Consider the following 67,699-nt stretch of genomic DNA (forward strand, 5'->3'; position numbering starts at 1 on the left):
ATCTCATGAGCATGGAAAAAAAGATGGCACACAATTCGGAAAGCAGGATCAAAATACTCTCACTCAAATTAAAAGCTGTCTAAGTTACCACATATCTGATACATCAAAATCAAATTAAAGAAGTTTACCAATTTTATTTGTAGTCAGATTATTTGAAAATGCAATATTGAGTGACTGACACAATATGAGTAGTATCACTAAGTCTTTACAATACCAGACTCAAGCTGGCAGCCACTTTTACCGGCCAATCAAGATAGCAGCCACTTTTTTCCAGCAGCCAATTTTGATGATATGTCTAAAAACCAAAAGACTGCGTGAGGCTCAAACGTTCCAAAAATCGCTAAATCTTAGTTAAATGCAATCTAACAACGGAAATCGACAATTTCACGGTTTCTACTGATTTTTAAGCATTTCATTCCGTTTTAAATATGTATGTGAAGTTAGCGGTCTGTCCGTTATTTGACATTCGATAATTGATATTCAATATCCAATCGGCTGCTAGCAGTCGGTTCAATATTCAAATTAAGTTGAAAATCACTAAAAAGCATGAGGGAAAAGATACCATTTTATGACCCCTTCAAGCTGTCATAACGTTTCGTTGTCCTCGAATATAAACCCTGATACAAGTTGCATATTTGTCTTTATGATATATAGTTTTTTATCAATAAAACATAACCGTAGATTCACCAAAGATGTAATTTAATATATAAAATATGAAAAAAAATCCGATTACTCCAGAAACATATAGAAATATGAATAGAAATATTTATGGAAAGCCAAAAAAGAGAAGAAATGCATAGCGAACACCTACCAGAGACTGCTTAAATGACGGTGACCACCCCGGACGACTTTGAACCTCTGTGGTGGCCAGACGTGCCCGGATCCCAGAAAAATATTTAAGTGAGGAAAAGCCTGGGTCAATACCTTTGAAATGAGCTAGGTCCGGCTCGGAACTTTGCCGTTGGTATATGCCGAAAAGTGCCGAATGTGTGGTTAATACGGAAAATTACGTTAAGGGGCACATTTGAACCTCTGCGGTGGCCAGACGGACCCGGATCCCAGAAAAAATATTTAAATAGGGAATAGCCTGGGTCAATACCTTTCAAATGAGCTAGGTCCGGCTCGAAACTTTGCCGTTGGTATATGCCGAAAAGTACCGAATGTGTGGTTAATACGGAAAATAACGTTGAGGGGCACCTTTGAACCTCTGTGGTGGCCAGACGGGACTGGATCCCAGAAAAATATTTCAGTGGGAAATAGCCTGGGTCAATACCTTTGAAATGAGCTAGGTCCGGTTCGGAACTTTGCCGTAGGGATATTCCGAAGAGTTCCGAATGTGTGGTTGATATGGAAAATACGTAAATGGGCAACTTTGAACCTCTGTGACACTACAAGTGTGGATGAAATATTTTGTGATAGTTACAAACTAAGTCAATGAAGTTGGTAACAAGTAAGGTGTTGGCTTATAGCGGGTTGTAGTACGAAACGAGAACGTTGGAAGGACCGTTTATCAGAAGTACGATTGCCTACACCCTAATTAGACAGAAAACCGCGTAGTAGTATGTGTCCTTGTTTTCCTTTTCACATCTAGTAAACATTAGATTAAAAAAAAATGCAAGTGGTGGTTAGGGGTGTAAAATTGAAAACAAAATCATCATAACAGACATGTGTGTGTAAGGTATTAAATGAACAATGGCATTAAGAAACAAAATACATACCGGGTCCGCCAAGATTGTCATTTAATATACGTACTTTACATAATAAAGAGGTTGCTCTAGGTTTATAAAGACAATACCAACGGGACATTTACAAATAGGGTAAACTGATTACATCGAATGGCAAAGGATTTGGGGTTAAAAGGATATAGTATAAACCCAAAAGACGTGTTGGTAAAGCTTATTGAAGACAAAACGCATCAAGTGTTACCCAATACAGAAGTGTTCACTAAAAATGAATTAATACTAAAACTTGGTATACCTTATAGATCTAGGTAAAGGAAAAACGACTTCAACAAGACATAGCTAAGGAACCTGTTATTAAGGTGAAAGATGGTAGAAAAGAACTACAGTGCTCATTGAACCATTTGTTAATTCATTTTTAAGGCAAGTCAAAGTGCTTTACATACATTTGATTAGTAAAATTTCAGAAGCACACAACTTAAAGTAGGCATCGAAAGTGCTTCTAGTACAGTTGGTAAAAACAAACCTTGCAATAGGGGACAGTGATTCTACTTTTTAGGTCAACTCAAGTTAGTATTACTGAATCAACCAACTAAGACACTGAGCTAACAGAAATGATAGAAAAGACAAAAGAAAGCATAGCAACTTGCATGCGTGATGGAAGTGAGTGAACGTTAGTCATATTGTAGAAGTACACCTTCATATGGATAAATTGTATCCCTAAAGTGTAAGTCTTACCTACGCCTTTCAGTAAAACTAGCACAGAAGAAGGCCATTATAAACGTGAATTCAAAATCACATCATAAAGAGGTGGATCAGAAAAGTACATTTTACGAGTGAGTCAATACAAAAAAATAGGAAAAGGAGTTGAACAAAAAGGGGGAGGGCTAGTTATTGTCGTTGAAACATATTGACCAAATTTTAAAGGCTAAATACTACCATGTATACTTTACGTGTTTCGGTATGGTGTTGAAATAAACAACAACTATTAAGACAATTTAATGTGTACCCGTTAAGAATTCAAAGAACATCAGAAAGAATAGAACTCACACAAACATGTTGTATTTAACCAATGCTACTAAACAACATTAATGTTGGATAAAAAGTTTATCACATTTGTTCAGTCACCAAGTGTCATCCAACAACAGTAAAGTGTTTTTGTCGAAGATATATGAACCACTGTTGAAGTGAGGATTTTTTAGACGAACATTTAGTGTATTGTGATAAGAGGAATGGAGTGAAAATCGGGATTCCAGAAGAAGATACCTTTACAATATCTTACAACATAGTACAAACGTAAAATGCGATTTCCTTATGTTATCTATGCTGACATTCAATGTAGCTCAGAACAGAAAGACACTTGCCAATCTGACAAATTAAAAGCTTACACGAATGTTAACCAACAAAATACACCTTCTGGTTTTACTACCGTGTCAAGTATTCTCATGGGGAATACACAGAAACAAAAGTGTACTCAGTGGAAGACATTATTAAGAGATTTGTGGCTTGTATGGAAGAGATAATGAAGGAGATTGCAGACATGTACATTGATACAAAGACCTGGTGATGACTGAAGAATATCCCCAGTGTTTTACAGCGAGTTAAGATTGTCACATGTGCGATGATGAATTAGGTAAAGACAAAGTGCGTGATCACGAGCACTTGACAGGTAAGTATCGTGGTGCAGCACATAAAAAATGTAACTTAGACTGTCAATTATCTACCGTTGTTCCCATTGTGTTTCATTACTTAACAGGGTATGACTCCCACTTGTTCGGAAAGGCGTTGGGGTTTACCGATGGTGAAGCGAATTGCATTCCCAACACTGATGAAAAGAACATATGGGTAAGAAATGCTTTTCATTGATTCGTGTAGGTTTATATTAAATTCATTCGACACCTTATATATTTTGCTAAGAATTTAAAGTTGAACCAAATTCAAGGTATGAAAGTCGTGATTTGGGTAGTATAATGAATTAGTGATAAAAAATGTTTATATTACGATTTCATGAAGGGTTATTACAACATGACGAAAACACAACTACTATCTGCTGACCGACTTAACAATGAACACATTAGTGTGGCTGACTATGCTCATGTACAACATGTGTTTACTATTTTTTTAGAAATTTGAAACAGTGTTGTTCCCACGGGTTGGTATTAACCAAAGTGCATCGTCTGTCAAAATTTTAACAATCAATTTGGCTTAAAATTTTCATTGACCTGAACACTAACCTTCGAATCATAACCTACGTCGTATCTGAAAAGTATTCTTTTAAACTGATGAACAACTCAATGTTTGAAAATACCCTGGAAAACACACGTTAACGGGTGAATATAATATTAATGACTACTGATAAGCAACCGTTGAAACTAATAGCTAAACCCAACTGTGACCAATTCGTGGTGTATAACGAGTCCATGGTAGTAGTAAACATAAAGAAAACCAAACTAAAGTTTGACAAGCTGTGTACTAAGGAGCATTCATCTTAGACATTTCAAAGATTTTAAATGTACGACATTCATTTGGACTTTGTGCGTAAAACCAACGGGAACAAAGTTCGACTACTGTTTACCAACACTGATAGTTAAGCCTATTAAATTCAAACCGACGACTTTTACAAAGACATATCTCACATTCAAAACAAGATTGACACATCAAGCTATTGTATGGACAACCCGTTTTTGGAATTCCGACCAACGTCAACAAAAAAAAATGATTGGTATGCATGTTGTGGTCAAATGAATGCTAACTTTGTAGAGCTTCTTACAAGATGTGCTCATATCGAATGGGTGATAGTCAACTCACCAGGAAAGCTAAAGGAACGAAGAAACAAGTCAATTTACAGAACATTACATTTAACGATTACAAGACGTGTTTGATGACCTTTTAATCATTCCATTATGAAACCTGGAACCCATTGGACGTGTTAGTTTAAGACGACAACCAGCAAAGTGTATGTTGATTCTTACGTAAATTAATTGAAACTTAAGATCTACTACATCACCGATGAACTTCAGATAAGAGCACCAGTGATCTGTGGACTCTTTTGTTTGTATTTGTCACAATTGTTGTCTGAAGGAAAACCTTGATGAAGTTGAGTTTCCAGGACAGACAGATTTTGGACTTTATGGAAATTGAGAAATAAATAGGAGTCAATTGTTTGAAAAATTAAACATGAACAACAATTGTATCACTAACATTAAAGCTTCGAATGATAATACGGATGCTGCAACAAAACGACAAGTCATGCGTCAATTGAAATACTATACGAAACAAGTAGAATTACAATTACAATCCGCGTGTAACCAGATGAAGAGGGATATAAAATGACTAGAGAAAGGATATGATACAACCATTAAAGAACTGGAGGAAAAGGTAGATGAGTTTAAGACCACTCTGCACCAAGAATTCGAGGTAAATCAGATTAAAACTCGACACATAAAACATTGATGAACTCTTGAAACTTTAGTTGTCAATAGAAGCTTAAGAGCAAAACAAGGAAGATCTAGACAGTCTGAGGATGTGTATTCTGTCGAAACATGCTGGTGGGAGATTAAAAGCCGTTAGTGGTTTATTATTTAATAAAGACGTACCCAAGATGTTTAAGCCTTCACCACAATACTCGCATAACGAAAGTATCCTTTATTATCTTGGGCAAATTGTCAAAGACTATACTTCCTAAAAGGTTGGTACTGCATATCTGATTGTTTGAATCAAGAGTTTAAGGACTTAGGTTACCCTTTTCATCGAACAAAGATCTCTTTCCCCCCACATCTGTTTTGTTTTCGCAAGACCTTTCCGATACGGTTCAAATCCTGAACTGTCTTCTTAAATAAAGGTTCATGAAAAGAACCTTGTACTTCTTCGTCAGTAAAATCTTTGATGCAATACCTTTGGGCAAAAGTGTTTAGCACTTAGGGTAACAGTTAAGACTTTTCTCGGTCCACCTTTTTAAACATTCTTTTCTTTTAAAGTTTTAAAACTGTGTCCGTCCCCTACTTTAAATTAAACCTATTTCAATGAAAGAAGGTTACCATACAAGTTCCGTACACTTTATATTCGTGTTCTATTTTACTAGCATTATTAGAAGCCATCTTAATTGATTTATATTTGGAGGAGTTGTACTAATGAAGGAGATTATCCACTATAGGGAATCAAAAGTGTGCCTTAACGTACTTTTCATATTAACCACACATGCTTTCGGAAATCGTAGGTTTTTCTTTCTCTAAGGCAAAGTTCCGAACCATACTTAGCTCATTTTGAAGGTATTTATCCCAGCTGATAGCCACTTCAATATTTTTCTGGAATCCGGGCCACCATAAATGTTCAAAAGTGCCCCTTCACGTAATTTTCCATATAAACCACACATTCGGTACTTTTCGGCATATACCAACGGCAAAGTTCCGAACCGGACCTAGCTCATTTCAAAGGTATTGACACAGGCTATTCTACACTCAAAGATTTTTCTGAGATCTGGGCCCGTCTGGCCACCACATAAGTTCAAAGGTGCCCCTTAATGTCATTTTCCGTCTTAACCAAACATTCGGTACTTTTCGGCACATACCTACGGCAAAGTTCCGAACCGAACCTAGCTCATTTCAAAGTTATTGACCCAGGCTATTCCCCACTTAAATATTTTTCTGGGATCCGGGCCGGTCTGTCCACCACAGAGGCTAAAAGGTGCCCTTAACGTAATTTTCCTTATTAACCACACATTCGGTACTTTTCGGTATATCCCTACGGCAAAGTTCCGAACCGGAGCTAGCTCATTTCAAAGGTATTGACTCAAGCTATTCCCACTCAAATATTTTTCTGGGATCCGGGCCCGTCTGGCCACCACAGATGTTCAAGGTTGCCCATTTACGTATTTTTCATATCAACCACACATTCGGTACTCTTCGGCATATCCCTACGGCAAAGTTTCGAACTGGACCTAGCTCATTTCAAAGGTATTACCCAAGCTATTCCCAACTCAAATATTTTTCTGGGATCCGGGCCCGTCTGGCCACCACAGAGGTTCAAAGTTGCCCATTTACGTATTTTTCATATCAACCACACATTCGGTACTCTTCGGCATATCCCTACGGCAAAGTTTCGAACTGGACCTAGCTCATTTCAAAGGTATTGACTCAAGCTATTCCCCACTCAAATATTTTTCTGGGATCGGGGCCCGTCTGGCCACCACAGAGGTTCAAAGTTGTCCATGTACGTATTTTTCATATCAACCACACATTCGGCACTCTTCGGCATATCCCTATGGCAAAGTTCTGAACCGGACCTAGCTCATTTCAAAGGTATTGACCCAGGCTATTCTACACTCAAAGATTTTTCTGAGATCTGGGCCCGTCTGGCCACCACAGAGGTTCAAAGGTGCCCCTTAACGTCATTTTCCGTATTAACCAAACATTCGGTTCTTTTCGGCACATACCTACGGCAAAGTTCCGAACGGGACCTAGCTCATTTCAAAGGTATTGACCCAGGCTATTCCCCACTTAAATATTTTTCTGGGATCTGGGACCGTCTGCCCACCACAGAGGATAAAAGGTGCCCTTAATGTAATTTTCCGTATTAACCACACATTCGGTACTTTTCGGCATATCCCTACGGCAAAGTTCCGTACCGAACCTAGCTCATTTCAAAGGTATTGACCCAAGCTATTCCCCACTCAAATATTTTTCTGGGATCCGGGCCCGTCTGGCCACTACAGAGGTTCAAAGTTGTCCATTTACGTATTTTTTTTTATATCAACCACACATTCGGTACTTTTCGGCATATCCCTATGCATGCTATGGCAAAGTTCTGAACTGGACCTAGCTCATTTCAAAGGTATTGACCCAGCCTATTACCCACTTAAATATTTTTCTAGGATCCGGGCCCGTCTGGCTACCACAGAGGTTCAAAGTTACCCATTTACGTGTTTTCCGTATCAACCACACATTCGGTACCCTTCAGCATATCCCTACGGCAAAGTTCCGAATCGGACCTAGCTCTTTCAAAGGTATTGACCCAAGCTATTCCCCACTAAAATATTTTTCTGGGATCCGGGACCGTCTGGCCACGTACACAGAGGTTCAAAGTTGCCCATTTACGTATTTTCCATATCAACCACACATTCGGTACTCTTCGGCATATCCGTACGGTAAAGTTCCGAACCGGACCTAGCTCATTTCAAAGGTATTGACCCAAGCTATTCCCCACTCAAATATTTTTTTCTGGGATCCGGGCCCGTCTGGCCACCACAGAGGTTCAAAGTTTTCGATTTACGTATTTTTCATATCAACCATACATTCGGTACTCTTCGGCATATCCCTACGGCAAAGTTCCGAACTGGACCTAGCTCATTTCAAAGGTATTGACCCAGGCTATTACCCCCTTAAATATTTATCTGGGATCCGGGCCCGTCTGGCCACCACAGAGGTTAAAATTTGCCCATTTACGTATTATCCATATCAACCACACATTCCGTACTCTTCGGCATATCCCTACGGCAAAGTTCCGAACCGGAGCTAGCTCATTTCAAAGGTATTGACCCAAGCTATTCCCCACTCAAATCATTTTCTGGGATCCGGGCCCGTCAGGCCACCACAGAGGTTCAAAGTTGTCCATTTACGTATTTTTCATATCAACCACAAATTCGGTACTCTTCGGCATATCCCTACGGCAAAGTTCCGAATCGGACCTAGCTCTTTCAAAGGTATTGACCCAAGCTATTCCCCACTCAAATATTTTTCTGGGATCCGGGACCGTCTGGCCACCACAGAGGTTCAAAGTTGTCCATTTACGTATTTTTCATATCATTCACACATTCGGTACTCTTCGGCACTTCCCTACGGCTAAGTTCCGAACCGGAACTAGCTCATTTCAAAGGTATTGACCCAGACTTATTACCTAATAAATATTTTTCTGGGATCCGGGCCCGTCTGGCCACCACAAAGGTTCAAATTTGCCCATTTACGTATTTTCCATATCAACCACACATTCGGTACTCTTCGGCATATCCGTACGGTAAAGTTCCGAACCGGACCTAGCTCATTTCAAAGGTATTGACCCAAGCTATTCCCCACTCAAATATTTTTTTCTGGGATCCGGGCCCGTCTGGCCACCACAGAGGTTCAAAGTTTTCGATTTACGTATTTTTCATATCAACCACACATTCGGTACTCTTCGGCATATCCCTACGGCAAAGTTCCGAACTGGACCTAGTTCATTTCAAAGGTATTGACCCAGGCTATTACCCCCTTAAATATTTATCTGGGATCCGGGCCCGTCTGGCCACCACAGAGGTTAACATTTGCCCATTTACGTATTATCCATATCAACCACACATTCGGTACTCTTCAGCATATCCCTACGGCAAAGTTCCGAACCGGACCTAGCTCATTTCAAAGGTATTGACCCAAGCTATTCCCCACTCAAATCATTTTCTGGGATCCGGGCCCGTCAGGCCACCACAGAGGTTCAAAGTTGTCCATTTACGTATTTTTCATATCAACCACAAATTCGGTACTCTTCGGCATATCCCTACGGCAAAGTTTCGAACCGGACCTAGCTCATTTCAAAAGTATTGATCCAAGCTATCCCCCACTCAAATATTTTTCTGGGATCCGGGCCTGTCTGGCCACCACAGAGGTTCAAAGTTGCCCATTTACGTATTTTTTATATCAACCACACATTCGGTACTGTTCGGCATATCCCTACGGCAAGGTTCCGAACCGAACCTAGCTCATTTCAAAGGTTTTGTCCCAAGCTATTCCCCACTCAAATATTTGTCTGGGATCCGGGCCCGTCTGGCCACCACAGAGGTTCAAAGTTGTCAATTTACGTATTTTTTATATCAACCACACATTCGGTACTCTTCGGCATATCCCTACGGCACGGTTCCGAACCGGAGCTAGCTCATTTCAAAGATATTGACCTAAACTATTCCCCACTCAAATATTTTTCTGGGATCCGGGCACGTCTGGCCACCACAGAGGTTCAAAGTTGTCCATTTACGTATTTTCCATATCAACCACACATTCGGTACTCTTCGGCATATACCTACCGCAAAGTTCCGAGCTGGACCTTCCTCATTTCAAAGGTATTGATCCAGGCTATCCCCACTAAAATATTTTTCTGGGATCTGGGGCCGTCTGGCCACCACTGAGGTTCAAAGGTGCCCCTTAATGTCATTTTCCGTCTTAACCAAACATTCGGTACTTTTCGGCACATACCTACGGCAAAGTTCCGAACCGAACCTAGCTCATTTCAAAGTTATTGACCCAGGCTATTCCCCACTTAAATATTTTTCTGGGATCCGGGCCGGTCTGTCCACCACAGAGGCTAAAAGGTGCCCTTAACGTAATTTTCCTTATTAACCACACATTCGGTACTTTTCGGTATATCCCTACGGCAAAGTTCCGAACCGGAGCTAGCTCATTTCAAAGGTATTGACTCAAGCTATTCCCCACTCAAATATTTTTCTGGGATCCGGGCCCGTCTGGCCACCACAGAGGTTCAAAAGTGCCCTTTAACATTATTTTCCGTATTAGCCACACATTCGGTACTTTTCGGCATATACCTACCGCAAAGTTCCGAGCCGGACCTTCCTTATTTCAAAGGTATTGACCCAGGCTATTCCCCACTTAAAAAAATTTCTGGGATCCGGGCCCGTCTAGCCACCACAAAGGTTCAAAAGTGCCCCTTAACGGCCACCACAGAGGTTCAAAGTCGTCCGGGGTGGTCACCGTCATTTAAACAGTCTCAGGTAGGTGTTCACTATACATTTTTTTTGGGAGGGGGGGCTTTCCATAAATATTTCTATTTATATTTCTTTATGTTTCTGGAGTGATCGGTTTTTGTTTCATATTTTTTATATTAAATTACTTCATTGGTGATTCTTCGGTAATGTTTGATTGATAAAAATCTATAAAACATAAAGACAAAAATGCAACTTAAATCAGGGTTTATATTCGAGAACAACGAAAATTTATGAAAGCTTGAAGGGGTCATAAAATGGTATCTTTTCCCTCATGCTTTTCAGTGATTTTCAACTTAATTTGAATATTGAACCGACTGCTAGCAGCCGGTTGGATATTGAATATCAATTATCGAATGTTAATTAACGGACATACCGGTAACTCCACATACATATTTAAAACGGAATGAAATGCTTTAAAAATCAGTAGAAACCGTGAAATTGTCGATTTCCGCTGTTAGATTGCATTTAACTAAGATTTAGCGATTTTGTGAACGTTTGAGCCTCACGCAGTTTTTTTGGTTTTTAGACATAATTTTATCATCAAAATTGGCTGCTGGAAAAAAGTGGCTGCTATCTTGATTGGCCGATAAAAGTGGCTGCCAGCTTGAGTCTGGTTCATTTTAGTCACGTTGGTACACCCAATAATATATACTACAGAGTCTATAATATCGTCGAATTCGGGACATTGAAAGACCAGTGGGTCTCACTGTCAATTTGAGGAGTCTCCGGTAGGTTTTCACTATATATTGATTGTTTTTTTTTTTGGTTTTCCATAGATATTCATATTTATATTTCTGAATGTTTTTAGAGTGGTCGGCTTTAGTTTTAGTTTTATATGTTATATATTAAATTAAATCTTTGTTGTCGTTTTATTGATAAAAATCTATATTACATAAAAACAAATATGCAACTTATAACAGGGTTTATACGAGAATTTACGGCAGCTTAAAGGGGTCATAAAACTATTTGCGGCGTACCCTTTCACTCCTGTTAACTATGAAAATCATACTTTTTAATGATTTTTAACTAAATATTAATATTGAATGAACCGAATGCTAGCAGACGTTTGGATATTGAATATCGAATATCGAATAAAAACCGGCAGCTAACTTCATATACATATTTAAAACGTAATGAAATACATATCGTCAAAATTGGCTGCTGGAAAAAAGTGGCTGCCATCTTGATTGGCCGATAAAAGTGGCTGCCAGCTTAAGTCTGGTCTTTACAATAACAGATACCACTCTTACATATACATCCTTCACAACAATTTTTTGAACTTGTCATTGCAGTACACGTTTTTATTTTTTGCATGCAGTTTTTAAGACTCGATAGTTGCTTGTTTTAGTCATTATTTGTTTTCAACCGATATCAACATATAATGCATATATATATATATATATATATATATATATATATATATATATATATATATATATATATATATATATATATATATATATATATATATATATATATATATAATAACGCTAATTAAAAAAAAACGCTTGATGTTGATACAGTGTGAATTCATTTATTTTCGTGGGTTTCAATTTTCGTGGATTGAAGAACACTTGCATTTTCGTGGATATTTGATGTCGTGGTTTTGTAAATCTCTGCATACAAGATAAGCTATCTGTGATTCTAGGTGGTGTAAACAATATACGTTTGTGTGCCAAAACCTGCAGAGACATTTTAGATAGGAGACGTAGATTTTTATATACATGTAGATAGTTTTGTGCTTGTTTTTTTTTTTTGTTTTTTTTTTGTTTTTTTTTTAATATATATATATTTTAATTTCAATTTAATTTTTCATAAATACTACTATATTAATACAATTAAGAAACCAGTTTTGTTCATTTATGTATAAATAAGTTAAATTTTAGAGATCTTTTACCTATTGTTCAGCAAGATCATCGTTCGACCTCATTTTGTTCCATTGATTCATGCACATTTGATTTAACCCATTATAGGTGAAATTTGATTTTGCATGTTAAGTTTTTTCCAAGTAAAAGAATGTCAAAATTGGAAATTTAAGAACCATTCTTTTCTAATTTGATCCACAAAAATATTGTTTCATAACCAAATTTAAAATATTACATAAAATTAAAAAAAAAACATAGATTTTTTTTTTTAATTTGCTATACTACATGTAATTGCAAGTTCTTAGTGCTATTTGTAGTTATATCTATCAATGTCGACCGTCGCTAGTCTTTTGGTACAACATTCTATCCTAGAACGCGCACAAAATAATAATACTTTATTACTTCGCCGTGAATTGTTTATTGTTTGTCGTGGAACTTTTATAATTCACCTATATCTTTTAGCATGTTATAAATTAAAGTCGAGAGTTTGAGTAATTCGGTGATAACTTATATGGCTGCTTAAGCACCTTTAAGTTCCAATAGCTCACAGACCCTTTCCGAAATTGAGTCTGCGATTGAAACAAATATCTAATTTCATCTGTTGCCTGTCATTTAATCTTAAATTACAAGAAGTACTCACCAGGAGAAGAACACAGCATACTAGCGTATATCAAAACAGAAAATGTTATGTACTTTGTTTCCATTAGGTCACTAGTAAATTATCCGTGTGGAATAACTTATAGAAGAATGACAACTTAAAGGAGAAACTATTATGTGACAGCTTCTTAAAAACAAAAGAAAGTTGTTAGTTACCTTGTGTATTGGTAAATGTAAAACATCGATGAAGAAATTAACAAACGAATACATTATGTTGTTATACTTTATGTAAAAAAAAACAAGATTCTGATTGGTTTATACAAGGGAGATAGTTTACTCTAACTCGATGCTAAAAACTCTTATTACCCTTCAGGACGAAGACGCTTTATCATTTGTGCGTTTTACTAAAATAAAAATAGGGATCCGATGGTTGTTATGTACTTGTAAGGGGTCATAGTTTATTTATTTGAATTGAACTTTTAACTGACAGTACTAATAGAACATTGAGAACAATAAAGTGAATAATGCAAAGCTAGGGGGTGAAGGGCAGATTGTTACACATCAAAAGGACATTGTCAATCTTGAATGGCTTCGCCGCGGTTGAGAATATTTATCGGGGTAACAGTCTGCACTATCAACGTCTGACCTAAATGTTACTGTATTTATATAATGACGAAAAAATTAACAGCTAAATGACAATAAAGACATCATGAAAATTCAATGACTATTTTCATGCCGTTTGGAGTTCCTCTTAGATGATACCTTTTTCAGAATCTTGGAATCTTTCATTTTCTCAATAACGTCAAGTGATCTAACTAATAAGGAAGAGGGGGTGTTGCTAAAAGGCGGAAACGGAAAACACCCTAATGAGGTGCATTTCATCAGTACTTTGATTTAGTCAACTTTAAAGCTATGTTCACAAAGCCGATCAGATCAACTCGATCAAGTCCGATCAAGACAAATTACGTCATCGGGAGACTGGTCTGACTCAATCGACAAGGATGTTCGGGATAGTCGACCCTGCTCTTCATTGATCAGATTTTCTACCCGAGAGTTTTTGACATGTCAAAAAAAATCGATTAAGGATCAAGAAGCAAGTCACGAGAAAAGAAATCGATAATTCGTCGAGAAGCAGTCGAATTGATTGGGAAAGGATCGTGTAGAGATCGAGTTTGGTCGGAATACAAAAATTTTACCGATCAGTCCTCGATCATTTTGACCTTTGTTCGACTAATGTCCGATTATTTCCAGATTAACTCGACCAGTGTCTGATCTCTTCCAGATACTTGCGACTTCTATATTTATTTTATCACAGACAAACTCGACCAATACTTGATCCTTTCGCGACCACATTCGACCAATCTTCGATATCCAGTCGGCCATACACGAGAACACATGACTGCTACACGATTCTCTAAAAGTGTGTGTAGATCTGATAAATTCTTATTACACTGCCTTTGTTTTTGCAAGGAGAGGAAACATTTTGAAAGAGAGGCAAGACACCAAAGGAACAATCAAAACAAAGTGATACAGCCATAAAAAAAAACGAAAACCGACGAGAAGTCAAACAGCAGTCCTCATAACGTAAAACTAAAAAACTTAGCAACCCATAACCCAACAAAACCTGGGATGATCTCATGTGTTCCGGAAGGGAAGAAAATCCTGCAATTTTAGCACCGGCGGATTTCTTAAATATGAAAGTGTGTGTGCAATAACATTCATTATTAGACTGCTGATGACTGAGTTATCTTTCAAAGTTGGTTTATAAGAACATCAAAATTATATTTTACATGTTTTATGGACTATTATTTTCTGTTTTGTCTGTCCGTATAGTCCGTTTTTCTAGAAATGCTTGTATAAAAAATAGAAGATGTGGTACAATTGCCAATGAGACAGTTCTTTGCAGAACACCAAAATGAAACAGAAATGATTAACAACAACTATAGGTCACCTTACTGTCAATTATTTTTCATTCGAACTGTTTGACGTTATTTCATACAAAAAGGAGACGAAAGGCAAATATTTTATTTTTGTTTGGAAAACACTAACGATACAAGCAGTTCAGCGTAGCACGTTTTGATCATTTGTTTCGAACATACTTTTGCAAAGTTTGCATAAACTTTGACAAACTATAAACTCGCTTCAAATTCGTCTACAGTTTGTCGTTTTGTTAGTTCAAACGATGCATTTCTTTTCAACTTTAATATTAAATCAATTATCTTAACGTGTTCTTGCTTGTCATAACTCAAAACAATGTCTAAAATTACTCAAATTTAGGTATTACCCTCCATTCTTTCACAAAATAACAGCTATAAATGAAAGAAGGGTAATACCTAAATTTGAGTTGTTTAGACAATATTTTGAGTTATGACAAGCAAAAACATAACTCTTTTTAAAAAAAAAAGCTTTATCATCACTATCTTCATACATTCATCTGATTAAGATGAAAAACTGCCAATAAAATTAAATATGCATAGAGAAGCGATGTCCTCTGTGTCTATAACATCTTCTACGGAGGCTATTTCCTCGCGTAATAAGTTCAAATAACAACAAAATGTGCATGCGTTTTTGACTGTTCAAACCGGGTCAGCAAACTCTGATTAAACGATTCATTTGTTTCTACTTCTGTAATGTTCAACAAACTATAAAAAATGGCACACAACGTTTACCAAACTTTGGTTAGAAAGAAATGCACTCTTGATCTCTTGATAGATGTAAACGGTTTAAAAAAGGATCACTCCATGGGGTTGAAATTCTACTTTGGGTCAAATTTTGGGGAAATATGTGACATCTTTGTCCTCCTTTTTACAATATTTATAAGCAAATACATGCAGGTTGTTGCCATAAAGCAAAATGAAAATAAGTATCTTTAACCATTCAACCACTGGATATCAAATCTATGAAAAATACTGATAACATATGCACATATATGAAACGAACAGTAAGCTTTATTTGTAAGAAAGCAAGGAAAAGGGGATGGTACAGTTTATGTATATTGCTATCTAACATAAGTACTAATCCAGTTACAAATGTCATTTTGTAATGTCATTTCCAAAAAAGAGCATTAAAACTACCATTACATATATCAATGTCCGCTATGAGGAGGTTTTTTATAAACATTGGGTTACTCTTTGTTGAGTAAGGGCAATTCTCTCATACTGCCACCATGTGGTCGTCGTGTCATCCACTGCCTCACTTAGATTTATCGGCGCCCGTTGCTGTTTACACCTTCTTGTTGTCTTCTGTGCAATCTTCAAGCTCCGTCACAGCTATTAATCTATCTCTCTGAGCTCTTTTCTATTTAGATATTTTAAATTTATGATTTCACTCGGACTTTCTACTGAATATAAACAAATAAACGGATAATGTGTCCATGGGACACTGATAATATACCCCAGCTAGCATATATAACATTATACAGGGTCATTACTCAAGAACGGCTACCCGAATTCGCATTTGAAATGTGTTTTATGGTAATAAGCATTTTGTATACGGCGTTTCATTAAATTTGGTTAAAGCAAAATAAAATTAGAGATAAACAAGAATGTGTCCAAAGTACACGGATGCCCCACTCGCACTATCCTTTTCCATGTTCCATGGACCGTGAAATTGGGTAATTATCTAATTTGGCATTAAAATTAGAAAGATCATATCATAGGCAACAAGTGTACTAAGTTTCAAGTTGATTGGACTTCAGCTTCATAAAAAACTACCTTGACCAAAAACTTTAACTTGAAACTCCCACTTTCATTTTCTATGTTCAGTGGACCGTGAAATTGGGGTCAAAAATCTAATTTGGCTTAAAAATTAGAAAGATCATCTCATAAGCAATAAGTGTACTAAGTTTCAAGTTGATTGGACTTCAGCTTCATCAAAAACTACCTTGACCAAAAACTTCAACCTGGACGGACGAACGGAACCACAGACGGACGGACGGACAGACGGACGAACGGAGCCACAGACCAGAAAACATAATGCCCCTCTAGTATCGTAGGTGGGGCATAAAAACTAATATTGTTTGGACGTACGCACATATGTACGGACGGACAAGGGTTACACGTAATGCCCACTGGGAAGCGGCGTTTTAATTATTAGAGCTTTCTTACAAATAGACGAAAGGTACGAATGAACGTAAAGAGAGCACGTATTTCATTTCTACGATAACAAGTTAAAAGAGTCTTTGTTTTATCCAGTAAAACAGCATTCTTTTCTAAATCAAGTTTATTTAAAATAATAATAATATCGCAAATAATACACGATTTTAATATAATCAAACAGAGAAAAATAGTGTCAAATACACTTACGTCCAATATGTTAGGCAGCAACCATTTGATTTTCAGGGGGGGGGGGGGGGGCTATGTTTTTTTTTGGAAAAAAAAGTTAGTTTCCATTTTTGGAGAAAACAATAATTTGTTTTTGATTCTGAGAAAAAATCAAAGTACTGAAGTACTGAACATCAGAGGACCTCAAGTTGTGTTGAATTATTGATAAATGACAGGTGTTTATATTATACCTACCAGACAGATATGTTCACCATACAATATAGTACAAATATTAAATATAATTTGCTATCATACCTGAGATACTGACTTGAACTAGGAAACTTAACTTTGTGAATTTTCAATGATTACTTTGTCAAATGAGAACTGTTAGATTGGCATTATGACCATATAGTTGCACACATACAAAAATCGCTAACATATAACTTATAATAGAGAATCAACATAGCAAACAATTCTTCGAGTAGCTATATAGTCACTCACTGAACTATGAAAAAGAGGTTCAAGACAATCATATCAAAACAGATAAATTGTAATATTGTGGCTAATTAAAAAATAAAGTGGGGAAAAATACATTGTTTTGGCTAAAGAGGTGGCGAAAAAAATAATTGACCCAGGGGAAACCCTGGGGCTAAAGATACCAGATGAACAGCAAACTCATAAACATGATAAATGGAAAATAAACTTACAATTCCATGACTAAAACTGAAAAAGACATGCATACAAATAAAAGTACACTAGAAACAACATAGAAAACTAAAGACTGAGCAACACGAACCCCACCAAAACAGGTGATCTCAGGTGCTCCGGATGGGTAAGCAGATCCTGCTCTACAAATGGCATTTATTAACAATGTTTGTACATGTAGTATCCAGGTCTTTTTTCTGAAACATTTAGCTTTTGGATCAATTGCTAATTAAATGGATGTTAACACAGCAAGATTACTATCCCTTATTCTAGATTTTTGTTGCAGTCAACACAAACTCTTTAAATGTTCATAAATAGCTTCACTGAGTTACATTTGTATCTTGGTTTTATTGTAACACAGTCAATCATTTATCCATTATATTTTTATTTTAAATCAGCAGCTACATTTATACATGTATATTGTAGGTTCTGTTTTCTAATTATTAAATGGTTCATTGTAAATATTACAATGTATTATATGTAGATAGCCATTTGCTAATGGTGGTATTTTTGTTAATTGAATATCACATTTGGATAGTTTTTCAACTGTTAGGTTTTTTTTACTTTGTTCTGGATTTAATACTTTGGAAACCACTGGTATAGCAATGAGAACATTTTGCACTATACATATAGAACACAACTACCATATGAATGTGTCGGTCCTTTGTAAGAAACCTGTAAAACAGGCCTTGTAATTTTTTGGTGTATATCTTGATTTCCCGATTGTACATTGATGTGGTCATTAGTTTTCTTGTATATATTGTTTAACATTTGACATTTCATGGCTATTTCTAACTGATTTATGTATAGTTTTTTTCTGATTGTAAAAATGTTGTATGGTTATAAGCTTTATTTCTTTTTCATCATTTTGTCTAGAGCTGGTGTCTGATTTATACCAATCATACCTCCCTTTTCTTTTTTTATGAATAATGACAACAGTTTGGTTTTAATTTTCATTTATGTATGTACATGTAACAATATAAAACAGTATATATACATATATAATCTCATTCCATCATTAATATTGGTCATTGTCGGTATATGTTTATCTTTAAGTTTAACAATGTACTGTGAAAGAGCTATCTTCTAACAGATACTTAGTATATAATGGTTATTGTGAAACCACTGATTCAAAAAGGACAAGTTTCACTTATTGCCCAAAATAGCCTAAACTATAAAACTCCAAAAAGTTCTCAATTTGGTTCGTAATTTGGGTCTATTTCAAAAGTCTTAACACTCAATAAATCAGTTCTTTTCATAAAAGTACATTTTATGTTTCAAATTTGTCAAAATGTGATGATTTGGGGCAATTTTCAGACCTGAAAGCTTTAAGCCTTTAGGAATAAAGATTTGGCCGCTACCTACATGTACCATCCAAAATGTTTTGTAATCAAAAGAATCCAAATCTGATATATATAATTCATCAATATAAAAACTTTTTAGATCTTGGATGGCAGCCAAGTTTAATTATGCCAAAAACAATTAAAGTTTTACCATAGTTATCTGTGGTATAATTTTCACAATTATTCAATGGTTTTGTTGTGTCTGATTTTCGAATAGAAAAATAAAGATGGCAAGACCTGAACAATGCCGCCTAATTTTTTTAAGTAACATATGAACAACAGAGTCAGTGTGGGGCCACTAAGCTAAACTGCCCGCTTTGCACCAGCCAAGTTAAATGAATGCCTAGGGTGGGAATCGAACCCACATACACCAACTCTGTTGTCCCTATATTTTTTTTAAATATAGCGCTCATAGGTTTGTCTCAATAAAGATTTGCTTAGTTTGCTCATACAGTATCCCAATATTGCTCTCAATAGTATAAATAGGCTCATGTGTGCTCAAATAACCATTTAGATTAGTCTCAATATTGATATATATCTAACTCAATTGAGTAGATCTAGCTCAAATTTTACTCAACATATAACTGATCATATTTGCTCAATTTAAGATCTCGTGGGTGCTCATAGATAAAGTTAACTGATTGTATTTCTCATAGATATAACTAATCATATTTGCTCAATTCAAGTTCTCATATGCATGTTTGTGTGAACAAATGTCTAATATAAGTTACTAAAATTTGACATGGATATGGTTACACATTTAAATTAAATAATGCTGTAGAGTATGATAAGCACAAGTATGTCATCAAATTATCATATAATTTTGGCGATACATGTCATGTATGGTCAAAATAATACAATACTACAAGCTAAGGAAGACTTAAAAAACAGGACAGTTAATCTATATTTATATCTCCAAAACTGTAAGGTTTCTCCCAATATATCTATAGTAATTCAGTAAATGTGATTAACCCAAATTCTGACATTTCAGTGTAAAGTAAGACTCTTGATTTTACGAGCAAGAGTCTTTATACACTCAAAAAGAGTCCAACTCTATTGGAAGAAGAAAAAGTCGAAGATTCTCTGAATATTATATAAACAATAAATTCAACCAATAATTATATATTAGAATTACTTACATAAACATAGTCAAAGTCATTACAAATTCCGCGTATTTTCCAGTCAAGGACATATTCACATATACTAATGCAACAAACAAGTCGGAGAAGGAGCAAAAATCCGAAACAGTATCTTAAAATACAGAAAAATAGTTCCGTGTGTGTGTCAAAGTGATCAATGATCATCAATCTACTTGTTATTTACGAAGAAAACAAATTTAACTCCAAAAATTGTTGAGATCTTTATAAAAACCAATTGTTGTTATAAAATATACACAAATAGTAACCTTATCTTTAAAGGCCTTGCAGGTTCTTGTCACTCCTACCCAATCTGCTGGTATTTTCAAAATGGCTGCGGGGGACGTGACCTGATATTTTATTTTAATATTATGACAGATTAAATTTTCCTGGTTTTGCTACGTTAATATTATAGACAAATATGCTACAAACGGTTTAAACTCCAAATCAAATAATTGAAATATAATTACCTTTCTGTGTATAAATGTGTGAATTGATTTCCTCTCGATTTTCTACACGCTCGCTTTTGCCCTCTTGCGCACTCGTGGTATTCATCCGCAACAACAATTTTTTTGACACGTCATTGGTATTGAAGATCGTTTGATTAATATACAAATATTTCTAACGACAAAACATTTTCATATTATAAATTTTGCATTAAGAAAAATTAAAAAAAAAACTGAGTATCCATTGAAAACATGAATTTCAAAGAAGCGATACGGAATTTTATTCTGCACTATATAGGTCCGCGGGTCTATAATGTCGGTTATCATTCCAAAACTAATTATATATGCACCTCTTTGATCTTTGAAAAGTAGGCGATGGCAATACACCCGAGGCCCCTCAGGGGCCTCTGATGTAAAAATTGTTTGTTTCACCCTCAGCTGCCACTATATGAAATGGCATATAACCCCCCCCCCCCCCCAGAAAATCAAATGGTTGCTGTCTTACTTACGTAAACCACGAGTACACACATTTCCGCGGGAATTTTTTTTAAGCACGAGTTTCACGATTAACATTTCAATGACATTATTGGAGTACGTTAGTCTAAATTTAACGACAAGATTCACATTTATTTTTATTTGTTACAGTACACTTTCAGCAAATTGTTAAAATGGAATATCGAGATTAGCTAAAAATGATGCTACAATGTTTTTAAAAAGTAATGTTGAATAAATCTAGAAAAAAAGACTTTGTATATAAAGAAAATAAATCTACAATTTTGCACCATATAAATTGTGGATTTTATAATGACGATTTAACAGTACACATGTTTGGAAGATAGACGCGAAATTGTCACTTTTCGTCCAGTGGCTAATATTTCATGAATGTTCAGGACTATAGGCAAAACGCAGTTATACGCTAAAATAACCGTTCCATTGCTCCGGTGTATCATATATACACATTTAGGATAGGGGGCAATGAATATTACCAGGGGAGAGGCGATGATTCAAAAGTTATGAAACGAGCACCAGCATATGGCATAGTATGAAGATCATCTTTTCTTTATTTCATTTTCATTTTATCATTTTGAGCGTTGCAAATTTTGAATCAAGGAAGTATTTGTGTTTCTGTTAGGAAAGAAGACAATGTATTTGCTTAGACATTTTCTTAGGTTAAACAGTGCAACATTGTAATATTGAAGAGTGGGGGAGGGGCCGGTTTTTAGTCGTTTAGGGGCATTTTTTTCGTCTGACTACAGTATATTTAGAATATTTTGTAGTGTTATCTCCTCCGACATGGGGGTATAAATAATCATATTCTAACCTATCGTACGTCCCGAAATCCTAAATATATCCCAAGAAAAATCCAATTTAATAAGTGTCGTTGCATGCACGATAATTGTCCGAAGTTCCACGACTATTATTTAAATATGTCAAAATAAAGAATCCCTAAAACGAGTCTTACGTATGATTCGTCAAGCATACGTACCTTTCGTCAATTTGTAAGAAAGCTCTAATACTAAGATTGTGAATACCCGACCAATTCCCGATTATCCCTACGACCCATATACGATCAAGTCGATCTGGTCTGGTCGAGATCAGACTGAGATCGTGAAAAATTGATTTGGTCTAGCTAGTCGAGTAAAGATCTTGTAAAGATCGTGAATTGATCGGAATTATAGAATAAGCATTCATTGTGTTGTCGGGATGGAGTCCTGATGGAATCATAAGGAGTCGTGAATTACCGAGTTAAGGTCGTGCATGTACAGTCGGATGGCGGTCATGTAGTAAACAGGCCCGATCAAGAATTTGGTTGAGCTTGGTCGTGGAAATTTGAACAGTCGGGATCATCGAGTCATGATCTGATCGGCAGTGTGAACCTAGCTTAAGGCAGATCATAATATGTTGAACTTAATCTCTCTCGCTGTGACGACTGAAAGTCCGGTACTTCTGCAAGGACCATTTTAGCTTGATATGGCACTCTCTTTGTACATTTTTGTATACTATTGATGTTTTATCTAAATTCAGCTTTGAGATCTTAAGTCTGAAAGTGTGTCAATAATTATTTCACTTACTTCAAAGCAAAAAAAAAGGTGTTGTACGGCAGCTCAGTATGATCTATCATTCGCCTAGGCTAATACCCGGTGCTGTGTAATGACCCGGTTACTTTCTTGTCTTCCGGATTTTGCTTTAAAGTTTATCAGTGCAATTCAGATTTTTAACATGCAAGTCTAAGATTGAGGTTCTTCATTCATCGTTTTAGGCTGTACAGTTACCTGTTTGTATGGGTGTTGGCCTTATATGTCGCGCCCGTAACAGAGTTGTGATCGAATTCGCGTTTCTTTACCGTCAGAATAAGTTACGTTATCGACAAACTTATTTCAGAAGTGACATAATTTAATTTTCTTCATCGACAAAATATCTCATGTCCAACGTTTAAGTTTTCATTGTTTAAGTCGAAGATTTTTTTAACACAGTAAAACATTTTTTATAATCAACCTCTGTCATTGGCATTTTCATTAAAATTATTTCAGTATTTATTTAAAGTTAAATTTATTTTCAAATCTCTTCTGTTTAAAATTGTCGAAACTTCCGTTTAAGATTTCTGTGGTAAACTATCTATTCTATAGTTAGGACCATTTTATAATAAATACCCTTTTGTACAAGAATACTTTCTTTATAGAAGTATAGATCTGCTGGTTATAGATTTTTTTTTATAACTTTCATTATTGTAACGACGCGCTATGAAATTCAGATTAATTTATAAATGAAGTTGTAGATATCTATTTTTGGTCATAAACACAACTCTTTTAAACAGTTTGACGAGTGCGTCAATGTTACAGTAGTCTGTTTACTGTAAGTTACTAAGCTTGGCCCGATTCATCTGTCATTTATGGAAACTAATTCACCACTTTCTGAGACATTCATTTTTATTTCACCATCAGACATGGAGCTACATTTGTAACTAAAGGAAAACTCTCAAATTAAAGAAATTTGACATGATATACTGAAACTTTCTTATAATCAATTAAACGACTGCTTTTCTTAGATATGTGATTTTTCATGGTCAAACTTTTTCATTGTTAACGGATATTTTGAGATTTTTTATTGTAAAAAAATAGTGTTTTTTTTTTTTAAAGAAATCAACATTCAAAATTTAGAATTTCGTGAACATGTACAGGATGCAGAATTATTGCACATCTATGTACTACTTAAAATTGTACTTCGATCTGTTGCGTCCTTAAAATGTTCTGACCGTCCTAAGATTTAATGTTCGGAAATGTTTCGGTAAATTGAGTCAAATCCGAATTGAATGTTTATGACACACAAAAAGAGAAACCAGAATCTCTTGATGACCAAACGTATGTATACGTTGGGGCGATTTAGAGCTTTTCAGAAGGAGTGAGATTCCACCCTTGTTGAAAGCCTTGTGGATACCTCTAGATTTTTAAATTCCGTCCGTTTTTCTCATGGATGGAGTTTGGTCTCTCTGTAAATTACCCCATATCTTTTCATTTTCCTATTTACCGAAGGTTCCATGTGAAAATTTCCATTGGATCATATCTGTTAAAATAAATGTACAAAACAGGCTCAAGAAAAGGCGAAATTTCTTTTTCAAACCCGAACTATTTTTTTCTAATAGTGCACCTTACATTATCGTCAATGAGTTCAGGCATGTGAAAAATTATATAATCATACACAAGAAAGAAACCCTGAACAGGCTTTCAGCAATAATTTTTACCTATTTAATATTAAGTAAATATTAACATGTACATGTATTTGATAAAATACAGATATAACAAAGAAACTGCCCGGTATCCGAGGTAAGAGTACATTTTTTACTGCACGCGTAGTCGGGTGCGTTCACTACGAGGACACTTGTACTCAACTACGCGTGAAGTATGAGTACAGAATCGTCCCATACAGGACATTTTCTATGTTATCCTAGTATATTATCCGACAGTTAAGAATAGAATCTGGTCAAATTTTGAAGTTGAACATGTGGGAATTTTTTATTTTTGCCACGGACCATTTAATTTTCATGGAGGAAGGGGCCTGGTAGTTTTTAGAAAACAATATTCTGACCCTGATTTTGACTTAAAAAATCTGCTGTCTCAATATTTTGTCATATGAAAAAAAAATTGTCAACAACAAACTACTTTTCGCCCAATCGAAATGGTGCATGGACATATTTTGATTCATATTATTAGAATTATTTTCAATATTAACGGTATCAAAATTGATTATCGACACATGAAAGTTTGTCAGCATTGTCAATCTTTTTAACGTTAAAGTACCAATAGTTCGGTCACTACTCAATTAAGTTTGTCGATAACATAGCTAATTTTGACGGTAAAGAAACATCAATTCGATCACTTCTCTGTTACGGGCTGTATTTTATAAAAAAAAGATAGATACGTCCAGAGCTATCTTAAATTTCAACAACTATTCTTAAGAGTCTAGGTGATTAGCTGTCCTTCAGTTCAACACTTCCAGATAATTTTTGCTTGTTTGGATACACTATGTTAAGATCAATATTATATAATTTACGGACCAAGTCTGTTAGTTAACATTGCATGAGCTTTCGTTTGAAATTATTGAAGATTTAATTGTCAAAGGAATAAATAATTCAGTAGCTTATAATTGAATGCACCGAACATTTATTTAAATGAATGCACCAAATATATAAAAGTATTCTTTTGTTTAACTAAAAAAAATCATAGTTGGAAAATCTTTACAATTCACAATTAAGACTCGTTGACAAACAAATTTAAATATGTTTTATTTATTTTTCAATTATCAACTGACACGAGTGAAATGGAAAAAAACTCTTAAAGTGTCCACATCTCAACATTAATTACAACATTCTTGTATAGAAGACAAATACTGTGATATAATTTATACACTTATAGTCTTTGAATGATGTCAATACGTGGTTATATTGAACTAAGGGAATTATACTACGGAGAATGAAGTCCGAAGTCAATATAAATCTCTAGGTCAATATATAACATCGTTTTTACCTCAACTAAAGGTTTCTGTACAATCATTATAGCACATACTGCATGAACAATGTAAAGTAAGGGATTTCTATAATGTATTTTAGTAACATGCTGTATGCCCTGCGCGATATACTGTTTCTGTCCTACAAAATGCTATATGCATAACAGTTTTGGCGTGCACACTGAGTAAACACAAGTGCATATATGATGAAGTTTGAACAAATTCCATTTATTGTTAAGTATGTGAATAATATATTACCAAATACAATGCATGAGTTAGTGTCTCATGATACTAAATTTAAACTCAACTCGAAACTCGATTCACATTTGTTTTTGTCATATACAAGCAAATGACTGTCCTCTTTCTGGGAAAAGATCGAGAGATTTTTTTCATGACCTATTTAAGTCTATAATGTTGGAGGGTTCTATTGTTTAAGATACACAAAGACCTAGATCAATGGCACATGCTTCTATAGCCTATTTATTTTAAGAAGTATATCTATAGTAATCACTAGGATTTCAACACTGCGGTTATAAATTCGATGAACCCCACTCGAGGCAAATGCGTTCGACTCCAATCCTCATTAGCTACTTCTTTATTGTCCCGCGCTCCCTTATTTAATACAATAATTTTTTGTCTAATTCCATACACTCACTTCATCTGAACTTTGGTTGAAAGTTGTCCCATTTGCAATCATACCACATCTCCTTATTTTTATATTGACTGTTTACTTATTCCGTACTGTGTACTGTGTACATATATATATTTGTTTTCGATAAAAAAAAAAATATGCATACAATAGTTGTTTAACTTGGGAAAGTGTTTTAATCACATGCTAAATTACTCAAAGATTAATATGTTATAATAAACTCACATTTTAACGCTAAACATGTTCTACGGTAACCAATAAAATTGTATTAGAACGGAAACATTCCTTTAAAGTTGATCAGTTTGTAAAAGTTTCAGCTCGAATCTTCATACTAGACTTCCATTTAGACTTTTCAAAATACAAAAAACAGTATCTTTAAAAGAGAATGAAGAAAGGAAATTAACTCTGAATGCGATACTGTGAACTTTGATATGACGTAAATTTTATCAATCATTATGATTATATGATAGTTCCACAATTGTTGGTGTTCGGGCTCAATGTAAGATGAACGTTCCTATTGCCTTTATTCTTTATCCCCCGATGCTCATAAACATATATTTTTATTAGTTCTGGATTTCTCAAAACACAAACAAATCGGTCAGTGAATGTAAAAATCATAAAAAAAAAATATATTAAAAACAACATATGACGGTATTTAAAGTTGGATTTTCATATACCATTTGTTGAAAGACACAGGATTGGCTGAATATATATTTCTTTATTTTAATAGTCATAATTTTCTTCGGTTAATTTTGTTTTTCCCCTGATGCAAATCAAATTTTGGGATAAAATATAAACTTTGTAAGACCTGTTGTGACCTTCTGCTGTTGTCTGCTCTATAGTCGGATTGTCGTCTCTTTGGCACATTCTCCATTTCCATTCTTAATTTTATTTGTGTTATATCATCAGAAATTGATAATTAACGCTTCAAAATAATTATATTACTTAAAAAAACAAATAAACCTATGAGAATTCTGCCTCCATTTGTACCAATTTTGATTAAAATCCTGCATGAAATAGTGCCTAGTGTCTCCAGCAAATATATAAAAAGAACGCATTGTTGGAGTTTCTTGTGGATGTACAAATGTTTATTAAAGAATACACAAAGCGCACCATAGCTAGATAACTTTTTAGAAATGTTGTCTGTTTGTTAAGCTAGGTTCGCACTGCCGATCAGATCAACTCGATCAAGCCCGATCAAGACAAATTACTTGATCGGGAGGATTGTCTAACTCAATCGACATAAGCTACCTTGATCGTCATCGATCTGACTTTCTACTCTAGGATCGTGTAAGATCGGGTTTGGTCGGAAAACAACAATTTTACCGATCGATACTCGATCATTTCGACCTGTGCGCAACTAATGTCCGATCATTTCCAGATTAACTCGACCAATGTCCGATCGCTTGCAGATCACTGTGACTTCTATATATATTTTATCCCAGACCAACTCGATCAATACCCGATCCCTTCGTGACCACATTCGACCACTCTTCGATCTCTACTGGGCGATACACGAAAACACATGACTGCTACACGATTCTCAAAAAGTGTGTGCAGATCTGATTAACTCTCATAACTCTGCTTCCGCAAAAATATATTCGCAACATTATTTTTAACTGTACAAAAATTCCTTCGTGTACAGTACGTGTCTTTACTTTTGCAAGGAGAGGAAACATTTTAAGAGAGAGGCAAAAGACACCAAGGAACAACCAAACTTAAAGGTCGGAAACAAACCGACACAGCCATAGCGAAAAAAGGTTACCGACGAGAAGACAAACAGCAGTCCACATAACATAGAAAAACTAAAAACTTTGCAACACGTAACCCAACATAACATGCATGGGATGATAGCAGATGTTCCGGAAGGGAAGAAATTCCTGCAATTTTGGCACCGGCAGATTTTTCAAACATTAAAGTAATTGTGCATTAGTATTCATTTTTAGATTGCTGATGACGAAGTTATCTTTCAAAGTTGGTTTATAAGAACATCAAGATTAAATTTTACCTGTTTTATGGGCTATTTTCTGTTTTGTCTGTCCGTATTTTCCGTTTGTCCAGAAATGTTTGTAGCATAAAAAAAAGAAGATCTGGTACAATGAGACATCTCCTCACAGAACACCAAACGACATAGAAATTATCAATAACAACTATACAGTGGCGGATCCAGGGGGGGGGGGGTTCCGGGGGTTGGGACCCCCTTTTTAAAATGGCTGGATCCGCCACTGACTATAGGTCACCAAACAGTCATTTTTTTTTTCATTCGAACTTTTTGACACAAAAATGAGACGAAAGACAAATATTTTTTTTTATTTGGTGCGAATTTCTTTCTACCAGTAACGATATAAACTGGTCAGCGCGCACACATTTTGATCATTTGTTTGTAACATACTTTCATAGGCGGATCCAGGGGGGCCTGGGGGGCCCGGCCCCCCCTTTCGTTGGAAAAATTTGGTTGATTATATAGGGAATCACTGAAGCATGACTGGAGCGGGCCCCCCTTAGGTCAGTCAGCGCCCCCCCCCCCCCCTTAGGCAAAGTTCTGGATCCGCCACTGACTTTTGCAAGTTTGCATAAACTTTGACAAACTATACACTCGTTGCAAATGCCTCTACAGTTTGTTGTTCGTCGTTTGTTAGTTCATACGATGCATTTTTTTATAATTTTAACATTAAATAAATTATCTAAACGTGTTCATTCTTGTCATAACTCAAAAATGGTCTAAAATTACCCAAAACTTCAATCCCCTCTAACCAAACGATGCATTTATTTCTACTTCTGTTTGTTTAACAAACTATAACAAACGGCACACAACGTTTACCAAACTTTGTTTAGAAAGAAATGCACTCTTGATCTCTTAATAGATATATGTAAAGTTGTAAACTGTTTCAGAAAAGGCATGAAATTGTGGGGAAATATGTGACATCTTTGCCCTCTTTTTGCATTTTTTTTTTTTTTTGGCAAATACATACAGGTTGTTGCCATACAGCAAAAAATAAATAATTATATTTAACCATTCAACTACTGGGATTCAAATCTATGAAAAAATACTGATTACATACTGATGCACATTTGACAAACAGTAGGCTTATTTGTGAGAAAGCAAGGAAATGGGGATTGTAAAGTTTTCTATATGTATATTGCTATCTAACATAAGTACTAATACAGTGACAAATCTAATTTTGTGGTGTCATTTCCAAAAAAGAGCAATAAACTACCATTACATATCAGTGTCCATATATATATATATGAGGAAGTTTTTACAAGCATTGGATTCCTCTTTGATGAGTTAGTGCAAGTCTCTCATACTGCCCACACAGTGATCGTCGTGTCAGCCACTACCTCACCTAGATATCTCGGCACCCGTTGCTGTCTACACCTTCTTGTTCATCTTCGATGCACTCTACAAGCTATTAACCTGTCTCTGAGCTCTAACCACCTTGCCCACAAATTCAATTGCTCTATTTCTATGTAGATATTTTAAAAGTATGTTTTTACTCGGACCTTCTACTGAATATAACCAAATAAACGGAGAATGTGTCCATGGGACACTGATAATGCCTAAGCTAACATATAAAACATTATAAAGGGCCATGTTGGGACGTACGTGCGTTCGGACTGACAAGGGTAACACTTAATGCCCACTCCGAAGCCGCGGGGAATAAAAATTCGGACGTTTTTATACTAAAAATGTGCATACCCGACCAATTCCCGATTATCAATACGACCAATATACGATCAGGTCATTCTGGTCTGGTCTAGATAAGGCTGAGATCGTAAATAGTTGATTTGGTCTAGCTAGTCGATTAAAGATCGTGAATTGATCTAAATAATCGAATACGTATAATTTTGTTGTCGGGATGGAGTCGTGATGGAGTCATAAAGGAGTCGTGAATGGTTGAGTAAAGGTCGTATACAGTCGGATGGCGGTCGGGTAAAAGTCGTAAACAGGCTCGATCAAGAATTTGGTTGAGCTGTATGTATCTGTATTGTATGGTCGTATGTGTTTTGTAGCCAAGTTGTGAGAGTTGTGTCCCTTTGTATGATGATGATGCATATTTGTCATGTGATGTTATCTGGCTGTTTGAAATAAACGTGCTATGGGAAAAGATGTGTTTTTGTTGCTCTTAAGCAAATATAACTTTAGCGGCATGGGGAGGCAAGTATATGTCCCCCATGTACGTAATATGGTGGAGGACTTCAAAACGACCCCTTTAAGTGTATTTTATGTGAGCTGTCCCCAAGATGAAGAACAAACTTTTTTAAGTCTAAACCACGAGGCTGGCGGCGCCATATTAAACTTTTGACCACGTTGAAATTTGAAATTTTCGTTCAGTGATGTATAGCAGTACCTTGCAGTTGACACTGGAACCAATTTTTGGATTTTGTGTAAAATTTGGATGTTTTTAATTTGGATTTAGCCAATATTCAGAAGTCACAAATTTATGGGAGTTTTCGTCAACAAAAGAAAACGGTAAAATGCAAGGAACTGTTTTGAAACAACATTGTATACATGCACATGCCTATTAATATCTAAAGTATTTCGCAATTGTTTATAATTATCATTTGAACTTTGATTTTCATTTGGACTGTTGAACGCGATCGAAATTTCTACACAAACAATTAAATTTTTTTTTTAGAAAACCGTAGCATGTGTCATGCGACGTCCCGGCCTATCATCGTAAAGGTACTTCGAAAACAATTGCTTAGTAATTGGCTTTATCTTTTGGAACTAATCGGCATGACCTATATTGAATTGACCATATGTATTTAGCAGAGAAAAATTTGTAATTGCTTGGTATGTGTGAGATTTATCTCGTCATACGGTACCCATTTACAAGAAAAACACGGACTTATTTCGAATATTAATTATAAATTCAAGTATGTCTCCAGGATTTTTTTTTTATTAATTATCTGTTAATCGTGTTTTTTGTTTATACAAACATATTTAGGTTAACTGTTGGACTGATTTGATAGAGGATTGTTAGTAGCGGTGGGATAATAGTTATAAATAAAACCTAGGTTGATATTGACATTTCTGGAGCTTTTCATTTGTTTCATCTTTATTTTATTTTGTGAGTGTGATGTATGAGAGATTGGACATGTTAGAGAGGGATAATTAGTCGTATTTTCTTTTGACTGCATATGTAACACAGGCACTTGTCTCAGAAAAAAATTCCCATATATGCCTTAATATAACACAAGGTACTTAACTTGCGTTTTCTAAAAATATCAGGCGGTGACTAAGTTCCGTTGTATGCTGCTTTCTAGGCTGTCAACCCAACTAAAACTTGTTATATCGTAAATCTAAATTGATTTATCTTTACAATGGTGTATAACATACCTACATTTGTTGTCGGAATCATCCGTAGCAATCCTACCCAAGTATATCAATCGTAATAATTTTGCAAACCGCTGATGATTTGGCAATAACCGCGTCACGTCTACTTATATATCTCGGTTGCCGATTGGTCAATTATGGGAAAGTCTAAATGATTCTCGGAGTTACCTGATCTTGTTTCATTGTCATACGTAAAGTCAAGAGAGAGTCTGAATGACATTGACGTCATGGGAAAATTTGAATCTAAAAAAGGAAACTCGTAACTTATTAGACATACCACAAATAAGACGTGTTAGGGTTTTTTTTTCACGGTATCTTATACAATTTTACTAACTGGGTGATAAGTTCTATTCAGACAAAAAATAACAGTTTTTCTTAAACAGTTTTTATAATTAATCATTTACTGCGAGCCGTTTATTGCCAAAGTTTCAGCGGTTAGAAAAATTATTACGATTGACATACTTGGGTAGGATTGCTACTACGGAAGATTTCGATAACAATTGTAGGCGTGTTATACACCATTGTAAAGATAAATCAATTTAGATTTACGATATTACAAGTTTTAGAGGGGTTGACAGCCTAGAAAGTGGCATATAACGGAATTTCGTCACCGCCTATGGACATAAATGTGTTTTTGTTGCTCTTAAGCAAAGATAACTTTATCGGCATGGGGAGACAAGTATATGTCCCCCCCCCCCCCCCCCCCCCCCATTGTATGAAATATGGGTACGTCATACAGCTTGGTCCTGGTAATTTGGACAATCGGGATCATCGAGTTGATCTGATTGGCAGTGTGAACCTAGCTTTAGATAAAAAAAAATCGCAATTCAAAGATCAAATTTATTGGTTTCAAAATCAGATCCTGTTATCTTTTCATTTATCAAAAAATACAATTTAAACTGATAAGAAATACTTTCCAAGAAAAGTCTATGCTTTTTATAAGATCTTTTCTGAAGTAATAAAAAAAAGCGAATTGATTCTTTTATCAATAAAAAAAAATGTTTGAACTTTAACGGTGCTTTTTGTGGACTTTAGCGGAACTTGTTATTGTGGACTTTAACGGCGTTTTTTTTTGTGGACTTTAGCGGAGGTCATTTTGTGGACTTTAGCGGAAAGTTTGTGGACTTTAGCGGCGTTGTGTACTTTAGCGGTGTTGTGGACTTTAGAGGAATTGTGGACTTTAACGGTGCCACAATGGTGTTACGTCCCGTTAGAAAAACAAAACAGTATTGAGAAAAAATCTTGAAGGTTTCAACAGTCGAAGAAAGTGATGATAAAGTGAAATATATTCATAAAACACATTTAAATCTAACAAGTTGTCATTGTTGGCATCTGTTTTTGTAGGATCAAATGAAGTAGTTTCTTAATCATGTTAATTCTCACTGTATTGAAGACTTGCTTTTTTGATAGGTCACTAGTCTAAATTTTACACGTTAAGATAGTTGGTAAGATAAATTCGTTACATAGTGTCCTAGTGACGTAATACGGTATATATGGAGTCAGTAAATTCCATATATATATATATATCGTATTAGGTTACTAGCACACTATGTAACTAATAGTATGCGTTGACTCCGCCTGCTATCTAGGATTGACATCAAGGCCAAGAAGAGAGCATGTGAGTGAAATGCTTGTTTGTCTATTATTCTGAAAACTACAATAGGTAAAGATAAATATAACATAGGAAGAAATATTCAGAATCTTGTGCTCAGCCTCTTCCTATTGTCTATTGACGTCAAAACTTACAAGAAAACTCGTTATTGGAGCTATTAAAATTGTCCTGAAAGAAGAATTTAACAATTGTTTCATGTTTGCCTATAATATCTTGAAAAACTGATAAGTAGAAACTTTAAAAAGCAAAAATCTTCAGCCAAACAACACCTACCAATTAGCCTGATGTAGACAACCGTTTGTCGACTCGTTACTAGTGTTCTCAGTTCCTCTTTCATGACGATTTTTACAAATTTTGTCAATTTTGTTGATTGTCTTGAAAACTGGTAAAGATATAAAGAAGCTTTGACAACATGATAAGCAAAACAAGTTCGAATGTGTCTAGATAACCACCAATTCATTATAAAGTAATATCAATAACACAAATACGGTCTTCAACACTGAGCATTGACTCACACCGAACAAAAAACTACAGATGGCCCCCAAATTACTAGTGTAAAATCTTTCAATCAGGAAAACCAACTGTCTAATCCATATGACAAACGAGAAACGAGAAACGCTTATGAACCACATCAACAACGGCGACAATCACTGAACAAGTTTATGAGCATGGTGTAACAGCACAACATAAGAACTCAAAATCCAAGGGAAATAGCTTGATTCGCCAGATCGAAACGATGCACACAACAAAACATCATAAACACTAACAAAACAAAAAGTACTGATCTAGAGTAACTGAAAGTCAGTTCAAAGCCGACAACAATTAATAAATAAATCATATTCTCACAGACCATACAGATCAACGGATTCGGTGCAAATCGTCATAAACAGTCTGAAAAAGCATGAACTTGTTTAAATCATATTCTAGAGTTGAAATGCTAAGAATGCCAAGGAAAGGGGATATACTGGTTGATATATGACCAATATCATTGGTAGAGGAGTTAAAAATAATAAATTTGTCTTTTAGTATCTAAGAAATAGTACCTCAATTCAGTAATCGAAATAGATATAAAATACTCATTTTCAAATGTTCAAATTCAAAAAAACATAGTCGTGTCCGGCTCCGAATTTTAACTTTTAAAGCCTTAATTAAGTTGCTTATCATAAGTGTGTCCTTTAAAGATTTAATGACTGTACTAACTGCTAATGTCATAAACTTAGTATCACTTTACATTCTCATATTATAAGTGACAGGTTGTCGCTGACTCTGAACTGTAGAATGCCTTTTAAACAAGTAAGTGTGTTGCATAAGAGTTAGGAACGGTTTTCTATGTGGTATAGATCTATATTCAAATTGTGTTAGATATTGCTACTACCACGAAAAATAGCGTTAAGTAAATATTTGACGGGAAAATTTTTATAGAAATGCTGAAATGTATATTTTAAATTATACATGAAAATAAAGATTGATTCTTAAATTTTCACATTATGATAGAGAAAGAATAAAAATATGTTATTCATAGGCATAGGAAGACACAGAATATCCGAAAAACGTTTACTTAGCGTTGTCCCATGTAACAAACTCGAAACATAAAACTCGAACAATTCGCGAAATGTTCACGCAACTCTTCGAAATTTTGCATGAACATTCTATGACGTGATGTATTCCAGTATTGGTTAACATGGCTGTCTCCATTTAAAATTTGCGTACATATTTTCAAAAGAATATGATGTACGGAAATGTCCCATCGGAAATTTAATTTGGAAACTTGAAACATTTCAGTTCAAAAATAAAATTTTGACAGATAATTCATCAAATTGTAAGCACGATCGTTTTGTACTAAGTGTTAGCTCCCAAAATTCGAATTGAAAAATAAATTGAGCTACATATTCAATTCAAAACGGAAATGTCCGAGTTAAACTTTCATGCCTTCACAAAACTTTTACGGCCAAAAAAACAGAGATTTGATTTCGTTAAGATTATTTTTCGGCTTTGATAACTATACCAATAAAAAGTACTTTTAAAGTTGAAGTTGGTACACCAAATAGCATTAAGATTACAAGGTTATCTATAAAATATACGGATTAATGAAAATGTCTTGCAAGTTTGTCCGTTATCATAATTTGACGTCGCCACAAGCGTAATACGCTAGGGACGGCATGAACTGCATTCGCGTGTTCCTTCCTCCACTAAATATAAATGTCCTGCTTTCAACAAAACGAAATGATGCACACATTACAAAAATACACATCTATGAGACGATCAAAAAGTAAGAAAACTTCAGTATCATAAGTATAAGCTATTGTATGTCACTGCTTGAATAAAATCATACTCGGGTTGAATATACAATGTATAATGCAGCAATATTCCTCCAAAAACACTAGCAGTAAAATTGAATATCCTATGTTAATCATAAAATCATATTGGATTGGATTCCCACGGCATTTATACTTGTGTGTTATACTTTGCATATACCAATGTTGACCAAAAAAGGAAAGCAGGAAGAATTAGATAAAGCGCGTTTCCAATTTAACGTCATTTTTCTGTTACACTAAATGGTAGCAATATCTGACGTTGCGTCAGGCTCTGGTTTTCATCGAGAGATATATTTGTGTATCATGCTTTGCTCGCAGTATCAGTTGTCAGTCCACATTTGATTTTGATAATCAACTTAATGGTATCAAAATGAAAATCAAAATGTAAAGGATAACATGTGTTATATACTACATTGAGTTTTGTGGATTTCTATGTCGTGAACAATTATTTCATGCATTTTGTTGGGTAGTATTTTTCAAATCCTTGTAACCCCCATTTTTTCTTCCCACAGTAATAAGAATGGAATGGTCGTCTCATCAGTGTAGATTGCCACTATATTTAGAAATATATTGACATTCCTGCTTGTTTGAGTATATAAGATCAGACAACTAGACAATAAAAATTGCCGTTCGGTGTATCCAGTCCTATCTATAATTGATTTCTTTTTAGTGAACTTTTGTAGTGGTCAAATAATCAAAATATCAAAATGACCTCGGGATTCAAAATGACACATTTAAAAGTTGGTCGTAACTATGTATAATATATATTTGATAATTAGGTTTATTATTTACATAAACTGCAGCAAACGATATATAAATATTTATTTTTAAAAACCATTCGGCAATTTTGATCAAATCAAGCTATTTTACGGTTCACAAGACGTTAAGAAATGAAAAATGTAAATTATTGCTTCAACTTGAAATTTATAAAAGGTTTATGCATGATGTTCCCGATATAAATACCCTTTTGACGTCAAATTCAGTCACCCAAACAAACAACACCAGGCATGACTTAACACATTATAAAGTTCAGTTGTGTTTACTTTCTCTGTTCATAACACGTGTATGATATGCAGAGTACGATGTTTATTCAGTTTTTGGTCCTGTTATCTATCTATAATGGATTCCAAGCGGCCTCCATACCACAAGTGGCTAAATCTCCACTCACCATATGTGCCTTCAATATACAAGTATTTGGAGTAACAAAGATGGATAAGCCTGAAGTTGTGGATATTTTAATAGATGTAAGTGATTTCATCCTATTTGATATTTATACATTATTTTATTTTGTAGAATCTTTTGATAAAAGTTGACCATGTATAAATTTCTTGTGAATCAAGGTAGCTTTTAATTTATAACTGTCCTTGCGTAGTAGGTTTATGTTTTGTTAATTTAATATAGCTATTGACATGATTGCTTGGGTTTTTGTACATTCATTTAATATAGCTATTGACATGATTGCTTGGGTTTTTGTACATTCATTTAGTATAGCTATTGACATGATTGCTTGGGTTTTTGTGCATTCATTTAATATAGCTATTGACATGATAGCTTGGGTTTTTGTACATTCATTTAATATAGCTATTGACATGATTGCTTGGGTTTTTGTACATTCATTTAATATAGCTATTGACATGATTGCTTGGGTTTTTGTACATTCATTTAATATAGCTATTGACATGATTGCTTGGGTTTTTGTACATTCATTTTGCTATCACAATGGCAAAACAGTTGACGCGATAGAGATAGGAAAGTAACTCCTCTTATGAATTAATAGTAAAACAATGCCGGATACTTTTAATAGTGTTTTTTTTTTAATACAACAATTGTGAAAGATACTTATTTAATTGTTTTATGATTAGAAAAATCTGGAAACTCTTACAAAAGGTCTCTCAAGTCAGCAACTTTATGAGTGTTTTAAGTAGTTCTATAGCTTGTTACAATTTCCAAAAACAATAACTATTTTCCACATCTCTCGGTTTTCAAAAGGTTAAAACTGAAATTGGTAGACAACCTATTGAAGCAGTAATGTGATTATGGCATGTCCTTAGATCATATCATCTTTGTACTTAGTTGGTTTACAAAATGTGTCGCAATTCAGGAAAAACTTTTGAATTATTCTATTAAGTTTTTGACAGCAATGATGTGTCTTATGGGGGGGGGGGGGGTCACAACTTTTGGATATATTTTATGATACGGAATTTGTATCTCATGCTAACGCTGTTAGCAATATTGGTTGCAAATAATTATATTGGAAATTTTATTGAACAGGAATTAAGATTTCTACAGCAGATGACCTTGAGTGTTATGGTTCCCCAAATTCCATTTCACTTTGTTATTGTTTTAATTAATTTAAATTTTGTAAAGTATTGTTTCCATTAAAAAAATCTGTATAATGATGATTATATCAATACTTTTATTACGTTTTGTAATTGTATTATCATTTAAATATTATTAGACGTATAATTGTTGATGATGATGGAAGTGTTTGACTGGCTATATATACATTGTATATGTTGTCTGCCCTTGAATTAAAAGCGGCAATGAAATTTTAGCAGAGAAAAATGCTGCCTACTTCCACGTTTCCCGACAGCATAACATCATGAAAATTAGTTAAAGTATTAGTAATTATATGAACTAATTCAATGTAAGTGTATCGCTTGAACTTTTTATTGATAATCCTGCATATCTAGTAATATTCAACTGTGCAAAGCGTGTATCGCACATAAACAAAATGGCGGACAATGAAATAACAATTGAATCCGTTATCAAAACAATTGAAAAGTCCAACGACCTTAATCTGGATAGCATTTTCTCAGAATATCCTCCAGAATGTATACCTACAAAGTTAAAAACGCCAGCAGGCGATAAGGCCAAACGAGCTAAATATGAGTCGATAGACATTAATCTATATGAGGACAAGGCAAACATGGTTGCCTTTCGTGTGAAAGTTGATCGCATTCTCTTGTGGATCAAAACTCTTCATGTATGGTATTATGATCATCTTGGTAACTCCGCCGAACATGATATAAGGTGGTTTGATGATCCAGCAGATTGGAATAAGACTGCAGGAGGCAATAAAGCCATATGTATTGAAATTTTAGCGAAGCATCCGCATGATACAGATACCCCCCTTTTATACAAAGTTACATTTTTTATTAGCACTGGGGTCATCCAGATACAGGGTAATGCCAAAGACAAATTTGTCAAACGAGATTTTCCCATCTTAATAGAACTAATTAAGAAAATTAAAGAGTTCAATGGTGAACAAGTTATTCAACACAATACATCTACAAGTAGCCCTGTAAAAGAGGCCAATGAGGAGGACACTTTAGGCAAACTTGATGATGATCAAACATGTGAAAAACAGTTATTTGAAAACAAAGGTGATGTAAACAATAACAATGAATCAAAATCAAGCAACCAAAGTAATGAATGGTCCGTAACACAATTTAGACCTGAAAAAATGTTAGAGAGGATGGAAAACTTTTTCGTACTCGCTCTAGATAAGATATGTACGAAACAATCTGAACTTTTTTCAGCCAAAATGAAAACAATGGAGGATTCATATATCAATCACATGAAAGAAAATGATAACAAAATTGCAAAAGTACTTGAAAGTGTTACCAAAATTCAAAGTGCCAAATCTGATTCTACAAATGCATGTGATCAGAAAATTTTCAATAAATTAAATACACTTGAACATGAGAATTCTGATTTGAAGATGTCATTGCAACAGGTTAAACACACAACAGAATTGGACAAGTTTCAGTTGCAGTCAAAACTTGATCAGCAAACATCTCAGTCTGAGCTTCAAAAGGTGAACCATAACAAATCACAAAAGCAATTAGAGTTTGAAATTAATAAATTAGAAAATACAGTACATGAGAAAGATGATAAACTTAAAACTTTAGTAAGCTCATGCAATGAACTGAAATCTAAATTAGAAGAAAAAGATGAAGAGCTATACAGTCTTAAACAACATGCATGTAGAGATGATGGTGCTGCACAGTTTCAGGATGTGCCACCAAGAAATAGAAGATCCGCTCAAAATAATACAGACAAGCCACACGTTATATTAATTGGAACGTCAAATACTGAAAGAATTGATGTATCTAAATTGTCATCAAAGTTTACAATGGAGAAACGAATTGCGTATACATTACCTGATACCGAAGTAAGTTTGCGTGAAATTGAGCATGCTCCTGATATAATTGTGTTTCACTCCTTAACAAATGAGCTACGTGAAAAAAGTGCAGAAAGTTGTGTTAGCAAAATGAAAGAAATTGTGTCTTTAGCAGGTGAATTATATCCATCTTCAAAAGTTATTATATCTACACCAACACCTAGAGCTGACAACGAAAGCTTCAATATGAAAGGCCAGTTGATAAGTGTTTTATTGAAGCAGGAATACTTTGATACCGAAGAAGTATATCTGTGTGATCACAGTAATTTAGCAAATAAAGGCAGAGCAGTGCCTAGATTTCTCTGTGAAAATGATAAATATCACCTTTCAGATGAAGGTGTAAATGTGTTTGCAGCAAATATTCGAGATATAGTTGATGAAGCTCTTGATTTACCTAAACGTAGACCGTTCTATAATAGCAATGTTAATCTGAATAATGGATCAAGAGGTGGATTTCGTGGACGTGGTGGATATCGTGGACGTGGTGGATATCGTAGTCGTGGTGGATATCGTGGTCGCGGTCATAACAATTATAACAATTATCAAAGTCGGGGTCGTGGATATGGGTAGCCTTAATATCCTGATATTGAACAATCTTAACTATCTTATTAAAGAAGATAAAGTTGCTAGTCATAATTAAGTTTTGTTTAATACATATTGTAAGCAATTGTAGTTAGATTTTGTTTTGCTTTCTGTCTTGTATAAACTTAAATTGTCATTTATAATTATATAGGACAAGAAAAGGTTATATAATTAACCCATTTTTACCTTTCCTCAGTTAGAGGATTTAGTTATTTCATAAGAGGGAAAAGAGTTTTATTACTTTACAAGGATTTCATATTCATATTACATTGTACCTGCCCAAAAGCTAACTATCTATCTAAAAAAATAAAAATATTGTACAACTTAGAAGTGGTCATCCGAGGGAAATTAAAAAAAAAAAATTTTGATTAAAGAGCAATTATGACCAGTCAAAAGAAAAATAATTTCTTCCACAACATAACATTTTGTGTTTGGAATATAGGTGGGCTTATTTCAAAACACCATGATAAAATAACAGACCCCCTTTTTCTTCAAGAGATAAGAAATTATGATGTTGTACTATTAACTGAGACCCATGTAGGTTATAACACTACAGTCAATATTGAGGGTTTTAACTATTACCCTATTTGTAGACCACAATCAACTAATTCTAGATACTATGGGGGCCTAGGTATTTTGGTAAAGTATGAAGTTCGCAAGGGCATCAAGATTTTAACAAATACATGTAAAGATTATCAATGGTTGCAATTCGATAAACATTATTTTAATCTAAATACAGATATATTTCTATGTTTGGCATATATTATACCTGCAACCTCATTTTATGTTGACCAATCAGAAGACGACACACTTGAAAACATAGAAAAAGATATTATTAAATTTAGTCAACAAGGTAGTATTATATTGTGTGGGGACTTAAATGCAAGGACAGGGTCAGAGCCAGATTTTATAATTAATGATGTTAATGATACACATATACCAATGTATGATAATTATAGTTGTGATGTTATTCAAGAAAAAAGATGTAGTTATGATATGAAAGTAGATTCAAGAGGTAAACAACTTCTGGACTTGTGTATTGCGTCCAAATTACGTATTTTAAATGGGAGAATGTGGGGCGATTCTTATGGTAAATACACTTGTATGAAAGCAGTGGGTAGTAGTGTGGTTGACTATGTTATCGTGTCAGAAGACTTGATTGCAGACACTTTATTTTTTCATGTTGCTGATTTTTTATCAACTCTGTCAGACTGTCACTGTAAACTAACATTTGGCATGTTAGCTAGTTATTCACATAAAAATAATGAGCAAGACATTACTATTTTATTTCCAGGAAAATATATATGGTCAGAAACTTCTACACAAAAACTTCAAGATACTTTATGCCAGCCAAATATTAAAAACAGTATTAAAAAATTTTTAGACTCAAAAATTAATCTTTCAGAGGACTATATTGAACAAGCGGCTAATGAATGTTTTAATATAATAGATAACGCTGCTAGTAAATGTTTAATATTTCGTAAAACAAAATTAAAAGGTGTACGTAAACATAAAAATAAAAAATGGTTTGACATAGACCTAGTACAAAAACGTAAAAGTCTTATTTCTAAAGGTAAGCTATTATCAAAATTCCCGTGGGACCCAATTATAAAAGGGTCTTACTATAAATGTTATAGAGAGTATAATAAGCTACGTAAATATAAAGAAAGGAAATTTAAACAAAACATTCTTGACAGTCTGGATAATCTAAGGGATAATAATCCAAAGAGTTATTGGAATCTCATTAAAGAATTAAAAGAAGACAATTCGGATGGTCCAGAAAATTCTATTCAAAGTAATGTCTGGTTTTCATATTTTCAATCTTTAAATTTTAACTCTGACAAATTTAAAGACAGATTAGAGGAAATTAGTAAAAAAGTAAAAAATTTAGAAAAAAATTCAACTTTCTGTGAACTAGATTACAAAATAACCCTAAAAGAAATTTTAGATGCTATAAATAAACTAAAGAATAATAAAGCTGCAGGATTGGATGGTATTCCAAATGAGATATTAAAAGCTGGGGGAAGTATATTTGCACCTGTTTTGCAGAAACTTTTTAATTTAGTATTCTGCTCTGGAAAATACCCTCACAAATGGGCATTATCTTATTTATGTCCAATTTTTAAAGCAGGGAGTCCTAGTAAACCTGAAAATTACAGAGGCATAGCAATAAATTCATGCATTGGAAAATTATTTAACAGTATTCTTAATAAAAGACTTGACATTCATCTTGATAAAAATAATATAATTCATCCATGTCAGATTGGTTTTTCAAAAAAGAGTAGAACATCTGATCATATCTTTGTTTTAAAAACCATATTAGATAAATATACTAACAAAAAAGGGGGGAAAATCTATGCTTGCTTTGTGGACTTTAAAAAAGCTTTCGACAGGGTCATACACTGTGGTATTAAATATAAATTATTGGAAAATAACATATCTGGAAAATTTTATACTATTTTAAAAGATATGTACAGCAAGAATGAAATGTCTGTGAAAGTGGGCAATGTATTAACACCATCTTTCAGTTCACTAGTTGGGGTAAGACAAGGGGATGTTCTAAGTCCAAACTTATTTAAGCTTTTCATTAACGATCTGCCTCCAAAATTTGAGCCAAGTCCAGATGCTGTTGATATCAATGGGCGTAGAATTGATTGTCTTATGTACGCTGATGACATTATTGTATTATCAAACACTAAAAAAGGTCTTCAAAACCGACTTGATATATTGCATACTTATTGTATTGACTGGTGTCTAGATGTAAACTTGTCCAAAACAAAAGTTTTAATTTTTAACAAGCCTGGAAAATTTTTAAAGGAATCATTTTATTTAGATAAAGAGGCTATAGAATGTGTTAATAAATGTAAATATTTAGGGATAGTCTTTACTTCTAGTGGTCTTTTTCAACAGGGGAAAGAAGAGCTATTCAAAAAATCCTTAAAGGCAAAATTTAAATTACAAAAATCCATGTCAGCTTGTAATCCAAGTATTGATACTGCAATTCATTTATATGATCACACAATAAAACCAATTTTATTATATTGTAGTGAAATTTGGGGTTCATTTAAAATTAACTCTGCTGCTTGCAAGAAAAAAAATGATTATCTATTTGAATTAATCTACATAAATGATTATTTGGAAAAATCACATTTCAGATATTTAAAGTATATTCTTGGTGTAAATAAGAAAGCCTCAAATTTAGCAGTGTTATCAGAGGTTGCAAGATTTCCTCTTTATTTTTCTGTCATTATATCTATGGTAAAATATGTACACAGGCTTAACAAGTTGGACACAGGGTTACTTTATGATGCTTATGTTTGTAATAAAATTTTAGATGCAGAAAACATTAATTGTTGGTATTCATCTATGAAATATGTACTTCAATCACTTGATATACAAAATTTAGATACAAAGCTCAATAAATTAATTAAATTTGTAAAATGTAAACTTTGTAATAGTTTCAAAACATTTTGGTTGGTCAAAAGATCTGAAACCTTATCACAAGGTAATAGCAAATTAGAGAATTATTTCAACCTCAAGACTGACTTTGTAAAGGAGGCCTATTTATCAATTAAAGATTTTAGTATAAGAAGAGCTATATGTAAAATGAGAATAAGTGCTCATGATCTTAAAATTGAGAAAGATAGATATAATAAAAAATACATAGAGAGAACTCAACGTCTATGTCATCATTGCTTATCACATGGATCAAATTCTATTGAAGATGAGACCCATTTTACAGTAAATTGTCCATTATATGATGAACAGAGGAAATTATTATATGATAAAGCTACAACTTTTTGTACTAATTTTAAAGAACTACCTAATGATAAGAAATATTTCTGGCTGTTCACAAATGAGCATTTACCAACTCTCATGTGCCTAGGAAATTACATTATTAAAGGGTTAGAAATAAGATCCAGATGTAAACAAAATATATGAAGTAATTTAGTATTTTATTGTTATAAGATTTAATATAATAGTTATATAAAACACATGTTGTGTTAGGCTCTGATCCTGTTCATAACGTTAAAGTATGTATTAGTTTTCTGTTTTGCTTTTTCCAATCATATTGTGTTGTAAAATGATGCCCTTTATGGGTTCTTGATTAGATTAATAAAATTCTTATCTTATCTTATCTTATCTTATACAGCCCTTGCACAGTCGGTGATAGTTATGCATTTCTTTTACTTTGATATTTACTGATACTCCAACACTTATGATAGTATTTAAGACATATAGAGTAGGGACGAAAGATACCAAAGAGAAGTCAAACTCATAGATAAAAAATAACACTGACAATGCCATGGCTAAAAAAGAAAAGACAAATAATAGTACACAAGACTAAACATAGAAAACTAAAGACTAATCAACACGAACGCCACCAAAAACTGAGGGTGATCTCAGGTGATCTGGAAGGGTAAGCAGATCTTGCTCCATATGTGGCACTGACCCGTCGTGCATATTTACAGAACTCAACATCATGTACAAGTATTTGAAACTATCTTTAAATTTGTTTTTGGATTTTGAAGAATTGCCTGTTTTGTCTTTCTTATAAGAATTATGTCTACATGAATTAGATTTCTGTATAGTAAAGAAAATTCCGTAAATTGACAAAAGTTTGATATATAAATTATTCTCGGTAACGTTATTTGTTGAGTCGATATGCAATCATTTATTTCACAAATCAAATACATAATAGAAGAAAAATATATTTCAATGTTCATAAAATTAATTCATCTCCATTCAAACATATGCAGAAAAAGTTCTCTTGTTCAAATCTTTAAAAAATATTCTTTGATAATTCAATACTTCTGTTTCAAGTTAACAGTTCACCGGCCTAGTTCACGTGAATTGAAATAAAAACACGGATATGACATTTGTGTTACAAAGTGCACATACATTTTAATTTCAAATATGTTTTGACTTGAACAATATCCTGGCGTACAAAGCTATTACTTTTGAGACCATAGAATAAAATTGAGAATGGAAATGGGGAATATTTCAAAGAGACAAACACCCGACCAATGAGTCTACTTTCATATTCATATGTTTATAATATCAAAAGGTTTACTTTTGAATGGCGTCAACAACATTCGATAGGCATTCCAAAATTAGATCTTATAGATATTCCAAATACAATTTCCTGACAACACATGCTACCCGTGACAACATCCCAACAATCATTATGCATTGAAAACACACTACAATTGTTAAGTACAAAGCAGAGCTTTCATACAAAATGTGCTCAACTTTTACACCCAAAAAAAATAACAAAAAGAAGCATTCAATTTTAAAGTTGGTTTTGACTACCAAACATCTATTATACCGTCAGTATTTCAGATGCCAAAGATAAGAATCAATATTGGCAAACTTTTATGAAATCTCATGTTTCATTTTTATTTTCTTTCATTTACAGTTTTACAATATAGTTACATACATTATAATTGTTATTGTCTCATTGATTGCTATATACAACTATATAAAATACCTTTTAAATACTATAAAAAAAAAAACATTCTAAACAACTTCAAAAGATATTCGGTTAAAGTTAAACAATTAGTATGAAGTAATTAAATTGTGGATTTAAAATTAAAACAACTTTGTCCATGTATGTTGGCAACTTTAGTTGAAAAACAATTTATAGTCTAACTGATATATATAATAAAAACAAAACGCACAAAAGTGAAGGTCGAGAAGTTGAAACTTTCTAGTGTTAGGTTTTGATGAATTCGCGGAAAAGTTGCAAAGTTAAGGTTTGACATCTTCATTTTGCACAAGCATTTCTGGATCCGCTGCTTGTTTAGCTTTGCTAACAAAATGGCTTTCAATTGGTCAATTTAAACACTTGAATTTGAGATGTGCTTTATCTTTTTCATAAGGTTATTCACTGTCATATGCATATTGTGTTTCTCGGGTGTTTACTCTGGGCACTCCAGATTAAGCTAGGTGAACCCAGAAAGTGCTGCAACTAAGAGAAAAGAAAAGATTTAGTAACTGACACCGAATTCCTACTTAGAGAAAAAATTAAGAACAGCACAGATTTGATTTTAACTATCATTATAATGATAAACATGCCTGACATACTGTATATATGTGACGCATGTTTAACTTTCAGCTAAATACAGGGTAATAATGTCGAATTCTCAGTACAGTTGTATTTACTTTTAATGGACAATTAAGCTGTTTAATAGTGTTTAAATGAAAGTATGTATGCTTTATGAGTAAGAACATCAAAAATAAATATGACTTAGATCTATTTTGATATGATAAAAATAAAAAGAAGTGTGGAAGTCAGATTTTTACGTATGTATGTGCGTTCATTGTCAAGGTACCATATTTCGAATTCCGATTCCTGATCGCCTTGAAATCTTAAAAAATGAACAATTGCATCTCACGTTTATGATAACCATAACGACAAATCTCCGTTTCTTCATTATTATATGTAACATTGTTTTCTTATATGAAATACAAACTAAATTTAATCGGCGTTCAGTACAAGTAAGTGCTGGAAACCAAGAACATAAAAGAAAAACGGTATATCACTGCATGCATACAATGGAGTAGTTATTTCGCAACATCATTGATAAATATAGAAACAGTAATATGGGATAGACAATATTTGACTAAAACTTCTTCAAAATGTGTATATAATTACATTTATTTTTACAAATAAGGAAATGTTCGGTTATTTGGACTCATTTAAAGGTTAAGTGAACGTTTAATTTTCGCAGTTTAGCACGTACAATACGCAATAATGCTATATCGGTAACAGGATAACAGGATATAATAATTTAATATGGTGATAGATCGTGCACGTACGTTCCAGTTACAAACAACAAAACCAGAAAAGAAAACAACGTGCATGGGTATTACTTGATATAGGGTTTATAAGGAATGGAAAAAAATACCGAATATACTATGGATTACTATATTAGACCTACGTTGCTGGTGGTTATTTTTTTTATAACTTTGGAAAACCAATTTTAAGATGTACATTTTATTTTCGGTTCACCATGGAAAGTTGACTAACAATCTATCATTATACTCGGAATGAAAATATATATATATAGACGTTTTCTTCTTGAAAATCAACTTATTGACAATAAAAAACAAACTTCAAATGTTATCCGTTTTTTTTTTGTTGATCATCGAAAATTCCTTTTGAACATGGTATACCTTCTAATCTCAAATAACAGTACTATGATTCAAAATTGTCTGACAGTGACAAGCTTTTTTACTACAAGTATCGTCAAAACAATTTGGTTTCAAAAACTCCAACAAAAAAACCCAAAATGTATAACTGTTATAAATCCCGAGGTAATTATTTCTTTCATATTATTAAATGAAACATTTGTCTAGATATTATGTCTTAACCAAAGTACTCAACTGTTAAAAAATAATCTGTTTTAGATCCTGATTTTTTGTGACCTAACACTTGTACAGGAAATTCGAGATGCCAGCGACACAGCTTTCAATGAGTTGAAAGCCAAGGCAAATGAACAAATGAGGTATGTATGGTCAGTTATAGTACACTTTTCTCGAATATTCATCGTCTTATAGTACTACATGTAATTCAGAATGAATGTTGAATGCTGGTTGAATGAATGTTTAATGACTAGGGGGTTGTATTTTAGCCATATTGAGAACGAGAGCAGGTTAATGTGATAAAAATGTATTAAGGTAATGGGGTAGTTGTGTGTCATTGAAACACCTGCCCAACAGCATGATAAAACCAGAAAATTGATGGTTTAGTGACTGTCTTCGCGAAAGAATAAGTGTCTATTTCATATATACATGTATATATATCAAGGTCTAATTTGTCCTGATTGAGGACAACTTGATAATATATTTGAGACATTATAAAGCCTTAACGTAGAAGGCATATCCGATTTACATGATATGAGCCAAAAAAATAATTGTTATATTTTAATTTATATTTATCATTGCACTTGTTGTTTGTTTGTTCATTCATTCAAATTTTGCGATAGTATTTTCTAAAAATACGTAATATATAAACAAAATTGTTTACATGAATATATTTTTAGTCTACTAAATGAACAACTAGAAGAACCGTGTATGTTGGAATCCGTGATTAGTGAAAAACTTGGAAGATCTTCATCAAAAGAACAATATGGATTTCTTTATTGGTATGTTTCATTCAACAAGAAAATATTAAAGAAAATGAATATAACACTTCTATATATATGTGTGTGTCTGGTGCGCTTTTCTTAATTTAACTTCATCGGGAACGCTCGAACTCAAATATTTGAGAACAGTCTGAGATGTGTCTTCGTTAAAAATTTTCATGTGAATATGTCAGATCCGATTAAAGCTGTTATCTAATTCATCACATCTTGTATATTCTCTATTGCCCGCGTCACACTGTCCCGATTTTTACGCCGATGGCAACACGATTATGGAAATTTTCAAAATCGGGACTGATCGTATCCAGATCGGGCTATTCGTAGTGCCATCTTTAACCATCGTAGAACCATCGGCCACTTTTTCTAGCCTTCGGGGACAACTTCGGGAAGGGTTCTAAATTTTTTAACATGTTAAAAAATTCCCGAAGGTGCGTCCGATGTTGAGGGTTCGTATTCAGTTCGTATCACCATCCTCACCATCGTAATGTCACCGGGAATGCATCTTTGAACATCGTATTGCATTCGTGTTTCCATCGTTTCCATCGGGCAGTTTTGACGTTACGATGTCTACACGAATGAATCACGAAGCTACCCGAAGGTCTTACAATGGCAACACGACTTCGTAAAGACCTCGTAATCCCGTCGTGTTGCCATCGAATAAAAGTACGAAGGCGACAAGATGGAACTACGACGGCAATGAATTCAGCTAAATGTAAGTTAATTTTCGCACTAAAATACATTTAAAGTGCCATGCGCGATATGCACTGGTCAGTCTAATACGACAGTTAAGAAAGACGTTCATAAAACATGGAGCTCATATCATATGATTCTATGAGACCAAGAAAGGCGACAGCGTTGTTTCTATTTATTCAAATGGAACAAGAAGAGCAGCTATTACAGGCTCAGGATTTACTTTTACAAGTAAAATATTATTTTTTGTCAATTTTTCATATCAAGTAACATAATGAAAATCATAAACGCGCCTCGTACACCAACACTACAGGTACACGTATATAGGGAAACCAACTTTTTCTTCATTATTCTGATTTTTTATGTATCGTCTGAGTTGTCGTCACACGAATGTTTACTCCATAACCGTTTTGTTTTCTATATGTCATATTTTGCCGCATTTGTTGCTTTCTCCAACATCCTTCCTTTTGTCTATATTATTATGATATTCTCCTGGAAAGAGCTCTTTTTGAATAAAAGGGATCAACGAACCCATTACCTTACCTTTAAGATAGATCAGTAAATATGGGCATAATTATGGGTGATTATTCAGACTAGTGCACACATTTTACAGTTCAAACAAGGCAATGCCGAGCGTGGCATCCCCTCGTATGTAACATATTGGGGACAAATATGGACACTATATTTGTATATGACACATGCAGAAAATGGTAAATTGAATATGCATATTTGATACATAAACTATTTTTTTAGAAATCAACAAAAACATTCAGTAACTGGAAATACCTTTAATATTGTCTTTAGAACAAGCAGGTAAACAAATGAGCAACCAATTTCCTGTGTATTATGCTATTTCAAGGAGAAAAAAACAAGTCCATCTGCATGACCTTGACCTTTGGCCTTGAACGTAAAAAAGGTCAGATCATTACAAGGAGGAACAATATACCAAATTTGGTTAAAATCTTTTGAAGCATATTGGTTTTAGAGTGTCCACAAGAGTGATATTGCCTTGTATTACAACTGCCACTGTGACCTTGACCTTTGAACTTTAAAGTCAATAGCGCTTAAAACATTATTAACGAGTAGCACCATACCAAGTTTTGAGCATTTTGGTTCTAGAGTGTCCATAACAATTTTATCTACACGCAACTTACATGTAGTAGGCGAGGGGATAATAAACTAAGTTTTATAAGAATTAGACAAAAAGATCGATTTCCCGCCATGCATGGCAGACTTGTACAGAAACGATATGTTGTCGAAATTCTGTTTTACCCTTCAAGCCCACGATCTTCCGTCTTATGATTAAACCAGAAATTAAATGTACAATATAATATATATTCAATATTGATCAAACAATTTAAAACGCGTGATGCCTTCGGCATATAATTTAAATGCATCGTAAGCTGTACACGACGTCTTTTAGACATCGTAATCCATCGTGTAGCCTTCGTAACCCATCGTGTAGCCTTCGTGATCCATCGTGTAGGCTTCGGCTGAGATATGAAGCTTAAATACCCGTCTTCTGTTAACCTTCGTATGTCCATCTTTTGCTATCGTATATAATTTCGGCACCATCGTATAGACTTCGTTATTCATCGTACTTGCTTCGGTCACTTTTTTGTATTTTAACGAGATCGGGACCAACTTCGTACGAACTTACAATTTTCGCATTCGGGTGTCCATCGTATATAAAAATCGGGACAGTGTGACGCGGGCATATGGGATTTTGAGTTTAAAATAGGGTACAGTCCGCTGTCTGGTATTGAACTCGTTAGTTGTTCTGTAAAATTGTTTTGGTTTTTATGTAATTTTTATTTAAAATCAAGAGAATTGTCGCCTCTGACACAAGAAGATATGAAAAACGTTCATTACACAATCATACATGTAACCCGTTTTGTCTATCCTGTTACCGATAGCAGTATTGCGTGTTTTGTATATAAACAACCAATTGGGTCAGTCTCAACTTTCTTTAGATCCAAACTTAAGTAGATTCAAAATTGTTTTTCGTACGTAAACGATTAAGCTTTGAAGATAGTTCCTACATGTAGGTACTATACAGCAGTACTTACAATACATAATATTTACAGGTTCAAGATAAAAGTCTTCACAAATAAATAAACCTTTGTCAACAGAGCTATTATCGAAAACAGACAAAAGGAATGGTTTTTATGTTATGGAATATAACACATGAGTATTGAACTTATTTACCTCACAAACGAGACATGTAGCCGTATTATGACGACAGTTCTGTCTATGGTGGCGCGAATTCATTTTCATTTGAACACAACTGTTGTATTCTCTCCTTTCGAATAAAATATATTCTTTTACAAATATCTTTCAGATCTATAATTGTTAAGTTGATATTAATATGTGTGTTTTTCAAAAAAAATATTGATCTTTGAACTTCTATGTATTAACTAAAAGTTGTACTTGGCCTCGTTTTCATGGTTAGATGATTTCCTTACAAAATTGATATTCAAAAGATAAAAATTTCTGGTGAGAAATAATGAAAAGGTTTTTGTTATACTATTTTGTTATATCTCAACAGGAATTGCACAAAGCTCCGGGTCACGGATACTTATCAATATGACGACCCACTTGATGTTTTTGAGAGGCCTCCATTTGTTGTGCGCTTTGAATCACTTTCAACAGGTTAGAAACGTCTATAATTTTCTCTTTAATTTTGCAGAACTAACTAACATGAAAACTAAAAAAGGATATTCTAACATAACGATGTTATGACTGACATGCTAAACAAATCTACAAATCGGCCGTTACTGTAACAAAAACACAAAATCAGGTCAGAAGTTGTTAGCATGAACAACAGCTGCACAAAAGACATATAATTGTCTGCAAACCATTACGTAGAAAAACAATACGAACCTGCCATGAAACCGAGGCCGATTTCAAGTGCTCCAGAATGAGAAGTATATCATGCTTCACTAGAAGCACACGTCGTAATTTAAAACTTGATGACAATTCGTATTCGGTGACGATATACTTAAGAAAAAAGGATTGGATTATACGGCAGCCGGTTAGTGGCAGGGTGGAGTTTTATTTTGTAAGTCGTTAAACGACCTTAGTTTGTCTAACTCACTATAAAACTAAAGCGTACGTTTTATTACAGTTTAGCGTACTTGTTATAACAACTTAGCTAACTCGATTAAACAATTAGCTTTACTCGTTTAATCTACTTAGATATCTCGTTATAGCAACTTAACGTATCCAACTCGTTATACCAACTTAATACTTGTCCAACTCGTTACATCTTAATTTTATTTTGTTATAACGGCTTAGCTAAGTCGTATACACATCAATCAATCAATCCAAACTTACATGTATGTGTTTGGGAAGGCTTTCACAACTCGTATTTGCACGTAAATCATATAATATAATAAGAAAGTAATATACTATTTCGCAGAGAAAAAGCACCGTAGCCAAGCAAAAATATATATGAAAACATCCATACTAGCCAGGTTCGCTTGTGTGTTAGTTTATACGATTGGAATGCGTCAGCACAAAACACATGTAAACTTGTAGTCATTATTTGCTTGGTTTCTTTTAAATGCAAAGTTGAACATGCTTCTGTTTATGTAGGATATAATTGCGTATGATATGTTTTACAGATGTCTCTGATTTTGCTATTCTTGCTCTCCATTCCAAACCGAGTAAAGCACCAGAAGAAATAGATAACATAACAAGAGTATATGACATAGTTAAGTCACAATGGAATTTGGAGGTATGGATATTTAAATAGAGAAACTTCAAGGGTGGTGATCAGCATCAATCTAAAAATAAAACCCTTTTGCACTAAGTTACGTACAATTCCCATACCAGATACCTTTTTTCTTCTAGGTGCCATTTTAGCCCTAATAACGACTTTTATTAGGTAGATGCATGATTTTTTTTTATTAGTTGTTAGTGGTTTTGAACTAGCTGTCAGTAACTGCGAGTACTCTCAGATCTGTACTTATTAGTGTCTTTTTGTTGTTGGGATGTACAAGTACCCGGCCACGTCCATTTGTATTTGTAGTATTTGTATTTTTATCCATCTGATGAGTTAAGCCTTTTTCAACTGACTTTTATAGTTCGTTCTTATAATATGGGGTACTGTTACACCACTGTTCCATGTTAGGGAGGGTTGGGATACCGCTAACATGTTTAAATGCGCCACATTCTGTATGTATGTGCCTGTCTCAAGTCAGGAGCTTGTAATTCAGTGGTTGTCCTAATGTCGTTTGTTTATATGAACTACATATTTGTTTTTCGTTCATTTTTTGTACATAAATTAGGCCGTTATAGTTTTCTCGTTTGAATTGTATTACATTTTCATTGCGGGGACTTTTTGTAGCTGACTACATGTGGTATGGACTTTGCTCATTGTCGAAGGCCGTAAAGTTGTTAATTTCTGTGTCATTTTGGTCTCTTGCGGAGAGTAGTCTCATTGGCGATCATACCACATCTTCTTTTTTTTTTACAAAAAAGGATGTATTATATACATTGTAATAATTTCTTCCATTCTGCAGGACGTGATCATAGCAGGTGATTTGAATTCTGACTGTAGCTATCTACCAGACCGTGACCATGACACAGTATCCCTATATAATGACCCGAGGTTTACATGGCTGATCGGAGATGATGTTGACACAACAACTGGCAACAGTGAATGTAGTTATGACAGGTAACAGAAACAATGATTGTTATCAAAATTAGTATCGTTAATGTTATTACTACCACTGGGTCGATGCTGCGGCTGGTGGACTGTTTGTCCCGAGGGTATCACCAGCCCAGTAGCCAGTACTCCGGTACTGGCATGAAAATACGGATTTTTTGTGTTAGTAAATTTGCTGTTACAAAATGTTAAAAATGTTAAAAATTATTATAAATTAAGGATTGTATCTCCCTCATGCAAAGCTGATTCCTTAAATTAAGGATTGTATCTCCCTCATGCAAAGCTGATTCCTTTCACGGATTTGGCTATACTTTTTGGACCGTTTGGATTATAGCTCTACATCTTTTATATAAGCTTTGGATTTTACATATTTTGGTCACGAGCATCACTGAAGAGACATTATTTGTCGAAATGCGCATCTGGTGCAGAAAAATTGGTACCGGTAATGTTATTATCAAATTATATTTCACTAGAATAACATAACGTACTACACATCAAAACAAGAAAACGTGGTACGATTGCCAATGAGACAACTCCCTAAAAGAAACCAAATGACTACATGTATAAGTATCGCCACACGGCCTTTAACAATGAGTAAAACCAATACCAGATTATAGCAACAAAAGGCTCCGAAATGACAAAAGTAAAACAGTTCAAACGAGAAAACTAATAGCCTGATTTATATATATTATATTATTATAAACATAAATATAGATATAAATGGATTAAGCAACTCGTGCAATTAGATTTTTCATGGCCTGTTTAATTTCATTTTATAGATTAAAAATATATGTTTATGATCGTTTTTACCTGTATAAGAGTGTTTTTGTGGATCGAATTAGTCAAAATGATTGAACTTTGTTTGAACGTTGACTTTCAACGTTGACATTCTTTTACTTTAAATAACTTTACATGGACAATTCATGCGTTGTCCATCTCTAGCTAAGGGGACAAATTGAAGTTCACATAAATACGGATTTAATAATGTCGAATTATTTACTTGCAAGTGAAGAAACGTTTTATTAGTATTAGGTACCAAACTTCACCCTTATCTGAAACAATAATGTAACATCACAACAAAATAGACCCACTATAAGATATCAATTGAAATTGATTTACTCCATCAAGAGACATCTGAACAGTAATGAACATACTTAACAAAAGCATGAATGGAGTGAACATCATTGTCGTAGAATTAAAATTGTTTTCACACATTATAGTTTACTCTTCATTGCAGATTTGTTGTGGCAGGTGCTAAATTAAAAGACGCAGTGGTTCCCAACAGCGCTAGAGTTTTTAAATTTGATGAGTATTTCAATCTCACACCAGAACAGGTATACGATCATTTTCTTATTTCTAAATGTTAGGTAGCTAAAATCTGTGAATGTTTATATAATAGATCGTTCTAAATACATTTATTTATTCCCATTGCCTGGATTAAAATACATTTGCATTGAAGTTTGTTTCTTTGAAATACATGTCATGTCAGTCTGTCCTCCAAAACGTACACTGTTGTGAAAGATTAAATTAATGATTGCCGGTTGCTTAACGTCATGTAGCATGTATTCGTGTATGTTCAGGGCAAGAACAAATTAACAATGAATAAAATAAGTAAATACTATAACAGAGGTTCTCCTACCTGGTTGAAGGTCGGGTAACTTTAACTACCATGGAGAAATTTTTGAATACCAAAAATAGTTGTAGGTTGTGTGCAGAGAGTTTACTACATGAGGAATCGGATTTAATATCACCTTTCTGACGGAAAGTGGATGCGTACTTGTAAAACTCGCACTGCCAAACAACAACCCGACTAATGAGCAGAAAACAGCAGAAGGCCACTAATGGGTCTTCAGTACAGCGAGAAAATCACGTGTGTGTCATAATGATTAGCATCTGAAGACATATAATATCCCTATATTACTAATTTTAATACGATCTCCAAAAACGAGAATTGGTATTTTCAGCTGTAAACACTCACTGCTTTCGACGAAATCAAAGTATAAGCCATTCCATCTTTCTGAAATATCAACACACTAATCTTTGGAACCGAGGAAATGATTTACCCTAATGTTGTCTGACTGTCCTGTCTTCAACAAGAATTAAGAAAGACAAAAAGAAACTTCTTGCATACTTTATAAACAATTATTAATTCGTCTTTTACAAGAGTTTTGCAATTAGTAATGTTTGAAACATTTGTTATTGGCTTTAAACTTGATATCCATTTCAGACTTCTGATGTCAGCGACCATTATCCTATTGAAATGCAGCTAGCAGGAAAAGGTAATAGTACATTAAATTAAGATATAATCAGACGCCAAGATAACGTTGTTTTATATTTGATGTATAATTTTAGAGAATATTATACGATCGAATCCAACCTGCACGGTCAGTCATCGGTCGCCACGAGGAGAAGCAACTTAATAAACAAAATACATCTGGATTTGCTTGTGGCGATACAGTTTTAAATATGCAGTTGTTGTCAGTACAAGCAATGATGTCAAGACTCACTAAAAAATAAAACTACATGAGTGCTATCGTGGTAACATGTTCAACCCGGGTGAGCGAGGTCGTGGATTCAATCCACACCGAGTCAAATCAAAAACTTCAAAATTGACATTTTCTACTTCTCCTTACATTTCGGCATTTGGGAGTAAGAGCAAAGACTGGTCGGTACTGAGTCACGGTATAGTAATTAACTATCCGACTCAGCAAAACGTTTTATACAAAGTTCATGTGCATTCCACATTGATCTCATTGTCATGAGTATACATTTGTTGTTCCTTTTTGTACCCTGCTTATAAAATAAGGAAGTGTGGTATCATTGTTTCCTTTTTTAAAGCACTATTTATTGTCAAATACCTACAATAATATGCGAAGTACATTTTTGCATTAATAAAGATTCACAATAAAAAAAATACATTTAGGCCCCAGTCCCACTAGACCACTATCGTACCACGCTCACCGCGATCTAAAATAAATTCATATATTGGCGAGGTCGCGTTATGAGCGGCATGAAAATGTAAATTTTCGTTGCTTTCACGATGCTACTATGTCCTCGTTACCTTCTACAACGATCCCGCTACGATTATACCACGTTCTCACCGCGCTTATTCTGCGACCTCACTACGCTTATCGAAGATCTTTCTACGCTCATCACGTTCTCACTACAACCATACCACGAGTTATCTGATTGCAACACGATCTTACCACGCTTCTACTGCGATTTAGCACGTTCTTACCACATTTATACTACGTTCATACCGCGATCTTACAACGTTTTTAGAAAAAATGTCACCATCGTGTTCCATAACAATACAGTTTCATTCCTTCTATTTCTGATTAAAACTTAGATTATGCGGACACAATAGTCATGCCACCAAAATCTACTAGAACACGTGGGCGTGGTGGTATTGGGTTGATGTAGAGGCAGAGGGAGCTATGATAGTAACGAATCCTGATCAAGCAGAGATGTTGGACCGACCAATCCAACGTAAATATGTATGCGCCTGTCCCAAGTCAGGAGCCTTTAATTTAGTGGTTGTCGTTTGTTTATGTGTTACCTTTTTGCTTTTGTTCTTTTTTGTACATAAATAAGGCCGTTTGTTTTCTCGTTTGAATTATTTTACATTGTCATTTCGGGGCCATTTATAGCTGACTATGCGTTATGGGCTTTGCTAATTGTTTTAGGCCTATGGTGACCTATAGTTGTTAATTTGTGTGTTATTTTGATCTCTTGTAGAGAGTTGTCTCATTTGCAAGCATACCACATCTTCTATTTTTTATATAAAACTATTGCTTGTCCATAAAGCTCAAATGACGATATTTTAGTGAAAGATAGCAGAGATGACACAAATGTGGCAATAGATATAGGAAGATGTGGTATGAGTGCCAATGAGACAACTCTCCATCCAAGAAACAATTTATAAAAGTAAACCATTGTAGGCCAAGGTACGGCTTTCAACTCGAAGCCTTTGCTCACACTGAACAGCAAGCTATTAAGGGCCCCAAAAATTACTAGTGTAAAACCATTCAAACGGGAAAACCAACGGTCCAATCTATATTAAAACGAGAAGCATGGTTGAGCCGTTAGAGAAAATGGAAAAAGTCTTAATTACATACAGACAAACAAAACTTGGAGAAATTTGATATATATTTTATGTGAAAATGACATTGAGAATGATGGTCGTAGTATAAACGTAGTCAGGTCGTAAGAAGAGCGTGATGAGGACGACAAGGGCGTGCTAGAATCGTACTATGGTCTTGAATAACGTGGTGTAAACGTGGTATAGTCGGAGTAGAAGCGTAGTTGTGTCGAGGTGAGAACGTGATGGTCGTAATGAGGTCGTAATAACGTCGCTGTGAGATCGTAGCACAGTCTCTCGGAATAGAATCACGCTCTCGCTATGCTACCGCTACGATGGTACAGCGACCTTTGCGATCTGACTACGATCTTAGTGCGCTCTCGCTACGCTTCTACTACGACCTGATTTCGCAACGACCGCATCACGATTGTTTTGAACATGTTCAAAGTTGGCCACACTCATCACGATCTTGAAGACCTCACCACGACCACGATACGACCTTACTGCGATCTACACGATCGTACTACGATCATCAAAATTTGCATTTTTTTCACGGATCGTAGTGCGATCGTGGCCTAGTGGGACTGCGATATAACCCTATTTTATTTCAAATAAATAGGTACTTGTATGGTTGGATGGTTTTACACGTCTTGTAATTTTGTGGCCCTTTATAACTTGTTGTTCGGTGTGAGCCAAGGCTCCGTGTTGAAGACCGTACTTTGACCTATAATGGTTTACTTTAATAAATTGTTATTTGGATGGAGAGTTGTCTCATTGACACTCATACCACATCTTCCTATATCTAGTAGTAGTTTGCCGAAGAATTAACGACATGTTTGACTTTTTAAAGCATAACCAGTTCTTATTCTTTATTTTGCTGACTGTGTAAATAGCGAGTATCAATGAACAAGCAGATTTCGGTTACCCATATATAATACAATAAAGTTAGATCGAAAGTGTTGCTTTCATGAAACAAACGTGTAACTGTTGATTTTTGTCACGTGTGTGTTATGTTAATGTCTGACATCCATGTAAGAAAAAAAAACACTTATATATTTTCAGCAAATCTGGAAGTTTTGTCGAAGGTTAAAGACGCAAAGACTGTGGAATCAATGTCTAAAGAGCCAGTGGATAATATAAGAACAATTCGTGAATTGTACAAAAATGATATATACGATTCAAGCACCTCTAGAACATATGATGTCCTTATACTGAAGGAGGGTTACAGTCAATACTTGATTGAAGCAGTATTAGACCATATCGAAAAAGACCAACTAAAAACAGAAATTGCTCATTTCCAAGACATATTCCCCAAATTACTTACCTCCGAAATGGAGGCTGTTATTGTAGCATTGATTGATTCTGAATCATTCAAATTAGATTATGTTTACGGTATCAATGATAATAAGCAAACATCATATTATAAGTTCAAAATATCGTGTTTAGTTGATACACTGAAATGTACCGCAAGTGTTGAAAAGGAAACAATTTAAAGCATCGTCACTTTTTTTCTCGTAATCTTAAAATGTGTGTCAGTGAGTGTAAATTAAACATTGCTGGTCTCTAAAATAGTTATAAAAGTTGTAGACATTTTGAAATCTTCAACAGAGAATGAAAGGTAAAGATGTATTTGACTTGAGCGATAACAATCATGCAAGCTATATGAGTTTCATTTTTGATGCATGCAGCTGATATATACATCTATAACTAATAAAAGCAAATATTAAATGATATGCCTTTTCTTAATAATATTATTATAACTGCTATATATATATATATATATATATATATATATATAAAATAAGAAGATGTGGTATGATTGTAAATAAGACAACTATCCACAAGAGATCAAATGACACAGAAATTAACAACTATGGGTCACCATACGGTCTTTAACAATGAGCAAAGCTTATATCGCATAGTCGGCTACAAAAGGCCCTGAAATTGCTAATGTAGAACAAATCAAACAAGAAAACAAACTGCCTTATTTATGTCAAAATAATGAACGAAAAACCAAAGATGTTACACAGCAACTAACGACAACCAATGAATTACAGGCTCCCAACTATATACTAGTAGCCATCTATTCCAGATTCATTAATTTAATGTTCAGGAAATAAAAAAAAATATACAAAAATGAAGTGGATGAATACTTAGTAAATGTATTCAATCTTTCACAAAACATTTAAAGGGGGAAACGCAGGTCAGCAGTACCCCGGTACATTTATTGTTCACAGTGTTTGCATCGACTTTTTCCAGGCAATACAAAATATTGCGCATTTACAGTTGACCATTACGGGAAAATCAAAATATATTTTAGTAACAAAACGAGTTGTAAACTGAATGTAAAATAAAAAATATGAAATATGAGGACGACACCATTAAACCAGAGACAACGGTACTGAACATTATAATTAATGATTAAAAACATACGAATATCATACAGATTTCTCTGCACATGGCTATACAGATACCTGTTTGGTCTGAAATTTTATTCATGAGATATCAATGTCGAGGTAATAATTCAAGAAATCGAGTACATACAATGTACATTTCTGAGCATCGAGATCAATTGGATTTTATTCGAAAGGTAAAAACTGCGTAAAGAGAAAATAAATCAAACTGGGACGAACATCACAATGATAACAATGTATAAGACAATCGACAAAATAAAACCAAAATGTAGAAAAGCACTACTTAATCATCGTGCTTAATGTATGTCGTAGTTGCATGATTCAACTATAATTCTGGACAAAGGCAGATAACTCCATTTTTTAAAGATGAGCTTTTTGTACAATTACGGATCAAATTCAATAACACGCCTGGTAAACCATCTAATCTCAACCAAATGGTTGAGACGGAAAAAAGTATTCTGGCACTTCCTGTTGAGCTTTTCTGGTTCAAAATATTGAAAATAAACACAGGGTAGGTCGAATTTTCGTCGATTTACTGAAAATCAATGACTTTTTTGTAAATTCGGAGAATGTCATGCCATAGATAAATCATAACTGTAACTAATATGTCTCTTCTTGGTTTAAAATATTTTAAATTGAAGTCACAATCACTTTTCTCCTACGGATAATAATGTTTACATTCTTTAAATCCGATAGAACTGCTATGATATTAATGACTAGCAAGAAAATATGTCAATTATTTGTGTTTTTTTAGGCTTTACGATAACCACGTCTGTAAATTGCCCAAATATTTTTTTGTCAAGCCTACTCTGAGCAGACAAATAAAAAAAAATATAAATGGTTGAGATATAAAGGTATTGGTTGAGTCTTTCTGTCACAATGTTGAGACTTTCTGGTTGCGCTGTACTATTCGAGTTTACCTTTTTTTACGGTTAACCTGATTCATGTTTTCTGTCTGTGGTAACATAAAATCTAAATACACTCAGATACAAGTTTAAGAATTGCCGATAGAAAAATGCATGCCTTACAAATGTAAATAAGATTATTTTACAATGGTTATTTATTAATATGATTTGGATGAATTCGATTCCTTACAGACATCAAAATTTATTTAATGCCGAAAATGCGTCCATTTATAAAGAAATAAAATAGTTAAAAACTAAACAATCGAACAGGACCCCTTTTCTAGGTTTATTTTATCGTACACATTATTTCAGGTAAAAGGTGGTGATAACTTAAATATGAGTAAAAGATGTCATTTTTGTCATTATAATACTTATTACAAAAAAAATATGATTCGATTTTAAAATTGCTTTGTAAGTATTATAAGTGACGTCCAACTTAGTGTAATCACAGGTGTTGCATTGAAATAATTAAAACTTAGATGTTTGTTCACAACTGCATTCAGGGCAAATCCTTAATATTTGGTAATATTCAGCCACATTTATATTATAACCCGGGCCCCGTCACACTAGGCCGTGATCGCACTGCGATCTCTAAAAATATAATGCTATTGGCGATCGTAGTGCAGTATGGTCGTGTTACGGTCTTGATGAGGTCTTGGAATTCGTGTTGAGAGTAGCCAACTTTTATTAATTTAAACATGTTCAAAACAATCGTGATGCGTTCGTGACGAAATCAGGTCGCAGTTCTGTTCTAGTCGTAGATTTTTTTTAGTCTCTATTACCCAGACGCATATTGAAATATATCTACTTTGAAAAATAAAGCGGCTGAATGATCGAGACTAACATTTTTTTAGCCGTGGAACTGTCAGGATCAGTTCCAGGTTGAACTGTGTAAATCGATTCTAGGTATAGAACTTACCAATAACCAAATCAGTTCTTGTTAGAACTCAGTGTTCTAGCTAGAACTGTCTTAAAAGTGTCAGGAGATAGTTTCACATTTGTCCGCTAGAACAGTTCTCCTTCAGATTATGACAGGTAATCTCCATTGTATGTACATCTCCTTTGCAATTTTTTAAATGAGAATAACTTTTGATGAAATGAATGAATTTAATGATTATCCATTTCTGAATATTAATTCAGTTTTCTTTTGAAATATTTTAAAACTGGATTCGACGTAGGTAAATTGTGGGAGATAGTTAGTTTGAACTCTGGCCTGGTCAACTTAAATTCTAAAAAAAAAATTGTGTGTGTCTATGCTAATCATGCGATATCTGCTAAAAACTGTGGCCACACCTTACCAGATAGCTCGAACTAACGCCGAAAGGATAAACAAAAGTTTTACATTTACAAAATTTTTGCATCCGTCAGGAGTCCGCGATGTAATGACCAAATAAAACGGTGTGTAATATGCCGAAAAATGGGGCGGAAGAGGAATAAGAAAAAAAAATAATGTCAGAATAAAAAGCCAAAATTTTGTCTGATCATGATTAAGTAGTTGAGCCAAAAATATCAATGATACCAAAGAAAACTAACATACCAATAATTGATTTTTCTTACGCGATTTGTTTTCAATTTGTATGTATCCGTTTTATTATCAATGTTCTTTCTGTGGTACGATTTCCAATGATACAACTCTCCACAAGAGACCAAAATGACACATAAAGTAACAACTAGAGGTCGCCGTACGGCCTTCGATAATAAGCAAAGCCCATACTGCATAGACAGCTATAAAAGGCCCCGAAATGACAATGTAAAACAATTGTAACAAGAAAACTAACGGCCTTATTAATATATATATATATATAAAAAAAAAAAAAAAATGAACGAAATTTAAAAACAAATATGTTACACATAAAAAAATAAATAAATTCTAGCCCTGGAGATGTCAATTACAACATTATTGACGTTAAAGATTCTGTGCAAAACTGCATCTCAAACGCTAGACTTAATCTCCAGCGTTAGAACTTTAATACTAGTACTTAAAAACACAGCTATTTACTATTTAGACTCTATTACAACCAAAGGCCTCTTTAGAAGCTGCTGTGATAACTACAGACAAGATTAAAATGACTGTTGAAATGTCAAACAATATACGGCAAGTTTATGAATTTTGACAGTTGTATATGTAATTGATACTAAGCTACACAAGGTCATGTTTTTCTCTGACTGTTTATGACGTCTTTACACTAAATTCATTGGATGTTGGATGTGTACGGATTGATAGTTTAGTCTTACCTGCATGATTTTTTAGTGGCTTTGAACTAGCTGTCAGATAACTGCGAGTACTCTCAGATCTGTTCCTATTGTCTTTTTGTTGTCGGGATGTTCAAGAACCCGGCCACGTCCAATTGTATTTTTGTCCATCTGATGAGTTAAACCTTTTTAACCCAACTGATTTTTATAGTTCGTTCTTATGTTCTTATGTTGTACTGTTATATATGCCACTGTCCCAGGTAAGGGGGGGGGGATCCCGCTAACATGTTTAACCCCTCCACATTATTTATGTATGTGCCTGTCCCAAATCAGGAGCCTGTAATTCAGTGGTTGTCGTTTGTTTATGTGTTAAATATTGAATCATATTTGTTTTTCGATATTTTTTTTTTTATAAATAAGGCCTTTAGTTTTCTCGTTTAAATTGTTTTGCATTGTCATATCGGGGCCTTTTATAGCTGACTATGCGGTATGGGCTTTGCTCATTGTTGAAGGCTGTACGGTGACCTATGGTTGTTAATGTCTGTGTCATGTTGGTCTCTTGTGGACAGTTATCCCATTGGCAGTCATACCACATCTTCCTTTTTATAGTTGAAAATTGGATTCACCAGAAGATCTCAACATTGTTCCAGAATATCTCAACCGATACCAGAAAACCTCAACATGACATATTTTATAACATATTTAGCATAATGAAATTATATTAGTAAAGAAAAAGAACAAACTATAATTTTATGTTTATAATGTTTTAGAAAAATACTAATTTACTAATATATATGCTAGTTTATTAATGATATCACTGTCATTTTGTTAATAGCTGACTGCGCTGGCCACATTTACCTGCTGGAGAAAAGTCATTACGATGTCATTTTAAATCCCATTCATTTGTGTTATACACGAGACAAACTGTAATTCAAATATCTCTGGCATGACATTCTCCGATTTTACAAAAAACGCATTGATTTTCAGTAAATTGACGAAAAGTCGACCTACCCTGTGTTTATTTTGAATATTTTGAACCAGAATAGCTCAACAGGAAGTGCCAGAATACTTTTTTCCGTCTCAACATTTGGTTGAGATTAGATGGTTTACCAGGCGTGATAAGGTTTCAAATCAGGAAGCCATACGAACAAAATGATAACGATCGACATACAAATCTGAAGTGTTCCTGTATAACCACATTTACACGAAGTCATACTTACAAAACAACGACAAATTTGTATTTGAATATGAAAAGGGTACCTATAGAACTGATTGAACTTTTCAAACTACTAAAATTTCACGTTAAATGGATTGTGAATATTGAGCTAATTCTACTTTGTGAGTCTACTATGATGAGTTACATATCTAGTTAATGTTTGGTTTAGCATCGCAATAAGGTCTACATTTTATTGGTTTATTTTCCCTCTTATTCATGCCCAGTCTTTCTCTTTGAACCCGGACTGGAAGAGTGACCAGTTTAGTTAGGTGTGTCATGCATCATCTAAGAATGAGAATTGGAAGAGCTTTAATTTTTATTATTGGCAAATACAATCAATGCAGTCGTTACATCATACAACTCTAGGTTCACATATAACAAAACAAACATTGAGTTACCGAATTTGAAATAACATAAACACAACTTAAAAACACACAACATGTAGACAAGATATAAAAGCAGCAGGTTTTTTTTAAATGCCTAGAAACAGCACAGGCATATCGAAGCATACGGAAAGCATTACTAAAATACATATCTCAGACAGTTACTGTTCCCAGATGGATAGTAATCATGCGTACCACATCTCCTTATTTGCACAGGCTCTTGGGTATATGTTACAGATATATTTTTTTATTGTTTTGTTGTTGATTAAAATATTCAATTTTCTATACTTATAATATATATCTTCACTCAGAGAAAATAACCGGCAATCAGTTTACAGATCGTAAAATTGGATATTTTCTCTGAGTCGTTTAAATCACTCAAAACGAGGTGAGACATGCACAGAAGTGATAGATATGTATTATAAATATAGAAAATTGAATTTCTTAATCAACAAACACAAAAAACTAAAAATAAAATGCTCCGTAGGGCGCAGCTTGATACGATCACAGAGGTCAAACCCTGAACCGTTGGGGCTAGTATGGACACAACATTCAAGCTTGATAAAGCTCTGAATTTTGATTGTGATTAGATATTTGACACAGCATAGGTTTCTGACACAGAATGAATGTAGTCTAAGATCTTAAAAATTTTTAATTGGACATTTACCTATTATGGTCTAATATCCAAAATCTAAATACATGGTTAGTTTCAGCATATCAAAGAACCCCAAGAATTCAATTTTTTTATGAAATCAAAGAAAGTTTAATTTTGGACCATTTTGACCTCAATGTTGACCAATTTGATAACGGGGGCCCGAAAAATCAAAAATCTAAATACATGGTTAGTTTCGCGGGCATATGAAAGAACTCTAATAATTCAAATTTTTTTTATGAAATCAAACAAAGTTTAATTTTGGACCCTTTGGACCTCAATGTATACCAATTTAAAAACCGGGCCCAAAATCCAAAAACTTAATCGATTCAGCATGTTAAAGAACCCCATATATTCAATTTTTGTTGAAATCAAACAAAGTTTAATTTCGGACCCCGAATCCCCGATTTGGACCAACTTGAAAACTGGGCGCATAATCAAAAATCTAAGTACATGTTTACATTCAGCATATCAATGAACCCCAAGAATTCATTTTTTGTTAAAATCAAGCTAAGTTTAATTTTGGACCCTTTGGACCTTAATGTAGACCAATTTGAAAACGGGACCAAAAATTAAGAATCTAAACACATGGTTAGATTCGGTATATCAAAAAACCCAAAGAATTCAGTTTTTGATGAAATCAAACAAAGTTTAATTTTGGACCCTTTTGGACCCTAATTCCTAACCTGTTGGGACCAAAATCAATCCCAACCTTCCTTATGTGGTCATAAACCTTGTGTTTAAATTTCATAGATTTCTATTTACTTATACTAAAGTTATAGTGTCTTCGAACAACGAGTCGACAACGACGCCAACGTCATAACAATATACGACCGCAAAATTTAAAATATCTGTATCATAAACCCAAGCGCCTTTGTTTATTTCAGTGTATATAATTATACATAGTCTCAGCAAGGATGTATCACTTACACATCCTTGTTCCAGATATTAATTTTAAAAAAAACCCTATGTATTCAACCGAGTTTTCGTTATCTATATATGGCGTGTACTGGTTGACACACGCGCACAGTATATTTGCGTTATGAAATTTCCGACTGCAGATTAACCACATAGAAGTAGAAGTCGGGATGCACTAATGACAGGACGACTGCCCGGATAGTGACAGGACGGTTGACCGGACGACATATAAATAGTCATAACTTTTTTGTTATTCAGTAGATTTGTTTAATATTTGTACAGTAGACCTTAAAGATATTAAAATATATTTTATGAAAATCAAACAAAATAAGTCAAAAAAATATTTTTGAGCAAATAAAGTTGACCGGACGGTATTCACACTCGCCGTTAAACGCTATACAGTACATATATTCAAAATTCCGTCCGGTCAACATTTTTTGAAGAAAAGCATTTTTATGTACTATAAAGTTTATATTTTTATATCAAGTATTTATTGATCTCGTAGATTTCTTAGTTTCGTGTAAAAATATTGTAAAACAAATAAGAAATAAACATATTTTTTTTTATCAGTTTTTCAATATAATTAACGCGTACATCGGGCGAATCAATGTGAATCATACCCGTCCGGTCAACTTTTTATGGAGAAAAACATTTTTTTTACTTTGAAGTTTATATTGTCGTATCCAATATTTATTATTCTCACAGATTCCGGAATTTTGTTGACAAATATTGTAAAACAAAAGAGATATTAACACTTGTTGACGACCAGTTGAATATATGTATAGCGTATAACGGCGAGTGTGAATACCGTCCGGTCAAAAATATTTTTTTCACTTATTTTGTTTGATTTGATTGTTGTAAACAGAGACATATATACACATGTGTATATATGTCTCTGTTGTAAACAAATCTACTGAATAACAAAAAAGTTATGACTATTTATATCTCGTCCGGTCAACCGTCCTG

At 34.2% G+C, this 67,699-nt stretch overlaps 1 protein-coding gene across 1 annotated transcript; it reads left to right on the forward strand.

The window, feature by feature from the left end:
* The first annotated feature begins 36,689 nt into the window (after positions 1–36,689).
* LOC143064112 (deoxyribonuclease-1-like) lies at positions 36,690–59,783 on the forward strand. Its single transcript, XM_076236691.1, has 9 exons — positions 36,690–36,938; positions 47,876–47,973; positions 48,511–48,612; positions 51,848–51,951; positions 52,926–53,038; positions 53,826–53,980; positions 55,209–55,305; positions 56,199–56,250; positions 59,115–59,783. The coding sequence occupies exons 1-9, from the start codon at positions 36,765–36,767 to the stop codon at positions 59,543–59,545; spliced, it is 1,326 nt and encodes a 441-aa protein (XP_076092806.1). The 5' UTR covers positions 36,690–36,764; the 3' UTR covers positions 59,546–59,783.
* The last annotated feature ends 7,916 nt before the right edge of the window (positions 59,784–67,699 follow it).

The sequence above is a fragment of the Mytilus galloprovincialis genome, chromosome 2 (genome assembly GCF_965363235.1).
Source record: "Mytilus galloprovincialis chromosome 2, xbMytGall1.hap1.1, whole genome shotgun sequence".
Classification (NCBI taxonomy): domain Eukaryota; kingdom Metazoa; phylum Mollusca; class Bivalvia; order Mytilida; family Mytilidae; genus Mytilus; species Mytilus galloprovincialis.

Coding starts and splice junctions, on each gene's coding strand:
- LOC143064112 (XM_076236691.1), top strand. CDS start 36,765: ATGCAGAGTACGATGTTTATTCAGTTTTTGGTCCTGTTATCTATCTAT. Junction 48,613..51,847: donor CAATATGGATTTCTTTATTG/GTATGTTTCATT, acceptor ATATCTCAACAG/GAATTGCACAAAGCTCCGGG. Junction 56,251..59,114: donor AATGCAGCTAGCAGGAAAAG/GTAATAGTACAT, acceptor ATATATTTTCAG/CAAATCTGGAAGTTTTGTCG.